We start from the raw sequence: 69,978 nt of genomic DNA on the forward strand, positions 1-69,978 counted from the left end.
TGACAAACAAGGCGCAAAAAAGTGAGGAAACACGAATGCAAGTAACCGAAACCGAAACCGAAACCAAAACCGAAAAAGGTATCTCGTAATATATAAAAATAGCTGAATTTATTGGACAGTCGCACGCCACCCATTTAATTTATATTTATAGAAAATGAACACCAAAGGCAATGCATATCCTTTCACAGAAAACAAAACACAAAAAGTCCACCAAAATGATGTATGAAGAAGGATACAAAAATTGGTGAACGTCTGTAAAGGATGCTGCAGTTGAAAGGAATGAAAATGATATGCTGGGTTTTTAAATGAAACAGTGATTAAAGGGATTTCATGGAATTTATTGTCCATCAAAAAACACTATTAAAGATAACAATTAATTGGTAATATCTATTAACTAACCTTGTTAGAAACAATTAGTTGGTAATACCTAAGGATATATCTGCAATAATCTACTATAATCTACTAGTCTTAAAGTAGCTTAAGTAGCCCTTATGTGAGACTTTACTTTCGTGCTATCTTTTCTATTTCAACGTATACGCCATTATATTAGCCTTCATTTTTGTAGCTCCTTGCCCCAAAAGGAGAGCAACAAATTAAATGTCAAACGACAAGGGGTCCAAGGACAAATAAAAAATAAATAACGCACATTCTCACTTCGGAAACGAAAGAAGGGCTCCTGTCGCCTTTTCTTCGCCTTGTATTAAAAAACAATTTGCTGGCAGGACGAAGAAAAACCGAATAACACATGGGAAAACTTGCGACACGCGTGGCAAAAGGACACGAGGGACATGGGAATTGGCCACAAAAGATGCTAATGATTTATTTAATCGATTTGACCATGAACACATGTCCTTTTGGTCCAGGCCGTGTGAAAAATGAACAAAATTTCCGGGGGCAAGTGGTGGGCCAACCTCTTCAATTTCATTTCCCCATTTTTTGCCCCCTTTTTTCTTGCCACTTCTTGTTTTTTCTTCCTCCTGCGTTCTTTTTTGCAGTCAAGTGTCCGGCTGATCTTTTTAATAGTTTCGGTTACGCAATGTTGACAAGGGTTTTCCTTTTCGAAAGGGTCAATATTGGTTGGGCGTTTGGTCAAGTGTGAGTCGTTACGGCTTTGCTGTGTAAATTATGTTAAACGTTTGTCAATTTGTGTGATTTGTCTTGTCCGCCCAAAAGGGCAAAGGTGCGAAAGGGGTTAACCCGTCCATGGTCACGCGCTATTAACTCCAATAAATGTCAAAAAAAAGAGGAAAAATGGGCTTGATTGTCCGAGGTGTGGATTTGCGGCCATGTTCAATGACTTGGAGGTCTGAGATATGCAATGTATCTTTTACCACACTAATAGATTGTGTCAAAACGTAGTACGCTTCAAAATGTTGTAGTTTTGGGCGGTTTTTCTTTTTGGATCACAGCTCAGCGCTGTTTTTTTTAGAGATAAAACATGAAAAGAAGATGGGCAAAGTGAGCACAAGTTTTTCTTTTTTCGCTGAAGAGGAGAATGACTAACAATGGGTGTGGCTGAAATGGAAAAAAAAGAGAAAAGGGCGGCTAATAAATCGGTTTCAATATATCAAAGACTTAAATTTCAATTTTTTTCAAATTTCCTGCCATTTAAATGCACTCCTTCGTCCGGGGATTTTCCAGTGGTGGGGGCTGTGTGTAGGGGGGTTCGGGGCTTGGGGGATTGGGGTCCGAGATCCCCATTGTTATGGTTGGCTGGTAAATGATGCGCAAGGGGGGTTGCTTGGACATCGTGGCATTCGCTGCAGAACTGTGCCTTTTTGAGTGAGCCAAGAATTGAATATTTCTCCTCGCCTTCGCCGTCGCCTTTCGCTTTTCCGAGTATTTTTTTTCCACTTCTCTGGCGGCGGGTCTATCCAATTTTTTCTTTGGCGACAGACAACGACGCAATTCTTTAGCATTTTATTTCAATTTTCCTCGGGTTCGGGGAGCTGGAGCGGTTGGAGGAGTCAACGCAGTGTACAGCACATTTACTGCCTCATCTATTTAATACCATAAATAATTGCATCTAATTAAATATGCTCAAATGAAAATGTCCGCTTTTCTTTCTCTTTTTTTTTTTTTTCGCTCTCCCCTGTCCAGGACTTTTTCGCTTTCCTTTCTTTTTTTAAACCATCGCAACTACGTGCCATGAGTTGGCTGCAGTTGACGCGTGATGGAGCGAATGTCATTCGAAATGAAATTCAAGTTCCAATTTGGAGCCGGCAGGAGAAAAAAAGGAAGTGGGGGTGGGAGGCGGTGGAAAATAGCGCGGAAAATGGGAAAAGATTGGGTGCCAAGGAGAAATTAAGTAGCAGCGGGCAAAGGGAAAAAGAATTTAATAGTTTTCAATTAGGAATCGTTTGCAGCCTTTTCTTTTCGCACCCTCTCCTGTTTTTCTCTTTCCTTTATGGCACACACTTGATGCCGCAACGCCACTCCCCCGCATTTCCACAATTTCCCACCGCCCTTTTCCAAGTGTCAAGCAAATGAAGTCACGACTCGTCCTCCCACTTTTGTCAGTTTCGTTATTTTTCCTTTGCTTTTGCTTATCAGATACCCTGTACAGATTGCATTAGTAGTCGTTTTGTAATTAAGGATGTTGTTACTCTTAAATATGTGTCAATTAAAATGGCAATAATTGCTACAATTTGATTTTCCTTTATAGGAAGCGGAGGTTTATAAAAGCTATTTGTTGTTTTTGCACAAAACTAATAATAACCCATTTAAAATGTCCTATGCACACTTCAATTAATTTTAGGCGAATGATTACAAAAATCACTGGGAATAAATAGTTCGTTAGCCCTGAAAATATCTGCTTACATTCTTCAGTGTTCTCCTGCCACTGTTGTTGCTTTTGCTGCTTTTAATTCAACGTAAATTTTATTTTATTTTAATTTCGCTGCAATTCTTTTATCACACTCCCAGTGTTCTGTCTCTTTCGGTCCTTTGACGCCATCTCCTTCTTACCCCAGCGCTGTTCCTTGAGTATTTTTCTTGTGTTTTGTGTTTTGTTGGTGTGTATTTTTTGTTCAAATGATGCCCCGTGTATTTTGTCACGTGACTTTCATTTAACTAAAATTGTCGAGCATTTAGTGTGCAATTATTGCTGCTATAGCTTTAATTAAATAAATATTCGGCAAGAACAAATGCACAAATTTCAGGTAAGTGAGCCACGTTTGGAAAAAAAGGGCATAATATATGTTCAACCATATTTGGCACGAACGCACTTCAAATTGGTTAAAAGTCTATTGCCTTGTTCTAATATGTAGCAAAAGAATTGTGGCATTTACATGGGTTTTTGCATTTCCAACTATTTCCATCGAGTGCACCTAACTACTTACTGGCGTTTCGATTAGAAACCAATAAATAAGCCTGAAATATTCGCAACTAACTTGCAGAGACACTTAACTTCTGGCTTGTTTCGGGAACTGGCATATTTATGGTGACCCCGGCGAAACTTTCACCCCAACTTCGGAATACCAGGGGCAATCAATGCAGAGGGCCAAAAGAAACAAGTCAAGACAGTTACCTAAATAACTTTGCAGCAGCAGCAACAGTAAAGTAGGAAAAACGGTGGGAAACGAGGCAAAAACAACGGCAAACAACGCAGAGCAGTTCGCGGAAAATTAACGGCAATACCGCTGTAAAAGCAAGAAGAGCGGGAAAAGCGGGAAAAGCCGGCGGAAAGTTATTGAGCAACGACCTAAAACAACAAAATCCTTAGCCGCTGAGTTTCTAGCCTGTAATGGTTCGATGAATTTATTACTTTTGATGTTCAAACACGAAAACTGCTGCAGGCCATAAAACCAGGTCTCCAGTCCCCCAATATTTCCCATTTTCCCCATCGTTGTACTTCATCAGACTTTGGCGGAGTGAAGCAAATGCTATTAAAAGTTTACATGTCTCAATAGAGTGTTAAGAGATTAGTTGGCATAAAATATTTACAGAATTTCAACGGAAAACTTGAACAGACAGCGGTTCAAACAGAAACATTCAGCGGATAGGTGAAACGCATAGATGATGATCTAAATATTTGAAACTTTGTTCCAGTAAGGTCACCTAAACGGTGTTTACATATCTAGAACAACTATTACATGCTATATGTTCATAAGCTAGCTTCAGCCTTGTCGCAACATTTTTGCAATGCACGATATGACAACCACAATTAAGACTCTTAAAAATTACGGCTAAAAGATACATCCAGATAAGGCCACATAATAGTAATCAAACACCGATTTGGCGTGTCAGATGGCTTTTCACCGTACTTTGTTGATATATATATTTCGAGATCTATTCGATCACCCCACATTGTAGTGACATTAGCAGAATGGCAGGGTTGCGTTCCAGAATAAGTCCCATTACGCTGTTGCTTTCGATACTTTCGATACATTCGATACTTTTGCTTCAAAGTTGTCGGGCGGAAAAACCCTACAGCGTGGAGCTAAACACCTTTACGATGGACGAAGCCATCGAAAATCAGGAAAACTGGGTGGACTGGGGAACGCTGAGTATGAAAAAGGTCTCACGAAATAAATTTGTGGTGAACGGCGACTTTGAATTCAAGCTCAATATGGCCGATGAGCAGAAGGTAATGATTGGTCAATTGTTTGTAGTAGAATACTAGCCGGATCTTCCGAGTAACTTCCCGTTAATATGTCCTATTTTGTAGATTCTTCTGATGGTTTACGTCTACGATTCCAATGCCAATCAGCGGGGTTCCATGGTAATGGCTCTTAAGAAACCATTTTGTCAGTTCATCAAAGAAGATGAGGACTCGTATCCAAGCATACAAAAGGCATCCAATTTACCGGATCAGGATACCTGCCCATTTCCGAAAGGCAAATATACCATCGATAATTACGAAATGGAGACCAATTTTCTGCCGGACAATGCACCCAAAGGCGACTATCTGCTGCAGTTATCCTTGTTGGATAATGAGGTTCCAGTGGCTGGGCTTGTGTCTACTGTTACCCTCAGTTAAGGGCATCTGAAGTGTTCTTTGGTTTTCTATTTTTTTTTTATATTTAGTGATGTTCCGGGTGGATCCATATGACACGACAAGCGTTCTTCTTCATACTTATGTTTACTTTTACCTCGAAAATCAATATAATAACTTCACTTTCAAAGACAAAAATATTTCGCTGTGGCTGACGATCTCTCTGGGATAAGAATAATAAGAATGGGGTAGCCAGCCATCAAGTGCTCATCAACGCTTCAAATGGCAAACACAAATCCAATTGCATCGCAGTGTTTCGCTTCAACACCTCATCTAATTGAAATTTCTGCAATATCCCGTTGAGTGCATGGCATATGTCTCATTGGCAACGCCTCATTCTCCTATTTTCCCACTTAAGGCAAAGGCTCTTCATAGTAAATATAATTTTTGCTCGTTGCTTTTTTAATATTTTTTTGTTGTTTAAAGTGATTATCTTCGCATTACAGTCCATTGATTCCACTTAAGCACCGCTAGAATGGCACCACATGCTGGGTGTTTGGGGGCTTTTGCACACACATGCGACACTTAATTAACAAATATGCATTTCAAGCACCCGCAACGAACAGCAATTGGTTGGTCACATCATCCCAGAATCCCTCGGTATCAAATATCTAGTTCCCCCGTTTTCCAGCTCCGAAAAGGCCAGCCTTTAACCCTTTATTTGCCACGCCCCAGCAGAAAGACCCAGGAGTCCACAATGATAGCCCCTTCAAAAGGGGGCTTTTCACGCCGGGTTGGCATGTGTTTAATTGAAAAATCATATGCAGCGCGCATAATTATGTTTATTGCAATAATCCGATGCAAATTTGCAAAAACTCAAACTGACACAATCACCGAAATGCTTTAGACGTTGGCAAACACCAACAGTGGCGTAGTCTCAGGGGGAAGTTAATCGGAGAAAATGTATTGTGGAAAAGCATTGAAGAAGCAGTTGTACTTCTGTACAATTGATTGATAACCGCTGCGGAAAAATTCTGCCCCCTTGGAGCTTGCCCAACTACGCCACTGCTGAAACCCCACAGGCGTTGCACTAGGCAACCCCCCTGATTTCCACCCCCATGCAACCGGTTGCTGCTACGGTTGCTGTTGCACCGACGCCCTTGCGCTTTTGTGCAACTGCAACTGCAACTGCAACTGCAACTGCCTGGTGATTTGTGTTTATATCTGCATATGTACGTGTAGTTGTATCCGCCATCCATAACCGTATCCGTAGATGTATCTATGTATGTCGCTGCGGCCGTATCTGCATCGGTGTTGTTGTTTTTCGCTGCTGGCGCGCATTAAATTGCTCTTTAAATTGCACATTTCAACGCCTACTGATTATGACAGATAATTATGTTATCGAGTGCCGCCACACGCCGCATTCAACCCTTTGCCACCCACAGAACTCAGCTCCCTTCGCGAAAATGCTCACTTTAATTATGACGAAGATAGATATTTGAACTTCAGGGCTGTCACGAAAAATTCATGAAAATTAGATGTAAGTTTCAATCATTTGTTGAGTCTTGTTTTATACATTTTTGTAGCTTCGGTGCTATTATTTTTATTGTACGTCGTACTCCGTTGAGTAATCTTAAATATTCTCGTATGTATTTATTATATTATTTGCTTGAAGGAAACGCTTCCCCCCCCACCTTCGGAAAAGTCAAGGCAAAGCAAAGTGAACTCGATTTCAGTCGGGATGGAGATGGGGGCAGCATGTGTTCGCTTTGGGGACAGGTGTACTCCCTTTACAATCCACAGCATCTTGCCATTTCATTTCCGCAGGTACACATATTTTTAATCATCATTAACAATAATTCGAGAAATACTTTTAATTTTGTGTTCGCGGCAGGCTCAAGACGACATGTGGTCGCAACAGGGGCGGAGGTTTCCAAGGGGGTAGGGCTTGGGTTTTGTTTCTTGCTCCCCCCTATTCCCCCTACTACCCCTTTGTATTTTTTTGCCTCAATGACATTGCACTTACTGTCTTCGCCTTCAAGATTTATGAAAAAAAATGTGCCCACCCCCTCGGGGGAATTGTTTTCGACGCCTTTGCCCGCCTTCTGTTTCGTTGTTTTCTCTTAGGTTCAGTTCGCATCGCTTTTTTTTGCTTTTTTTTGCTTTTTTTATTTTCTGGCATTTTCTTGTGTGCAATATTAATTATTATGGGCGCCCCGCCACCCACACAAATAAATCATAAATTAAAAGCTGGGAAAGTGGCTGCCACACCCCCGTCCGTTCGTTCGCTTAGACAATTTTTATCATTAAACGCATTTGATAATTAAAAATTGTCATTTTTTAGCGGCCCCCAACTTTGGGAAAAAAAATAAATGAAAAATATTAAATTACCGAAAAGAGAGGGGATTTGGGGTGAAGGGCATTTATCATTTTGCCAACTGTTTGTTTGATAAGGGAAAAGCGAACCAAAAAAAAATATATATATATGTATTAGCGCATACAGACATAAATAAAAATTAATTGGTGAAGAGAGCGCGTAGGATGAGAAGGGAGGTGAAGTCACATAAATATTACTTAAAATATATATTCGGAAAAGCCGAAAAGTGCCAAGCCAATCTCTTCACGTACTTTTTCCGTTTGGCCATTTCAAAGGTTTCATTTCATTAAGTTTTATAAGCACTTCGATTGCCTCGCAAAAAGGTAACGAGAATGAGATTTTCCACCAGTAATGGAAAGCCGAGGAAAACCGAGGACAACCGTTAAAAGTAATGGCAAACGTGGAAACCATTATAATTGTTGTTAAATGAACCAGATAGCGAAGGCAGACGGAAGCGGAGCGGGGAAATGCGGAAAAGCGGAAAAGCTCACGGCGAATGTGTTTCCAATTGATGGAAACCCGTTACGATTGGCAAGGTTTCCTTCGCCGGCGAAAAGGGCAACAGAAGTAAACTGTTAACACTGGATGAGGGAAAATTGGGGTTTTCCCTGAGTACATCCTGAACGGATATAGGCGTATTACCAGTTAAAGATTAAGAGTGGAAAATGAAGTCTGGGCTGTGTTAGCAAGTACTCGATGTGAACTTTGTATCTACCCATATGCATTATTAGTACATATAGTACTTTTAATAAGCAATTGTTTAGTGTTGCTTCATATTTTTGCAGGCACATCCTGCAGGATATTCACCACATTTTTCTGCACCGAATTCTCGCCTTTGTGAAACAATTTTCCGGGCCTTGGCATTTTACGCGCTATTACCACTTTTCGAAGCAATAAAATATTATTAAAATGATACTTCGCCTGCCGCGCACAAAGGCACAGACCGAGAATCTGGTGGCTGTAAATCAACGTCTCGATGACATTAAAATAAAATTTTAATGCCGCCACCGAGAGTAGGACGGCACTAAGCGAATAGAAAGAGAGGCAAGGGGCGGGTATAATTTCGCTGGCGCGTTTTTGATCGAAAACTTTTTCACGTCTGTAGTTTTGCGGATGTTGTCTGCCTCCGTCGAAGAAGGCTCATCATTTCCACCTTGGCTACAGTGCCATGCCAAAAATTTATTTGAGTTTATCTGCTACCCCCACCCACCCAACAAAACCAGCCGCGGCTCGTCTGTGCGCCTTTTCCGGCTCATTTTCCTGGGACTTGGGGGCAAATAATTGTAAATATTTGATACACAATATGGCAATAAAAATAAAATTGAAAATTTTTCGCTTTGTGCTACGTTGCCTTTTATTATCATCATCATCATCGTCATCGTCATCGTCATCATTCTCCCCATTTCGTCTGGGATTATGTCGTAAAGGAAATTGATACATAAGTCATTTTTATTGGCATATTCTTTTGTGTAATTACTTTCGTTCTTTTATTGATCCCGTTTTCTGGCCCCCAACATTTTCCCGCTCAGTTTTCCTGGACCCTTTGGAAGAGGTGCTCCAGGACATTTACACAGATGCAGTAGATGAAAATGACCTTGAAACAGTGCATGCTGAACTGCAGCAGGATCAGGCGGTCTGTGGACATGGCAGATCGGATGCTTGAGAGCCCGAAGTCTATTAAAACTTGAATCAATTAAGAACGGCGGTGCTATTTCCACATTTTCCTTGTTACGAACGAAATTATATTGACATTAAAGGCGAAGTGAACATGAGTTAAAGGCTTCTAATATAAGTTGAAGTTCAAGTTTAATAAGTTGAAGGTTGAAATATAAATAAAAATTCAATAAATATAAGTAAATGTTTAATAAATATAAAAATTAATTTAATAAATTTAAATGAATATAAATAATAAATATAAACGTATATGAATATTAATTTAATAAATATAAATTTAATAAGTATAAATATAAATGTAATATATATAAATTTAATAAATATAAATGTAATATATTATATATATGTAAATAAATATAAATAGAATTTTAATAAACATAAATACAAATTTAAAAAATAAATTAATAGAATATAGATATAACGTAATGGCTTGGAAAACAAAACACCAAAGAGCAACAAGAAAAAGGAAGGAAGAAAGTTTCACTGACTCCGCCACTTAGCCGTTCAATTTGGGGTTCCAACAATCCGCCACAATTGGCCCCCTATTTCCCTTATCCCCAACCATTTTGCTCTGTATTACCTATGTGTATTTTCCCTAGCTCCTAGCTTTTTTGGTGCAAAGTTTTTGCGGCTTTTTCAATATTTTATGAGTCAAGCTTTTGCGTTAACACCTTAAGTACGGAGGGCGTTGCGGTCGTAGGGGGGGTGATGCGAACCCCTTTCTCAAAGAGAAAGTGTGTGCTAGTGTGTGTTCGTGTGTGTGTGTGTGTGTGTGTGTGTGTGTGTGTGTGTGGCAGGAAATAACGCGCAAGTTGTAAGTTTTAACTAGCGAACAAGTTGTGTTGGACCAAGACCCGGATCCAGGACCCCCCTTCTCTGTATCCTTCTGCAAACGCCGCCCATGGAAACCGCAAAATCGAGCCCCAAAAGCGGGCAAACAGGGGTTAAGGAAGACTAAATGGTTGGAGGAAGGAAGGAAGAAGGAAGTAAGGACGACTGTTGCGCCTGTTGAGCAAGGACGTGTTTTTGTTGTTGCCGTGGTTGCAATGAAGCATCGAATATTGCACACAAGCAAACGAGGAAGCTCCCACCTTCCAAACTTTCTCCTCACTTCATTTCCCTTTGATATCCCAAGAACAGGGGAAAAAATTACGCATGACTATATGTAACATATATTTACATTATAACTAGTATTGGCTCTTGCATCATATTAACTTTTTTTTATCAAATGTTGGATATATTTCACGTTTCAGAACTATCTTTAGTTGATTTTATATATTAATTTTTGATATGAAAACATTTTTGTTCTCTGTGTGGCACATTGTAGACGTCAACAGCGATTTATTTCCCAGGCAACTTAAGTACGCCGCTCTCGGCCCGGAACAATGCCCATTCATATGGCCACGCCCACCGCCCACCGCCCACCGCCCACACGCCCCACGCCTCAAACACAATCACCCATACACAATCTTACTAGGAAATGGAGAAATCCAAGAGTGGGACATTTTTGGCGCTCCAACTCAATGAGTCGAAATTAAACAATGCAAAAGATTAAGTGCAGATTTGGGACTTTATCTGCTTGTGCCATAAATTGGTATTTAAGGGATACCTCACAAATGTCTATAGCACACATGCACACGCCAAAATATACACAGACAAATCCAGGGAATAAGAGCTTATGTGGGTGGCGCCTTGAAGTATGCTGCAAAGTTTGCTTTTACCAACAATAGATCACAGCACCCAAACACAACCACACTAAATTGGTTGCTTCCTTTTTGCAGGTGGCAACCCTGACGGGGAAAAAAGGGAAGAACCCAGTACCGAAAGCCAAATGCAGCGCAAGTTTTCCCGTTTTGTTGTTTACCAATACAGTTTACCGCTCGCTGGAAAATTCGGTAAGGGCGAAGAGGGCCAAAACATGCACAAGATTAATTGCAATCGGTGTTTTGGCATATGTTTTATACTTTGTCTTCGGCTTTTGCCCCAACTGCTTCTTACTGTTTTGTGTGCTTGGGTTTTCTTTGTGCAAGAAGTTTTTTGCAAACAGGCAAAAATGGGGAAGAAGGCCAGGTGAATGCACTTGGCACTTGAGAAGGTAATTAAGCAGCTATTTATGGGGTTTTGGCGGAGAGACACCGAACACATGTAGTGTAAAGTTCCTTTGCATTCCCAAATGTTCAATACAATCAGAACACATATGCTTTAATATCCATTTGCTTGTGCAATGCTTATTATTTAAAAAGAGGAAAGAAAACATCTAGCAAATAAGTGGCTTGTGTGCTTTACATTTTAAACAATTCACCCCATTCACAATACCCCCACCCAATAGTTATTATGGCCAGATCTCTCAGCCAGATTGGCCGCTTAAATGCCTGCTCCTTTGTTCCATTGTTCAGCTGGATTTTCCCAGTGCCTCCGCCTCTGGCTCTGGTTGCTTATTCAATTTCATTTGCAGGCCAGGACCATAATTCGATTGCCTCATGTCTTAATGGCATAATCCTGGCAACAATAACAACACACATTGTTTGGGGCTTCCTTTTATCCTGTCCTCACACAGCAGCCCCATATGAAGTTCCCTCCCTCCTGGCATCAACACCATATCACTTTGATTACTTTATTATTGGTGGGCATGCACACCTTGCCGCCCCCTCCCACATTATTTATTTTCCCCGATTTTTCCTTACTGATTATGGTACTTCCCCCTCGACGCAGCCGCCTCTTCCCATTCCCCCCAAATTCCTGGCATTATCCCACTTTACTTATTAGAAGCAATCATACAACGGGTCCAACCCCGTCGCCAAAAAAAGAGGAAAATATTTGGGAGTTGGGTGGGTGTTTTTGGTGGAGTGTAAGAAGACGCAGCAGCTGAAGGAGCAGCCAGGAAAAATAAATCATTTTTTCTGTTTTTGTTGTTGATTTATGCGTTTATTCGATGTCCCTCCCCTCCGAAATCGTCCTGCTGCTTTTGTCTATAAATGTATCTCTGGTTTTTTGTACACTTAAAATACGTATGTACATCATTCTTATAAATGTGTGATATCAATATTTCCTCTTGTATTTCACATAATATATATAGTTTTTAATTAACAAGCAAATTTATGTTTGCTTTGGTTTTTGGAAAACTGCACTTCTTTGCGTTCGCTTGAATTTGAACTTCTAAGATACATTCTTTCTGTGTACTGGCTGCACTTTAGCTGCTGTTGATAATGAGCCAAATCATTTTTCGTGAGATAAATTTCGCCTCGACTACGGCGGCATATAAGTAGCTGGAAAACTTATGTTCTGACCTGGCCCCAAACTCCGGTTCCTAAGCTAGTTACTATGCTTTTGTCTGGCAAGTCATTCAGTGGCCTCCCGCCCCTTGCCGCCACTCGCTCACCTTGAGGAAAATGGGAGGGAAAGCGATTGGGTTTGGGGAAAATGGGCGGAAAAGCGGGAGGGGGAAGTTGGCGTCGACAAGTTCGAGTTTTGGTGCGCTCCTTGAAAGCGTTATAAATCATTGACATGATTAAGCGACGCGGCACGACACGACATCCTTTTGTTGTAGTTGTAGTGGAGGAATACATACATACATCCATATTAAATTTGAGTGTGTGTGTGTGGGTAGTGTGGAGGGGGTTAGTGGTAAGGAGAAAGTTCTCCAACCACCCAGGGCGGTAATGGGGAATATGATAATTTAATATCGAAAACTGTTTTTATTGAGTTAATTTGTAAGTCGATTTGGGTTTGGGTGTGAGTTTCCAAAGGTACTTCAAATTCCCTGGCTATTTAGAAATTAAAAAGTTGAATTTCTTAATAAATGTTTAAGCAACAATTGCATTTTCTTAGCACCACTGACAACTGTTGAATTTTTCCCTTGGCTCATCCATCCAATTTTGCGATCCATTTAAAGTCGTTTTCAATATGCCAATGAAAGATGGCTCCCCTGAGCCGCATGGTAAAATCGTATGGAAATTGAGGAAAATCCGCGTTTTTCAATGCAGCTGGCTTGGGCACTCATAGTCGGCGTTGTCGTTTTGCATTTTATATCTTTCCACCCAGAGGCACTTGAAAATGCGATACTCATCCGCCACTTTGGCCCCGGCATCTTACATAATATTCCGTTTGCCTTTGCACTTGTGTCTCCCGCCATTTTGCCATACTCAAACCCAGACCTTTTTTCCGGAGGTTTTCCCATACCAATTCTGCCATTTTCCTTGGCGTTCTCTCACACATCAAACATATTTATGTGTACTTTAAGAAACTTTGCTAATATGTTAAAACTGTTCATTGACACCAAAAAATGAGCAAAAAGCGTGCCAGCATAAAAAAGGCCAAGGAAGAAAATGGGGAAAGGGGTTCAAGTGCTACTCAGCACCAGCACCCCCCCACCCACCATTTTCCTAACCCCTCTATTTGAGTTTCGCTTGCATGGAAGAGATTTTCCTCATATGTATGTGTTTGCAGTGTTGGAAAACACAAACACAAACTGTGAGCTTATTAAACGCCAGTCGCCCCCTTTTTTTTGGTGGAGGAGAAGGGCGAAGGGAGTTCTAGTCAAATAGCAGAAATAGAAACAACCGGAACCAACTTTGTTTGCCGCTTCTGCAATATTAACTGTTAATTATGGCAGTCATTTTTGCCCATAGCCCCGCCCACAATTTGCAACCCACTTTTTCGTCTGTCAATATTTGTTGAAACACTTTCTGATTGGCGAAAATGCTTTTTGAATATGCCCAAAAGTTGTGCAATTGCAGAAATTCACAATTGCAATTGCTCCACGCTCACTATTTTATTAGAAAAGTTTCCATCAACGATCCGCACAGCTACCCCAAAATGTTTGACTTTATGCGCTATTTTTTAATATTTATTATGGCTGATTGCGATTCCTCGAAAACAGTCTGTGGGAGTCAGACAAAAAAAGGATCCCCCCTTTTTGTTTGCTTTGCGGCGGGCAGAAATGGTCGAAGAAGTGAAAAGTGGAGAGCGGAAAAAAATATTGTAAAAGTTTAGACAGAGGGATGACTGCATTCACGCATTATAATTTAAGTGAAACATAAATATTGATGTAATAAATTAATTTCTGTTAAATGGAAAAATGGAAGCCGAAGTCTGGCGCGGAAATGCCAGACTGTTCGCAGATGCCCTGCTAAATTCAAGATTTTTTATGACATTCTACTTATCTGCGCATCTTTTTGGTTCGCATGTTGATAAAACTGAATTTTCTGCAAATAGTAGGTAATTTGCACTAATTAATGGCGTTCAAAGTTCTTTAAATATAAAATAAATTCCCTGTTCATATACTTCAGTATTCGTTACATCTTGTATATTCCATATAATACATATTTTTTAATATCTTAAAGTTCTCCCAATGAACTCGAGTGTTGCCCTATCCGCTGGGAATAATAACTTTATTTTTCGACAAAATAACAAATGACGACATTGGCATTTTGAAAATTTGCCAACCCATTGTCTTTAAATGGAAAATTCAATTTGTATTGCGCAGGGGAAAAAGCGAGAGGCAGCTGCCTTGTAGACGACATTTGATGTCGTTGCATTTGGATAATACCACCCCATTGTAATGTCGCAAATCTTAGGCTGTGCTACTCGAGTGGTGACCCCGATCTCCACCCACTGTTTTCTTGTTAATTTGAAATTCAAATTGATTCTGTCGCTGCCCATTTTCCAATTTCTGTTTGTTTTTCATTGGCTTCCTGGCGTTTTTTTCTTTTTCTGCCGTCCTGAATGAGATTAATTGGTGTGAAATGCAATTATCTGCTTACAAGTGACTTCACCCCATATTTTGAAGTAGTCTCCTTTGGTTTCAGCATAGTTTATAAACTATTTATGGGCCGTACAACAACAAGCAAAGCAAAAAGGTCAACTCAACTATGCAAACTCTTTTTCTGGGCACATAACTTCGATGATGTCTTCGACGTTCAGTTCCCGAGACAACAAAGAGTGCAGAAAAGGAAAAGCATCTTGGTTGGCTGTGCAAAGTTTGCAATTCTTGTGGGAACACTTGATCATAAGTTGCACATTTTTCACTGATTTATTCTGGACTTCCTTGCATTTCGTTTTTTTTTTGTTTTTTGTTGTGTTCGTAGCAGCATCATCATCTTTTGCATACTCCCAGGTAGATGGCAAAAATTTATAGAGTCCGCCGGAAGCGGAAACCTGGTTTCAGCTCCTTGTGCTCCTTGTGCTCCTTGTGATTCCTGTCCTTCCTGCCGTGCATTTCACCCCCTTTATTCGTTGTTGATGTCCATGTCCTGGCACTTGACTTTGGCCAACAAGGTCTTTTGGGCCATGAGCGATACGCCTGTTAAGCGACTAGCCAAAGTTGGCAACTTTGCCAGGTAGATAAAGTCGAGGAATGCCAGGCATGGCACCGCATGGCATGGAATGGCATGGGGCGCACTCGTATGTCACATCCTCTGCGGTCTCAGAGGGTTAATCCATCGATTGGTCGGAGGCGGGGAGCTGGTGGAATGGACATTCCACGGCAGCAAAGGTCATCAAAATGGAAGGAGTACCGGGCAAAAGTGCATGTAGCGGACTGCACGTGGATTACAGATTGGAGATTAAAGGTTAGGCAGGTGAAATGTCGCTGATGAACCACCAAAGCGCCCTTGGTTATCAAATTAAGCTATTTGCTTCTATAAAAGTGGCATGCAAGTCTTACTGCACATAAATTTCAGCTAAATCTAATGGCAGACATTGTCAACTTATTATGCAGTCTTTAGCTAAGTCCTGTGCAAATCAATTCCCTTCAGTGGCATTTTCCACATACTCTCAAGTATGCACTTGCACCACCGTCTTAACCCACTAGTGCCTCTTCGCCAGAACTTAGACCCAACCACTTGGCGCACGGACACAACAACCCACACGACACACCGCTGATATGCCACAAATTTGTCGTTCTCCTTGTTGTTGTTTTGCTGCCAAGACAAACACACCTTCGGGTGTTCTTTCCAGGGGGTGGTGGCAGGTGATTTTGGTTGTCTTCTCGGGGGGTGGGGGGATACTGGCTGAAGCGATACAAAGTTGAGACGAGCGGTAGATAAAAGTTAGTTTTTTGTTGACTTCAAATGCACAGCAATTCTCTCTAGCCACGCTCCACCCATCTTTTTTTGTGAGGCTGTCATGTGTCTTCCACACCAGCACACACACACACGCACGCACACTCGAATCGTGTGAATTATTAAAATCTAATAAACCACAAGATTTTATGTTACACGAAACTCGTTCATCGTCGTCGTCGTCGTCGTCGTCGCCTTTCCAGCCAAAGTTCGTGTGGTTTTCTTTGGTTACGCTATTGAACCTTAAATTAAGTTTGAACACAACTTCCGCCTCAGCCGCACACAGGCAAACACACTCACACACACACACACATACTCAGAGGATACCTTTTCCTGGCTTGTTTACATAGGTAAGTTTAATTTTCCTGTAGCACACTTTTCGGCGCCCAACATGAAACATGTGCGTCCCAGCGATGCCACTATTTGACCGCCGAAACCACCGAAAATCGCCAAAAGCCAACAGTTATAAGTTTTCTATCTTTTGTAAGGTACTGAGACTTTGCGACTTGCATGCCTTTAATAGTATGTGCATTGTTGGTAAAAACATACAAAGATGTACTGTAATTGCTTGAGTTTTTAAGGCAAGAGAAGTTTCCACACACACAAGTGTAAATATTTTCACCAAGAATGTGCTCAAAAGTGGCCAAATCGAACATCACTGGTGCGCCCCTGCGTGTGTGTATGTAAGTTCATAAATTTCCTTAATGTCTAAGTGTGAAAATCTTTGCCGTTCGATGGTGCTTTTCACACTTTCCGGACCTTAGCCTTAGCCCCATTGGCCCAGTGAAATCAAGCAGCAATGTGTAAACTTTCAATAGGTTCGTTAAAATTTTATGATTTTCCTGGCTGGTGGGGAAACGTGTTGAAAATTGTTGAGCCACTTCCGCCCCAAGTTGTTGCTTTACACTCTGCTGTCGATGAGATTTTTAAGCATTTTCCGTCTTCCTTTTTTTTGTTGCTTTTGCGGCGAACGAAAGTTTTTGTTTTATTCGTTTTCTTATCTGTTTTTTTGCCCAACTTTTCCCTACACTTTTATTGGTATTTATAGAATATTTATACGTTATGGAAACGAAGCGTAAAGTTTAAAAAGTTGCTGGGCCGCCCAGCTCGGGATTAAGAGTCCTCTTGATTGGATCTCAAGTTGTTGGTCATTTTTGAGTGCTCCTTGATTGCCCTTACATTACACGTGTTGCAGATCGACAAAGGTTTTGGCACACAGATAAAATAATAAATGATAGCGAAACAGTTTTGTTACATTAATCCCTACAATTTCCATGTGCATCTTTAGCAAGTGCCATTCGCCACCCAACCCATTTGAATAACCCATTTCTCCAACTTCTTTCGAAAGTTGTGAAACTTGGTGGCTGGGCTTTGACAGCTGCATGTAGATACGTATGACCCCTGACCCCTGACCCCCTGCCACCCCTAAATGCCAAATGCTTCTGGTGCTCTTCCCTTTTTTTGGTGTAGGAAACAGCTGATTTGCCAGCTCTTGGTCCTGCAGATTCTGCAGCTTGTCTGGCGCAAAAAGGTTAAGAATAAAAAATAAAGTCGAGAACAAGAACTTGCACTGCTTGCAGGTTACAGGTAAAAAGTAACATCGCCGGCTGAAGCAGCTGTCAAAATGACAGTTGAAAAAACATGCTGAACTGCTATATGTGGGATGTTTCGCCCAGAAACTCAGGTGAGACTTTTGCTGCGCCTGTTTGAATGCAACATATTTCTGGACTTGGCAAATGGGCGAGGCAGGGGCATAGGGGAAAACGGCAGGGAAAACACAAGGCAGCCAGCCGTCAGTTGGTTTCAACTTTTGACTAAACTAATTATATGCGAAAAGAAATCAAAGCCCGTGTGCACTTGAGCACTTCTGCCCGTACACGCCCACAAGTGGACTCAATGTCTTTGTGCTCGCCACCTTTTCCCACCCACTTCCCACCCACTATGCACCCATTTCCCACCCAGTTTCGTTTGATGTGCGGCCCACAAAAGGCGATCATCGGCAGTTAGAGAACAACAATCGCAAAAAACTCCGCGCCCCACTTGACTTTTCCACAACAACAATAATAGGCGAGAAAAGGCAGAACAAAAAAACGCTAAGCAAAATGGAAAATGTAAAGGAGAGGAATTCAAAAACTCAAGTGCAAAAAGCACGCATTTTCAATAAATTTCTCAAGTGCTTCACTGTTGTTGTTTCTGATTTGGTCGGATTTTCGGTACTTTTTCTTGATATTATTTATTAATGCGGAAACTTTGAAGAAGACTTCCTTTATTTCAACTCAATTGGATGTGCTTCAGTGCATTTGCAATAATCATAAATTGATTTGAACAGTAATAATAGCAGTAAAATCGCTCGTATTATGTTCATTTCATAAGTAGTTCAATAGAACGCGATGATTAGGTGTTAATGTGCCCTCGTAATTGTTCCCATTCATTCATTGTTTTTTGGAGCACCCCTTTTCCGTAAACCCTTTGCCCAATAACCTGTTGCCCTACCGCCGATTTTTGACCTGGGGCTCCTCAAGGCCGCCCACTCCGTTGCTCGGGAAAATCCGCTTGCCGGGCCTCCCTCGCCAGCTCCATTTTCCCGAGTTGAACACCAAATCAACCATGCAAATTTCTTAAGCTCACCACAAGAAGGCGCCGCCCTCTCGGAAAAGCGGGAAAACAACACCCACCCGCTAGACAAAAAAGTCCGCGAGGCACAAAGCAGGAAAACGCGAAAGCGGGAAAGCGGGAAAGTGGGAAAAGCTGAGCCAGCGAGGCGGCAAATGCGTCAACTTAATTAGCAGCGTCACGTTTTGCGGTGCACGGGGGGAAGTTAAAGATTGGGCAAGCATATTGTTGAATATTGTGTTTTTTTTTCTTTTTTTTTTGCGTTTGGGTGATGCTCCCCATTTCCCGAAAAATCACCCAACACCCAACCACCACCCCTCGATTCGGTTTCGTGCTAATTGTTGCGCCTCGCACAAAATTAATGAACTCAAGTTGTTTGCCGTTGTTTTCGGGAGGGTTTCCCTGTTTTTTTCGCCCTGTTGTTTTCGGAGAAAATTCCTTAACGGAAATTGATACGTTTAATGTGGCCAGGGTGGTGGTAAAGTGGGGAAAAGCCGTCGTCGCTGGCACTTGAATGACATAATCTAATTGAAAAGCCATTTAAGCGTGCTGCATGATAATTTTTTTCCTCACTTTGCTGGGCGGCGAATGAGTCGCAACGTGATTTGAATTGATAATTTGGAAACAATTAGCCGAAAGTCTGATACCAAGGCCGGCAAGTCCGCCAAGATGTAACCCCTTGTAAAATAATCTGACTTTGGTAAATGCAATTTAGTTACACACAAGTGCTCATTAGTCGGTCGCCAAAACATTTGAAAATGTCCCAATATGGAGTGATATCATTTTTGATATCATAAACTCATTCTGAACCGTTGGCAAATCAACGATAATATAACAAACGATTTTATATAGTGTATACAGGTTATGAGTAGTTTGCACATGAGTATTTTGTCCATAGTTTCGAAATTAGTGACTCTACTGTTGAATGGTGACTCGTTTAGTTTGCAGCTCCATTTCCCATCGATTTACATTAAAAAATCAGTAAATTTACCTTTGACGAAAAGATACACTTTAAGCCAATAAAAGTACCGAAAATTGTGAAAAGTGCAAATTTGTTGCACCCACTTCTACTGCAACCTTCGTAGGAAAATCCCCGTCGATTTTGCAACGTTGGGCGTTTTGTTGTCATCGGTTTAATTGAAAAGCGTTGTCCCTGCTGCTTGTCAACATTTTGATTTCCAATATGTCGTCCTTGCTGAATGTTGCTGTTGCGTTGCCTGTTTTGGTTGCCCTTTTAATAAATGGCCAGTATATGTGGAGTGCGAATATTTTTGGCTAAAAATTTCACACGTCGCTCGCGACATATGTTGCCGCCTCCTTTTTGGTCACTGCCGCCCCTTTTGGTTTTAACCACTTCCGCACAGCCGTCAAATGCAGAGGTCGTCCTATGGAAAGCCCCTCCCTTTAGTTGGCCGAAACCCACCCAGCCACCCACCCAACCACCCATTCCCACCGATTTTGCGGGCCGCATTTACCGTTAGCATATCAATAACACACACAGCGGCGTGGTGAACTTTCCCGGCAGGGAAATGGGTATGGGAATCGGATTCAGATTCAGATTCGGATTCGGATTCGGATTTGGATGCGGATCCAGACGGGGGACCCATAAAATATGGCAACGGGCGTCCGTCAACCTGCACGTGAATGGGAACGTGACACCAGCGACGCCTGGCAGGCAGTGAGCCACTGTCCCCCAGCCACGCCCCCTTTTCTTGGCACTGAGAAAAAGAAATGTGTATCGGGAATAGAGTTCGAGCATGATATCATGCTGGGCCTAACACAAGTTTGATAGCTCTGATAAGTTTGAAGTGTTAAGATGGTATAATTACCAATATATTCAGTAGGTATCTGTGTTTTCGCGCGGTGTACGCTTTGCCGTTTGGCCATGTAACTGTTTCATTTTGTTTGCTGCGAGTCGCGAGCCGTTTGATTTCACATTTCATGCAAATTTTTGTTGGGCAGACGACAGGCCAAGTTCAGGGGGCGGTTCGCAGGACGCAGATCGCAGGACGCAGGACGCAGGACGCAGGACGCAGGTCGCTGTCGCATCATCGGAAATGAATCATTTGCTTCGTTTGTTGGCATCCGCTTGGCGCTTATTTCCGTTGCGTCTTTCCCAACCCCGACGTTTTGCCAATTTTCCACCATTTCCAAACGAATTTTTCGGCCTAAAACCTGGTCCCCGGTTTTGCCGGGTTTTTGGAGGACATGTGTGCACGGCACGCTTCCGTGACAAAACACGAACCAAAATCCAGTGTCAGGTGGGGCGGCTTCTGCGTTTCTTTTTTCCGTTTTAATTTTGTTTCGGAAAATCTTTGCAAAATTCGCTTTTTTTGGTTTTCGCTTCTGAATATCTGGCAGCCAACACCTGTCCCTGAATGTGGGTAATATATATCCTCAGTGGGCTATCGGAAGTGTTGGCTGGGATAGTGGCAATCCGAAAAGGGCCCGCATGTGTTGCAACTGGCAGTGGAAGCCCATTACATTAACCCCATCTATTGCCGAGTTAACCCCCTTTGCTGGCCCTTTGCGTACTCTTTTATGTGTCTGTCCCATCCATCCATCCATCCATCTATCCATTTGTGTCCGCACTCATTTGAGTCCCGCATAAATCAATTGCACTTGTCATCAACTCAATTAATTTTTGGCAAACAAAGTGCAGTAAATCAATTGCTTTGGCAGCTGGGCCAACGGGTCACGGCATGGCCATCAGAGCTGCCCTTTAACGCCGCTCGGACGGGGCTTAACCCATTAAAAAGCTGGCGGAAAATAATGTAATGTACATACTTTATTGAATTCAGCAATCTTAGATCCATTCTAGATTAGATTCATTCGACTATTTCAGTTTAGATCTGTTCCTAGAACCTCTAAAGTGAAATCTGTAAGCATAGCCATAAGCTGTAGTTTCAAACAATTTCAAAACCTTTTAGTAGCATTACAAAATATTTACAAAGTACTATTACCATATTATATCTCACATATATTTGGAATTTGGCATTTTTTGGCATTGATGGGTTAATTCCCTTCTGCCGTACACACTTTTTTATTTTGACCCATTGCTGTTTGCTTTAGTTGGTTTTGCTTTCTTTCTGCGTTTGTCATTGGCATTTTTTCGCCACTCTGGCTGCTGTTTTCCCCAAGCCGCGAAAATCGCAAGGATATTTCCTTTCGAATGGTGGCAGTGGCGCTGGGGGTTTGTCCATTTTATGAGCCGCCGCCCCGTGCATGTTGACACTGTATCAAATGGGGTTAAAAAGTGATTAAAGTAGGTTTGGCGAATGTCAACAATGTTTATACCATCGGCAGGGTCCTCGGACCTTGGTCCTTGCGTTTTTGGTCCTGTCGAGGGCTTAGGCGTGTAACTGTCGTCGGAGTGCTTTTGACGTTTCGGTATGTGGTTCCCATTCCCGGTTCACAGCTTTTTTCTCTCTGTACGCCACCCTTCTCGTTTGGCTACCAATTCGATTTGCAATTTTTTACACAATACCCCCATGCCACTGACCACCAACAAAATGCACATAGATATGCGGCATTGTGCTTTGGGGAATTTCAGGGAGTGTCAGCGGTAAATTATGCAATTTTTTTGCTTTCGCCAAATTGAATTTATGCGCTGAAGCTTAGGGTGCGGTGCTAGAGGGTATCAGTTGGAATTGATATTACTTTTCGGCAGACAATGTATTCCTTCGATAGATTTAATCGATGGCCAAGCATTCTGTCTTTCCTCGAAAACCTGCTAGTTATAGCTCAGAGATGCCATACGAGTATGAGTGTATTTACTTAGGACATCTCTCTGCCTGCATTCCATTTCTTCAGCACTTTGCACTCAAAGCTTTTCGGTCATATGTCATGCTTGGGCAGGCGATTTATTCTCAACGAAATACTCTTAAAAATGTTGCGTACATAAAATGCAAAATGCAAAATGCGAAATGCGAAATGCAATGCAATGGGAGCGAAGAGATGTGAGGATGTGAGTGCACCCGAAAGCCAAACAGACAGCAGGGCAAACAGCTTGGATTTTGGATTTCGGATTTCGGAGCCTTGCCGGCTAGTTGCATATATAAATTACACACCCACATATATAAATTACCTTTTGATAAATCTCAGTCGTCGTTTTGTGAGGGGACGAAGCACTAGAAAGCCCCAGAAAACATATAGAAAAACCAACGGGAAAGTGGCGCCCAACTTGAGTTTTGCACAGTTGAGAAATCTTTTCGAACGTAAATCAATCCGTGCAGCTACATCATCGTCCGACTGACGACGACGCATTTCCGGCTCTGTTCAGGTCCACTCTTAACCCTTACTCTGGCCCCATACTCCGGCCAGTTTAAGCCCCTAACGAAAACGGAGTGCACCAATTGCTTTTCTTGATTGTTTTGTGGGCTGAAGTGTAGCTGTATAGCTACTTCCACTGCCATTGCTGCCATTGCTGCCATTGCTACTGCTGGCTGGACCAGTGCCACATATCGAAATGCAAATTCAACTTGCAGTTAGAATATCCTAGGGGCTGCTGGGGGTTAAGGGGTTAGGGGGTTAAGGCGGAGTGAGTGGGTGCTGAGTGGGTGGGTTAAGGGTCGACACAAAACAAAACTCCGCAAAACGATAACGACACTCATCATCAACCAAAGTCGGATTTTGGATGCCTGCTTCTCCGCCACCTTAACCCACTCTTGACCCACACTTGCCCCCGTCTTTTCACATGCATTTCAGAAACGCAACAGTAAACGCAATTTTTGGCCATGGCCACAATTCGTTTACTTTCAACTGCTGGCTACAGTGGATGCCCAGTCAGAGTCGTAGTCCTTCGCTTGGTGTTTGCAACACCACACCCCAAATACTACTAGTAGTGCTACTTTTCCTCCTGTTTTTCCTCGTGGCAGCCGCCCCCTTATTCGGTTTTTCCTAGGGACAATCATCCTCCTCAGACGTTGCTGGGTTGCATTTTCCGTTTTCGTTTACGCATCGTTTGAAATTTCTATGAATTGTAGATGCAATCGTCCAGGCCATGGGTGCTGCCTAAGACTCATGTGTTACATGTGTGCCCTCACCCTTACCCCTTGGAAAAGCGCTCGGAAAAGGCCCCTTCCACTGATGGGTTATGGTTCACGAACCCAACCGACCCCAAAAGTCAGTCGAGTGCATTTCACTTGCAGTGCATTTGGTAAGCTCACGACGAAGGCAAAGTTGACGATTCTCCTCCAGCTCTGTTTTTGTCGCCAGGCTTGGGTCCACCAGGCAATGCAAATTGAAAACACCACTCCTCCAGCCCCCATTTGGTTGGATACGTGGAAACGCTCCCCTTCCATCTGAAGAAGATGAAAGCCGGGGAAAGAAATGTACAGTTGGCCCCGTTGGTTGGCCAAAGGATTAGAGTGAGAGGAAATGGAAACTGGTACCGGTAGCGGGCCAATCTTTCATGACGAAACAAATATCCTCATAATTCAACAGGAAAATTGCCCCGCAGTTGGCAGACCCTGAAGGATGCACTCGGCGAGAAGCATTCAAATGGATCATTTGTGTTTTATGAAATCTAAAGTGCATTCCAATGAGCTTATGGGGTTTTTCTTTTACTTTTCAAATACATATCATTAAATGCTAAATGTAAGTAGTCTATTAGAATTTGGTCTGAATCAACTATTTTTGCGAAGTGCATGCACAGGGGTGCCAGGAGTTTTAGGGGCCTGGAACTGAGCCGGGCCTATGAGGTTTTTCTGCGGCATCGTTTGTTACGCCTCCGGTTTTGTGGGCCAAGAGGGTGGGGCGAGTTTCGGTGGTCAGAGATTGGGGATTGCGGGCTGCAAAAGGAGGTGGACCAGAGACCCTTTGTTGGTTTCTGGTGATTTGCTTTGTCAGTGACAAAAATAATAACAGCCAGCCGCAGGCGAAGCCAAAGAGCTCCGTTTTTGCCCATGCCACGTCACCGGTTTTCTGCTCCTGATTCGGATGAGGATTCTGTTTCTGTTTCTGGCTATGGCTACGGCTATGGCTATGGCTATGGCTACCCATATGTCAAGTGCTCCGGCCAGCATGTGTGTGACCATTTTTAATTACCACAATTTGAATTTCTTGAATAACTATTTGGATAAGAATCACAGGCAGATGAAGAGCCCTAATGGATGGGGCACACATCACAATCGCACCACACCACAAACACAAATCCTGTTGCGTTTTGTACCTCTACAAAAGACAAACGCTTTCCAAGTTGCCTTCTGTCTGGCCAAAGTTGTGTCTCATAAATAATCAAGCAATTATTTTCCTGTCAATTTCAACACGGCCGCCGAAAACGCAATGCCAACGCCTAAAACGGCCAAAGGACGACGAACGAGGAACTCTCTCTGTTCGCAGGACTTTTCCAGAGAAGAAGAAGCAAGTGAGCAGGGTACATGCAACCCGCTGAGTCCTTCGGACACGCTACACGGCCTCAAGGAGCAATAAATTCTTTCTGGCTACGTCGGCCAAGAAATGCAAGCACTGGTCGAAAATCCACCAAGACAAACGGGTTGCGGCTGAACAAGAAAAATACTCGTGCCATAAAACGAATTCTCAAAATCAACATATTTGGTACGAGTATAAAAAAATTTCTCTCACAATGTCTCATCATAAAGTGCAGTGGCAATTTTTTTTCACGGTGCATTGAATGCACAAAGGCGATGCCAACTGAGAAGCCGTCGCGTCTGGCGGTCCGTGGCCATAGTCTGTTGATTTTGCCGGGCGGCCCAAGGATCGGGAATCCTGGAAGTGAAACTTAAAGCCTTTTGTGCATTGGTCCCCTCATCCGGTATCTATTCGATTTCACGGCCGTATATCATTGCGATTTCAGTTACAGAGTGCCGTGCCAGTTGCTCGGCATAATATATATGTATCTAGATTTTTCCCCGTTTCTTTGCTTTTCCACGCACCGGTCGGAAGTCCTTTAGCAGATTATCTGGGCAGGCGAGTCCTGCGAATATCCCGTGAATATCCCGTGATTTGTAATTGAAGGGCGTGTTCGCTGTTCCCCGAAAAGGAGAGCTGAAAGTTGGGAGTGGAAAAAGAAATAGAAATGGGAATGGGAATGGAAATGGAAATGAAAATGAAAATGGAACTGGATCCATGCGTTTGTCTAGCTGATTGCATTCCCCGAAAGGAAGTCGGAAGGGGCCATTAAGTGATGCCAATGATTAACAACGGAAGTATAGATTTGGCCTACGAGTCTGGAACTTTATTTATTTTTCTTGTACTTGGTAAGGGATCTGGCCATGAACATGGACATAAAGATGAAGGCACGACGAATCGAAGGCCTTAATGGCATTTCGCCATAAATCAAATCGCCGACTAATTGTCCAGCAATAAAGAAACGATTGCTCAACGGTGCAAAAGGGCAGAGCTGTTAAGGATCTGAAAAAATTTGCGTAGACTAGGGATAAAGGATATTTCGTAATTAGTTTTGCGGGCACCCTTGAAATGTTGCCCAATTGATACAAAATAACCTTTTATTCCTGGCTATCCTTTTTGCATGGCACCATACCAACAGCTTAAATAAAACAATAAACGTAAATAACTTTCAATTGAATAGTTTTGTGGCGGCAAACTCACGTTCATCGTAGAACGGGTGCGAAATTCTGTGGCCGTTAAAACCGAGTAGTGAGGAGTGAGCAGTGAGCAGTGAGGACAACCGGCATTTCCGCTCGACAATGGTCCGCCATTAGCAGCATTATTCTTGCAGGGTGTCCTGTGCCATTTTAACTCCCCCCTGGACCTCTCGTCTATCAAGTCCTCTGAATGAACCCATCTATAAAACCCCTTCTCTGCAAAACATTTTTGCAAATGTCCCTCTCATATGGGTTACGCTCTTCCGTCCCCCCAGCCCCCCAGCCCCCCAGCCCCCCAGCCATGTACCATGTTTGATTGTAATTTTGTAATTTTCTCAGTTTATTATCTGTCAACATTATCGCACACACACTCGACCGAAACGGGCATTAAATTCTTGGCCGTCGCCATCGCTCTTATCTTGTGTCGCATAAAACGCCGAGCGACTTTTCCACATTTCCACATTTCCAGCACGCACAACAAATAAACTCATCGAATTTCTCTTGTTAATTGAAATAAAACTATTTCAACTCCATCTCCTTTGACCCCTTAAATCAACTGGGGCTTTGAGGCAGAAACTTTTCATTTGTTTTGGGGTTGCAAAAGTTTGTGCACACCAAAAGATACAAGATACTAAATACCATAGTTTTACAGATACTTGAAGTGATTGCAACTGATGGACTAGAAATTGGTATTAGTATTGAATTTTTAGGAAAATCAAATTTGTGAAAATCAAACTTCGGAAGTTTGCGCACACCCAAAAGATACAAGATACTAAATACCATAGTTTTCAGATACTTGAAGTGATTGCAACTGATGGACTAGAAATTGGTATTAGTATTGAATTTTTAAGGAAATCAAATTTGTGAAAATCAAACTTCGGAAGTTTGTGCACACCCAAAAGATACAAGATACTAAATACCATAGTTTTACAGATGCTTGAAGTGATTGCAACTAATGGACTAGAAATTGGTATCAGTATTGAATTTTTAGGAAAATCAAATTTGTGAAAATCAAACTTCGGATAATTTGCAATTCTCGTTCGCCACTCCTGCATCTTAGTACTAAGTTATCGCCCAAGGGAAATGCGAAGTTGTGGCCCTAATAAGTAAAAAGCCACTTCAAATAAAAAAGTGCAGTCGTGAGTCCCAGAGAAAGAGACAGAGTTGCAGAAATGTGAAAGAGACGGCATCACTCATACACACACGAAACTCATAAAAATGCTTTGTGGTTTGGAGTTTCTTTTCTCTTTTATTTTTGCTGTTTTTTTATTGTTTGATGGCAAGGTTTTGTGTCCCATACCCAAACTCTTGCTGGGAATTCTTCAACTTTGGCTCCTGCTTTTGAGTTCGCTTTTTTGTTTTTTCCACAAACTTTACAAAGCATTAACACCTCATAGATGGCAGACACAAAGGCGGGGGTTAAGAGCTAAAAAAATCAAGTTAAAAGCCACAAAACTCCAAACTCAAATATCGTATGTCACGTCACACATTGGCAGGGCCAAAAACAAAAAAAAAAGGGAAAAAAGGACATTGGTGCAAGGAGTGCACGAAGATGGTAAAAATTTGATTAAGTTTATTAGGGCCAGGACACTCACTTGACATTTTACCAAGATTTTGTTTCCCAACTTGTTCATGGTTTATTGACCACTTTGTTTTGGTGGGAAAATCACAAATGGCGCAAACACCTTGGTAGTACACTCAATTAAGCCATTGTGTATCTGTAGCCTGTAGTAAAACAACAATTTTATTACACCTTAACAATTTTTGGGACAACTTGCATAGTTGTGGACAGAAAGTTGCAACGAAAAGGGTAAAAAAGTGATTTGCGATGCCCGAGTTGAAAAAAGGAGTTTCGAATTATCGAAAGATAGTTTCTAGGGCCAACTTCGCCGAACAGCAGCTACCAACAACACTGGCCAGTAAAATCTGCTGGGAACTGGCCGTTCTGACTTCCATGGTTTTATGTAGCCTCGGATATCCGATCTGCTTGCACCCGCGTTTCCCTTTCGATTCTCCGGGTGGCAATTCTAGACGACACTGGCCAATAGGACCGTAATGTCATCCGGTTTTCCACCCGATGCATCGATGTTGAGTTTCCGGGCATTCTGACTAAACGGAGAATCGTGCTTTGGATTGAGGCTCAAAGTGCGGGCCATCAAAGCCACCGCATTGGCGGCCATTTGAAGCCGCACGGGATTCGAGATGCCCGACATCTCCGTAAGGACCTCCACGAGAAAGCTTTCAGGTACATTATCGTAGACGCCATCGGTGGCCAGCAGAATGACGTCGCCCAGTTGCGTTGGGAACTTGATGGTGTCCGCCGCTTCGGGACCATCCGATAGTGCCTTGATGTCGTGACCCGGAGGCGGCGATGCCAATTGATAGGGGGTGTTGAAGTGGTGCTGCTGCTCCTGCGATCGGCAGACCACCTGGCCAGATCGCACCACCAAAAAGCCACTGTCTCCGATATTTGCAGTATACAGGGTGCTGTTGGCGCGATTTAGAGTTAGGATGCACGCTGTGCAGCTGCCCACAATGGGGCATTTTTGGTCTAGGAGATCGTAATAGGCTCGTTCCAGCAGTACTTCTGGTCTTTTCGGCATAAAATCCGGGGCATGTGACATGCGCTCACAGGATCGCATTAGGAACATGCTGAACTCGCCGGGATCGATGCCATAATTTCGCCAGCCGCCCACTCCATCCGCCACGCCCATTATGTACGCCTGTGGATTGGAGGCCATGAACCAGGCATCCTCACCAAACTTTCCCCGATTATATTGCGAGTGTATTATCTGATCCTTGGCAAAGCCGCAAGCCACGCTCACAAGACGCGGAAGTTGAGCTTTGATGTTATTCTCGTGCCGCAGGTAGTCACCCTCGCCAGCCAAGATCCTGGATCCTGTTTTCCTATTTTGTGCACTTTTCCTGGGACTGTGGCTTTGGTATTGACTGCTGGACAGCGAACCATCGCCGATATCTTCTTGACAGTTTGGGGAAAACTCCTGGCCTGAGCCGCCCCACAAACGGCGCAAAAACTGGCAACTTTCATGGGTCAAAATCAGAGCTATCTCAAGCAGTTGTTCGCAGCAACTGATGAACGCTTGCTGAATCGTTCGACGAGTTCCTCCGAAGTCCAGACTTATTTCCACATCCATCGCCTGCGCCTTCTTTTAAGCAAAGCAAAACAAAACGTTTGTATGTAAACCGAAAGCGATCGTGTGCTATTTAAACGAGTGCCAACCAACAACTAACAGTTCGATCTGAAATTTATTAGGACTAAATCAACGCCATCTATGTGTTGCCACTTACTATGCGAGAAGGAAACCTCAATCTTGCCACTTATTTGTCTGGAATTATTCCGCTTGTCCAATCGAAGCTCATCTATTTCAATATTTTGGTCCATTTGAAATGCCTGTAATCAGTTTTGAAAAACCGACCCCAACCATTTGCCCGTCCCACAAAGAAGCCACTGAAAGCGGAGGGCTCAACTCAATTATGCACAATTACGGACACAAACAGATACCAAGTGGTGCCACATGGGGGAATGGAAGCTGGAATGCCCCTCGATCTGCAAAAAGCCCATCAAACCAACCGAAATTTTGGGGCTTCCCCGTGGACTGTGCACTTTTTTGGCTGTTGTCTGGGAATCGGAAGGCAGTCACTGCAATTGCAGTTGCATTTCCAGTTGCACTTGCAGATGTGGCACTTGAATTGCATGCATAGCTCATTGCTTGCCACTCGACTGGGATGAAGTGGTGCAGCTGCGATGTGGGCGGTGCAGGTGGCGCTGCACTCAAAAAAAGGGGAGAAGAAATACAATTACATTTGGAAATCCTTTTATATGCATTTTTAAGAAGCTGCAAAAAATATATTTAGTATTATATGAGTGCAATATTTAAATAACAATTGTATTTAGTTCATCTGGTGCTTGGCAACTTTTCATGGCGCGAAAATACTCTTGAAATTATAGTGACCCTATAAACCATTATTCCTTTTGCGTTTTTTGTACTGTGTGCTGTTTTTGAAATGCCATTGAATTGCTTAAATACATTCATCGTCGTCATCGCTTAATGGCTTGCCTTTTTTGGTTGCCATGTCTACTTGGGTTCGTGTTTTCGGTTTGAGTTTGAGTTTGGGTTTGGGTTTGGGCTTGCTCCAACCCAAAAAATGGCGATGCAACATATGCGAGTGGCATGAATAAACGGCCTGCTTGAACGAGTGAACGAGTGAATGTATGAATGAATGAGTGAACGAATCACTGGCTGGATTGGATGGCTGATATGAAGTGCAATCAATGCAAAAACGATTTCAAGTGCCCAGCATCCAGTTAGTCAGCCATCCATCCAGCCATTTATCCAGCCATCCAGACTAGACAATCCCAGCACCAGATGCATTTTACCACCTCCCCGCACTACCCAAAAATGTGGCTTTTCCACTGGCGCCTGGAGAATGGGACTATTAGATGCACAGCAACCATGTGCGTCGGTGTGTCGGTGTGAAAGGATTATTCACACACTATTGATTTCAAATTGAGTTGACTTCAAATCCGTTTGAATTGACAGCAGCCAGCAGATGGCAGCACATACACACTGTTCTCACTCTCATTTACCCATATTCCAGATTTCCCAGCCGGAAGTTGACTAATGAATTTAATTTGCTGCGGGTGTTGAGGCAAATATGTTAGTCGTAGAGCAGCTCACAGGACCACCAGGACACGCACAACTCACAGGAATCACAGGCACACAGATCAGCGAACCAGGAACTGACTGATTGACTGCTCCACCCGATGTCCTGATATCCTGGTGTCTGCTGTCCTGATGCCTGTAAGTAGGCAACTGTTTTTGTTTACCCACTTGAGGACCCCACTTTCTCGATTTGTCCGCAATTAATTGTCATTGCCGGGTTTCCACAAATATCTGGCACCAAAGGATTTTTGGACCTGCATTTCTGTATTTCCTGTGCAACTAGAGTTTCTGGCTTACTGAATGTTCAAGATTTATCTTTGATTATCCATCATTTTCTGTGAAACTCACAATTTAAAAATGCAACAATTCGTGTTTAGAAAACGGTAAAGTAAAATGTTAGTTTTTTGCGTTTTTTGCGTTTTTCCAACACTGCTCAACCAAGGAATAAATGTTGCTGAATTTTCGTCAGTGCTTTGCAGACAATAGTGTGATGGTCAAGAGGACAAAGCAGCTCGCCGCAATTGTTGACTGACCAATGATCAATTTAATAGGAAAACAATATTGATGGCCGAGGACCACTTGGCTGGAAATTCCTGTCCAAGGAGTGGATGCTCGAAAAGCGGAAGTGTTGCGGTTTTTGGGTAAATTCAATGGGGTACGAGTTGCTACTCCAGTGTTTTGTTTGTTTGCCTCGAAAACTTGGCAAACTTTTGGTGTTGTGTGTTGTAACTAAATTTTCGAGAGGACAAAGGGCAACACTTTCACTTCGTCTCGGGCAAAACTCTCTGTTTGGTTTCTTGTGGTTTATTATTCACGCCTGAATTGATTGTAAATTAAAGTTTGTGTCGTTGTGCATTTTGAGGTCAGCCTATGGCAAAGTTTTCTTTTGTGTGCGTGTGCGTGTGTGTGTGTGGGGATCTTGGGTCCTTGGGTCCTCGGGTCCAGCCTTTGTCCTCAGCTGTCCTGCTATCCTGTGCGTGTGGGTGTGATGGTGTGAGTGCACGAGTGTGGGTGTGAGTGTATGCTGAAGTCCTGTAGTCCTGGGTCTTTGATGCCCAGCCATATTAGAAGCCAAAAGGCATTCGAGTGCACATAAGACGATTACACATCATTTAACCGAGGCACATTGCAAAACTATGGGGCAAAACCGAACCACCCCGTCTCCAAGCCCCCATCCTAAATTGCCATCTATTTCCCAGGTCCTGTGTAATTGTTGCTCCTTCTTATTGACTGCTGCATATTGATTATGGCACCCGTCGCCTTGGAGTTTCCTTTCCAAGTTCATTTTCCTTCTTGACTTGACTTAACTCGACTTGACTTGATTGCCGGCATTTCTCGTTCTTGTTTAAAATTCAATCGCTGCACTCAACTGTGCTCCAAATGTATTCATGTGTGTAACTCTAGTTTGGGTGTTTTTGAATTCAATATACGCATATGTGTGTATGTATGTACAAACTATGCGTATGTGTGTACATAATACTTGGGCGTTTGTTTCGAGACAAAATTAATTTGGTGTTAATAAAGTGAAAGTGCGGCCAGGCTTCAGCCTTTTGTCTGTGTTATGGAGACTTTAAGTTTAAGAAGGCTTAAATTGATTGCCCCTCAAAACTTTAAGGAGCGCATTTGATTGGTCTACTTGGAAAAGGCCATGTTTAGTTTAAGTTTTGCGATTTGAATGGGCTTGTGAATTTTTTGTGCATTTCTTTTGTGTAATGGGCATTATTGCTCAGATTTTAACGATAGGTAATTCGTAGGCGTATTCTTTAGGTACACTAACTGCATTTTCTTGATAATATGCATTATTATTTTGTTAGGAACGAATGACGACCCGTGAAGCATCTGAAATACTGGGTACTAGTCACCATATCTGTGGCAAAAATCAAGGAGATGTGCAAAAAAATCCGTCGAGATAGAACGCAAAGGACTAGGCTCCAGTTGACAGAACTTAAAGTGCAACAAAGTGTGTGCAGTTAAGCCAAGTTAAATGTAAAATATTCCCTTGATGGCAGGATATTAAATTATTTAGCAACGAGTATTATTTGCACCATCTAAATGCGTAAACATTTCTAAGTATGTGGTAGTGGTATGGTATACATATGAAACTCTGCTGCTAATGTCCTGTTCGCAGAGCTCCGCCTGATACTTTCCTGATCCTTTTTCCTGTCCCACGTACGCCACAAAGTACCTGTGCGCTTGGGAAATGTTGTGTACTTGGGTCAACTGAACTGCTTTCCGCTGCTCCTTAAGCTGCCAAACTTTTGCCACTTGGCCACATTGCTCGTTGTGCTCGAGTGTGCGAGGGCGGACTTTACCGGGTTAACCCCTTAAAACTGCTAAATTGTTGTCCTCGAATCTATGGCCAATACGTTTTTCGTGCAGTTTATAGTTGGCGAATATGTAATCCTATCTTAACGCTTTGTGATTTCTTGTGTGCATATTGTCGAATCATATAAACAGTGTTTGTTAACCACTGTTGACCGTTCTGGCTTCTGGCTATTAATGGGTTAATGCGAACGGGGCAACTGGCCAATGTCCAGGCATGCACTTGACGGTTGCTCTGCCCGCCTCTAGAAAAAAAAAAAAAAAAAATGCATCTCCTTTTCCAGTCTTCTTGGTACATCAAAGTTGGCAACTTTCGAGTTGAGGAATTTTCGACAAGGCAGGGCTGGACTTGGCGGAACTTTTGTTACTTTACCTTTACCTGAGAAAGGAGCGAAGGTCTCAGCTCGGCCGGCAACCGAAAAAGGAGGTGGAATTAGAGGCGGCAAGTTTAATTGTTGTGTGTTGTCCTGCCTTTTGGCCCGGGCACGGGTATAAATTCAACCGGCGCTCAGGTGTCCTTAGTGGTGTTCTAATTACTAACAAACTTAATTTGCTACAAGTTATTTTCTTGCGGACACCGCTTACTCGTACTTCCACTACCTACCACTGCCACTTCCACTGTCTTTTTATGACCATGGCCACTTGACTCGCCACTCCTTTCGGCCAGAACACTTAAGCCCACGCGAATCCTGGCCTCTTATTTTCGAGAGTTTTCGCTGTACCGAAACACGAGGGTCGAAGAATCCCCCAAAAAAGAATAAACTCAAGAACTAAGTCGGTAGATAGCTCTTGGTAAGTAGTCCTGTGACAGGGGACAGGCCAATTCACTGGCATGCAAATGAGTGCAGCACCAAGATAGTTTCCAAATGTTTACAAGTAAGCCATTAATTTAAATAAACATCCCCAAATAACGCATATAACACCGCAGTCTGTCGACAGGTCTAGGTTCTAGTCTTCACGATCAGAAAACATTTGGTTGTAAGTACATAATAAGCAATGACGAATTAAAAGCAAATCAGTTATTGTTCTTGGATAAACTGGGCAAATATTTGTGTTATTCTGGACTATTAATCACTGCTCTTTGGCCAACCTAAGCACTGTTTTCCTTGAGGGCAACCACAATCGGTGTTAGCTGCCTCCTTGGCTCAAAAACTTCGAATGCTTCTCCTTGGGGCTCCCAAGATGAACCGGCCGCAACCGGCACTTCATTGGCCAAGACGCAAACGGGCCACTGGATACGGTTTTTACGGCTTGAGTATGGGCGGGTATGGGTTTCAAGACCTGGAAGACGGGGCTCCCCTGTTGTAAATTATGCGCTTTGGCTTACAAATTGCATGTGCCCGGCAGCATGAAGCATGTGGCCAGTCAACTGGCTGACTCCTGCCCAGAATGTTGCTCTTCTGTCCCTGACTTGGCATCGTCACCTTCGTCCAGCTCCTTGCCTATTTGTGTACAACTTGCCTATTATCCCCTGAGGATACTACGGCTTTCGGTGCGAGTTTTGCGTCCTACAATTAATGTATATCCGAACTTATTCTTCTGTATCTATCAATCTGAAGGGCATGTTCGTTAATTCCCTAGACTCGCCCAGATTCACCTATCCAAATTAATAAATCTGATTGAAACCATTGCAAAAATCACGTTTGTAACGATAGTATACCAGGTAAATGTCATACTTTTTAAAACTTTTTTGTGAAAGTTGGTACGGCATCCAATTGCAGTACCAAGAGTGCTTGTTATCGTCTTCAAGAGTATTAATAGGTTCGGTCTCTCACACATTTTGTGCACCATTTGCATCTACAGCCTCCAACAAATGCGTGGTCAAAGTTGTTTTGCATGTCCGAGTTCGTAGCCGGGTATTCAAATGAGCGGCTTGCAACTTGTTTTTGCGGCAACTGGGCAACTTCTTGGACATACTTTTGCCCCAAACTCAAAGGCAAATATTTTATGCTTTACGTGGTTAGGTTACTTGAGAAATTACGTGGCTTTCAGCGCACTTTCCACCCCGTTTTCATTGTCTTTTTTGATGGCGATGTTGGCAGGGGCCATTTTCTGCATTAGTATTTAACATGAGCTGCTGCTGCCTAAAAGTATGCAAAGTTATTTCTTGTGTGCGTCTTGCGGGTTAACTAAATGCTACATCCTAACTCTAAACGCATTCAACTTGACTTTTTATCTACCACCACCCCACCCCCACCCCCACACACACCCATATCCCCCACCTCTTTGTGGACGGAATGCTTTTGTGTACTTAGCGGAACCGCAAAAAAAGTTGTAAAAATCGTGTAAAAAATTCTCGCACACAAAACGTGCAACATGCGTTTTAGTTTGTGGCCACACTGGACTCTAATAATTTATTTTAATGATAATGCACGCTAGTCATTCAGAGTGGTCAGCCGAAAGTTGCTTTCTGGGGTTAAGTAACCGCGATGTTTAACTGACTGACTGACTGACTGACTGAGTGTCACATTCTGGCCCAGGAGAATGGAAAAAAAGGTTTATAGAGCACCCCAGCCCGAATCAGTTATCGTGGATATTGTGTTCGCCTAATGATATGCCAGAAATATTAAGTGCTCGACACGCCCACTTGGACAGTTTGGGGGGCGTGTCGCATATAGCGCATCATTGTAAAACCCTTTCGGCAAGACAAGTGATTCCTACTCTGGCAGTCAAAGAGATCGGTTGTGTCGCGCGCATGCAAAAGTGATTTATTTTTTGCTTATCGGTGCATTCCCTTTTGTGCTCAAAATAGCACAAATCATTTATTTGGGCGCTGCTTTGAGCGGTGTCGGCAGTTTGACAAAAACAAAAAGTGCATCAGGTGAAGTGCATTCAAACGGTGCTTTCTGCCCTTCGGGCAAGTCATCTACCTCACCCCGCGCAGAACTGCACAAGAGGTAAACAAACTTTGCTTATCAGTAAAACCGAACTGTTTATGCTCTGTTCCGGACATTTGGGCCCGCAAATTATTTGCTGAATATTAAGACAATATAAAAACAATGAATGAAAACAGTTTCGATGACTCTCAGCTTATAAAGAAGCAGATTGATCATGAAAAAATGTTCTCAATAGCTGGAAAATTACCTAGTAAGATTAGAGACGAGTGCCGATCAGAAATTCAACGCATTACATGCAATAAGTCTCAAAGCAGTCCCACCACAACAACAGTGACATTTTCTAGTGCCAGTAGCAGCACCATATACACAATGGCAAATCCCACAATGAGCAGCATCTGTTCTGGTTCAAGTGTAGCAAACCAAGAATGTTCCCAATTGACCAGCCCCGACATTGCAGCAAAAAATCTAAGCGGTGCTGCCAGAAGATTACTGGATGATCAAAATCGGAAAGCAGGCAAGAGAAAAAATGCAAAGCCACTGTCCCCCATCCTTAAACCGAAAAGAGTGAGCAGTACCCAGGGCCCGCACTTGGTCCCCACAATTAACCAGAAGGCAAGCTCTAGTAACAGGTTTGCTATTCTCGACACGGACATCATTACTAATGAAGAAAACGGGGAAGACATGATGTCTGAGGATGCCGATGATGCTAGTGCCCGCATGGACGAATTTCAATCTGCAGAAAACAATACTGCCAATAAATCCCAGGAAACATCTAACGCCAACAATCAACTCAAAGATTTTAAAAAACCACCCCAAATTGTTGTTAATATTAGCAACTTAAATGACCTATTTGAGCTCATACAAGAAAAGGCAAGTCTAGATAACGTCGTAGTCAAAGCTAACCAAGGGGAAACAGTCAGAATATTTCCCAAAGACAGTGACACTTACAGAAAAATTGTTAGCTATATGGATGAAATTGGTATGCAGTTTCACACTTACCAAATGCTGACAGAAAAAGCACACAGAATTGTAGTAAGGGACTTACATCACAGCACACAAAACAAAGATATAACGGCCGATCTGAAATGTTTAGGCTATGAAGTACTTCACATTCACAACCCTAGTTCAAGGGTTAATAAAGATGAAAAACTCAATATTTTTTTCATTAACATTAAGCCCTGCCCTAATATTAATGAAATTTATCACGTGAAGACCCTTTGCCGACAGAAAATACGGATCGAAAGGATGCGAAAGTCTAGTGAAATTGCACAATGTCGACGTTGCCAGGAGTATGGCCATACAGCTAAATACTGCCGCAGACATCCAAATTGTGCCAGGTGTGGTGAAAATCACCAAACCACACAATGTACACGTCCTGTAGATGCTCTGCCCACATGCTATCACTGTTCTCACGATCACATGGCTAGTTATAAAGGTTGCCATAAGTACCAGGAGCTTCTCCGCAGATCTATGGGGCCTGCGAAGAAGGCGAATCACTTAAATAGGCAGAATCATGGGTTCAACCATAGAGATCAGCAACAGTTTCCTTCCGTGCAGATTAATCGCCGTAAGAGTACTAACCAGTCAACTGAAGATCAGCAACCAACACAACAACACCAAAATATGGTACAGCATCAACCATCTATAGGCCCTGGGGTAAATACAAAAGTATCCTATGCCACAGTAGCAAAAGAATACTCTAATACAACTCCCTCCAAGGATGGACCAGCTCAGCGACGTTTATATAACTTACAAACGCAACAGTTATCGCAGCAACAACGACTGAACACTCAGCAAAATAATTCACTTGACGTCCAAGCATTGTTACAACAGCAACAACAACAGTTCCAAGAATGGCAGCAGCAAATGCAACAACAACAACAACATCAGTTTCTTATGTGGTTGCAACAGCAGCAACAAGATCAGCAACATCACAGAAATCAAACCAATCAACGACTTGAAAAGCTCGAAAGAATGGTATTTGAAATAACCACCATGTTAAAGCAAGGAGCTGGGAATGAACATACCTACCAGCTTTCTAACAACGCTCCACACCCACAATGAATCCACTAAAGATTCTTATTTGGAATGCCAACGGCATTTCAAGAAAAGCTAAAGATATTGAGCTTTACGCGCACAATAATAGCGTGGACATTCTTCTTGTGACGGAACTTAGAATTAAAAGAGGGGATACTGTTAAGATATATGGTTATGCTTTCTATCCAGCATTTAGGCCATCGCAAAATAATAATAGCGTTGGTGGAGCAGCCGTGTTCGTTAGGACAACTCTTCGCCATTTCCCGCAAAGGGTCATAGAGACACGCAGCATACAAATGTCTACAGTAAAAGTAGCTACAGGACTGGGTGACGTGCAGTTCGGCGCCATTTACTGTCCTCCCAGTGTTAGTATCGACGAAAGACAATTTACTGACACAATACGCTCTTGCGGCCAACGGTATATGATTGGTGGCGACTGGAACGCCCGACACTGGCTTTGGGGCGACACCTACAATTCACCCCGGGGGCGTGAGCTAGCGGAAGCCATCTCTATCACTGGAGCTAAGATACTTGCAACTGGTTCGCCAACCAGGTATCCTTATGTACCCAGTCATACGCCTTCCTGCATTGACTTCGCGGTGCATCATGGTATACCAGATTCCCTAACAAGTATAACACAAAGTTGGGATCTGGACTCCGATCACTTGCCTTTGATCATCAGTATTGTGACAGATAGTACCCATGTGAATCCAAGTCCACGATTAGTCAACAAGCACACTGACCCGCTCGCTTTTAGTCAACAACTGGAGAGCATGATCCCGTTGAACATCACGCTAAATTCTGGTGAAGAAATTGAAATGGCTGTTGATCACCTTACGCAAAGTATTCACAGGGCTGCGACTGCATCTACGCCTTCTGTTCCTCGGACAGGCACCCCCTATGGAATATCCCTAACAAGAGAGGCTAGAGAGCTCCTGACACAGAAAAGGAGACTCAGAAGGCGAGCAATCCGATCTCAAGATCCCTGGGACCGCATCTTATGGAACCGTGCTGCAAAACAACTACGAAATGTGGTAAGAGACCTTCGAAGTATCTTTTTTGAGCAGAAGCTGGCTTCTATGGACTATACGGTGGATGCTGGGTATTCACTCTGGAAGTCCACCAAATCCCTCAAAAGACAACCGTTCAGACAGGTACCCATTAGATGCCCGGGAGGTGAACTTGCTAAAAACGAGGAGGAACAGGCCAATTCCTTTGCAAATCATTTGGAGACTAGGTTCACCCATTACCAATTCGCTACAATGGAGCAGAATCGAGAGACGCTTGACAGCCTAGAGATACCCCTACAAATGTCGCTACCAATTAAACCAATCAGGGTTGAGGAAATTGCCGAAGTCATTAAATCAATGCCAATAAAGAAGACTCCTGGCATCGACAATGTCTGTAATGCCACGTTAAAAGCGCTACCTCTCCGAGCCATCCTATACATGGCGAAAATATTTAATGCTATATTTAGGGTGCAGTCCTTCCCAAAGCAGTGGAAAATGGCAGCAATTCTCATGATACATAAGCCTGGGAAACCTGAAGAGGATCCGGAATCGTATCGGCCCATAAGTCTGCTGTCTTCGCTATCCAAGATATGGGAAAGGCTGATTGCCAACAGACTAGGTGACTTTATTAAGGAGCGCCGTATCCTCCCAGATCACCAGTTTGGATTTCGACAGGGACACAGCACTGTGGAGCAGGTTCACAGACTGGTTAAGCACATTATTCAGGCGTTTGACGACTTGGAATACTGCAATGCTGTATTTATTGACATGCAGCAAGCATTTGACAGAGTCTGGCATATCGGCCTACTCTGCAAAATAAAAAAGCTGCTTCCAGCACCATACTATGGAGTCCTGAAATCTTACCTGGAAGATAGGAAGTTCATGGTCAGGGTCAGAAGCACCTACTCAACCCCTTGCTACATGAGAGCTGGAGTTCCGCAGGGCAGCGTCCTCGGCCCGCTGCTCTACTCAATATTTACCGCGGATTTGCCTTGCCCAAATATGCACCATATGGAAGCTCCCAGGAAGGCCCTACTCGCCACTTACGCTGACGATATCGCACTGTTATACAGCTCCAGTTCTTGCACTGAGGCAGCACGTGGCCTCCAAGAGTATCTCAATACTTTGGCTGCATGGTGCAAAAGATGGAACTTAAAGGTAAATCCACATAAGACCATCAATCCTTGTTTCACCTTGAAGACTCTCATTAGGCGCACACCACCCATACAATTTGATGGCGTAACCCTAGAACAACCTCTGCAGGCTAAATACCTTGGGATCACCCTTGACAAACGGTTGACCTTTGGCCCACACTTAAAAGCTGCGGCACGGAGATGCGGTCAGAGAATGCAACAACTGCGATGGTTGATCAACAGAAGAAGCACCATGACACTTAGAGCCAAAAGGGCAGTATACGCCCACTGTATAGCCCCGATCTGGCTATATGGAGTGCAGATCTGGGGTATTGCTGCAAAATCGAACTATAAACGCATTGAGGTCTTGCAAAATCGTGCAATGCGTGCCATCACCAACTGCCCATACTATGTACGTAGCTCAACCCTTCATCGGGACCTTAATCTGCATACAGTGGAAGAACAGATCTCAAGGCACACAAGCAGATACAGTGATAGGCTTAAAAGACACCACAGCATGCTAGCAAGACGCCTACTCCCTGCCAGGCCTCTAAGAAGGCTTAAAAGAAAGGGCTTTGCCAAAACAATTGGACAGCTTTAAAGACCCCCTCGACGTTTGAGACTCTGTTGTTAGTCTTCCCACGATAAGTGAGAAGTTTGGTTATATTATTTATATGTTTAATTGCAATGTTATGGTACTAGTACTGCATGTACGGATTCGTCGCTTTATAATAATAAACATTTAAAAAAAAAACAAAAAAAAAAAAAAAAAAAAAAAAAAAAAAAAAAGACAAGTGCAAAGTTTTCACCACAAAAACTTTTATGCTACCATAAAACTTGTGCATTTTTCTACAAAACAAAGACGAAACAACCAGCAGAAGCAAAAGAGAGGAAAAAAGTGGATAAAAAACACCCGCAACAGAAACAGAGTTGGTCTCACTTTTTTTCCGTCTCCTTCCATTGCTTAAAACAAAATGCAAATAAAAAAGTTTTTCCCAGCAGAGCCGCCTTTTCCACGGCTTTTTTATTTTTTTTATTACTTTTCTAAGAACTACTTGGGCTGAAGGTTGCTTTGGCTTGGTCGGGAAAAACCCACAACGGTGGGTGGGTTATTGGTGGGCAAGTCGGTTTAGCCCTCGGGCCCGAAGCAAAAAGGTTTGACCCAAAAATCCTCGAAGGGAATTGTTCTTTTACCGCATTTATGGTGTCTTGCAATATTTCTACATTTACGTGGAAATATATACATAAATGTACTCGTATATGTATTTTTATACCGATCTATATTTCATATATTTTTATATTGATCTGAATCGCTTTACTTTTAATATAGCCATTGAGCTTTCCAACAACCTCTTACTACGATTAAAATATGTAGTAAATAAATATTAGTTGACGTGTTTTAAAAGCTTTTCTTAAAATTAATATTATAAATATTTTGGTAAAAAAAAGTAATGATTAAAATAGTATTTGTTTGAACATTGTTCACATTGTACGTCAAATTTCAATTGATTTTCCACTTGAAGAAATTGCTAATGGTGATGACTTGAGTATGAGGTATGTATGCCTATCTGCGCTTAATGTCATCGACTTTTTGAAGAGGAACACGTTCCCACAATTGTCGAAAGCCCCCATCCATTTTGCGAGGATTGAAGTGCGCGATCGTATCTCTGGTGTAGCCAGTCAAAATCCCAGGCACTTCAGCAGAGGACTCTTCGTCCAAGTGATGGCCATCATCGTTCTGCAGGAACTCTTCGTCCATAAACTCCAGTGCAAGTGCCTGCACATTACGTTTTGAAATAGTTGAAGTTGAAACACGCAGTTCTTGGTTTCCCACTTACCAATTGGATAGAAATGGCGGCCACTGCCAAGAGGCTAAATAGTTTATACGGCAAAGCCATGATCGCAATGGAAAAATCGTCAGAAATAAAGCCCGGAGTTAAAACGCCTCACAGAACATTTTTCGCTGAGCGACGAATGCGAACTGAAATCGGAATTCAGCAGCGATTTGAGCCCAGCAAATCGGCCAAAAGGCATTATAATCGGCGCCCCACGTGTGCCGCATACCGAAAAAGCTCCGTTGACCCTGCCCAACACTATGTACAGTATATAGGTTTATTTTTAGCCTACGGCGTCATACCCTCCGCCCACTTCTCACCTTTCCGATTCACCTGTCGGCTCCGTTGACTCATTCAATTGGCCGCTTTAATAGTGGAAACTGCTTTTTTACGCCACTGCCGCTGTTGCCGTTTGATTTGTGTTTTAATTTCCATCAATGGCTTTGCGAATTATTGACCAGAACGCGGATGGAAAAAAAAGCGAAAAACAAACTATAACACCGTGTGCAATTTGTTTGTGATGTACGAGAGCAAAAAGTGTCAGTTGTCATGTTTGGCGGTAAATTATGACCACTGGCGTTGGATTGGATTAATCGCAAAAAATGGCTGCCAAATATTTAATATTACTTCAAATTGTTTACTGTTTGCGCTGAAATACCCACACAACCTCTTTAAAACGTTTTAAGCTGTTTTAAAACTTGAAGTCTAACGTTTTCCATGGAACGATTTATGTTAATGAATTATATGAATATACTATATCCATTTCTACTAATCTTTGGTGTAATTTAATATGTTAGGGATGTAGTATTTTGCGTAAAGCTAAATGTCTGTTTCTAGGAATATTCAAAGACTGCTTTAAGTAACTTTCATAATATTGCTTAAGGGAACAAATAAGCCAAAATCACACTTAAAGGGATTTTTTCTAAATTACCAAGTAAGTAGTTACAGTAAAATGCAAGCTTTAGGATCAAGAAACTGCACCAGAATAGCTATTATTATAATTATTATTATGGGAATCATCACTTAAGATGGAGAATTCCCCTAAAAGATTTAAGAAACATTTTTTCTAAATTCTCAAGTAAGAAGTTACAGTAAAATGCAAACTTTAGGATCAAGAAACTCCAGCAGAATAATTATTATTATAATTGTTATTATGGGAATCATCACTTAAGATGGAGCAAAAAGGAGTTACCTTTGCTAGTATATTTAAATCCAATCATTCGTTGGCGAATTAATTACAAAGCCAAACGTTTCCATTAAGATAGTTGACTCAGGACTCACGATTGGTATTGAGACACGACTAAAGTTAAGTTCTTATCGCAGAAAGTGTAATAGGAAAAGTAAGGAAATTCTGTCCATAAAAGCCGACGTTTTGAGCGTTTTGCGAATCAGTTTGAAGTTTCTCGAGGCAAAATGAAGATTTCCGCAGCCGTTCTTGGCCTCTTTTTGGCTTTCTTCATCAGTTCACAAACGCCAACGTCAGCTGTAAAATCACACAGATCACTTGGACAATTTCCTAAGTTCTCTAACTAAATTGATTTAATTTCAGTTTTTCTTTCCACCGCCATTCGGGTCATTTTGCCAATTATTCCCCGATTCTATTTTCTGCAAAAAAATTAATGATAATGCAGTCCCCGGGACAAATGGATCAACCCCCACCACAACTACAACTCCTGCAACATCAGCTACTCCAGCAGGAGGTCAACTGCGATTTTTGAAGCCACCGTATTAACTGGTGAATGGCTAATGTTTGTTACGGGCTCGCCTTATGATTGTATCCAATATGCCAATAACCTTTAATTAAAAACTTCCTAAGAGCATCAATTTGTTGTTTCATAGATTCTCAAGGTGGATCTTCAATTGATTCGCCTAATTAAACAGCCAAGTAATTAATCAGTGATTTATTGTTAAGTTCTCCATTCCCCCAGCAAGGCCAACAAATTGTATAGTACTTAATCACCCTGCTGGATTCCACACACCTTTTCAGAAGGCTTGCAGTAAAAATTCAATTAATTGCGAGCTCTATCGCCGAATGCAATCGCTTATGAACTCATAAGCACATCAGCGCCCTTTTTGCTCCCAACATCAACTTATTACACACTGTGCCCCGTATTTAGTGGACATAGTTAAAGATCGTTATCCAATTAGTCAAAAGCCCGTGTAATAAATTGCCCGAATTAAGGTGCGGAATTTTAATTACATAATTTACGCGTGCGTTGCGTGGCCATCGAAGATCCGTGGGGTTGGTTAAATTAGACCACCGAATCGGGGATTCCTGGTCAGAGCGAACAAAACAAACAAGTCAAGCGCAGTCGGAAAAGTGCGTTTGATAGCTCATCTTAATAGAAAAGTACACGCAATTTGGGTGCGCTGGGTGGTTGGGTCATTAGAAAAATGACAGTAATAACAATAATTATGAATTTTATCCGATTAACGGGAAGAGCCAACTAGCCAGGCGTATATATTCAAATATTTAGTGCAATGCGTGCCATTGAACAATTAATTCTTATCTAGTTGAGCTGATGCAACAGTCCCTCCGACCTTTGACCCCTGACTCCTGACTCCTGACTCCCGACTTTCGAGTGCCACCTCGTGGCATTTCTCACATGTCATCGTGAAGCAAACTGTAAGAAACTTGCCACACAAATGGATAATTTCATGAGATGAGTTTATTCGCATGGTCATGGGCAGCTCAATAAAACTACACGTAGATCACCACTTTGGAAAAATCAGAATTTCTTTATAATCACTGCAATATAGATGTTTTTCTCGCAGTGCATCACCAACTGTGGGGCAATTGCGTGTCAAATGCGCTCAATTTTGTTATGACAATGCGATGTAATTAGGGGCCACGCATAGGCCCAATGCTGACGATGACGATGACGATGCCAAAGCCCATAATATATGACTCCTGCTCCCTGAGTTCCACTTTCCATTTTTCCATTTTTCCACCAGTCCTCCAGTCCAGCTTGCTAATCGCTATCCCAGTTTTGGGTGTGTTCCGCGCACTTGATAAATATTGTAAATGGCAGCACCCATTACATGCCTTTCCCACTGATGATGACCGAAGTGTGAATGACAGTGGCTGCCCAAAAGGGGGTAGGATTTTCATGGAGGCGTTTTTCCGCTGGTGACATTTGCATATGTAGCGTCATTGCGGCAGGGAGTGGTTTCAAATCTAATTGCTGCAGTAGCAAGTACGAAGAAGGTTGGTGCGGCTATCATAAGGTTTGAAATAGAGTTCGATAGCATAGGTATTTATTTTTTGGAATTTAATACATATAAGTAAGGATTTTTTGTTTATTATGCAAAGTGCGGCACTAGTCCTCGCATTAGAATTCGGCAGCAGGATGAGGCAAGAAGAGGCTTAGGAAAATCGGGCGCGGTACAGTAGGGGCAACTAATTAAAACCACTTAACAAATGCTTTCTCAACTGTAAAGTTAGCTATAAACAACGAACACACACACGCATGCTGAGAGACATATGTACGCAACTTGAAACAAAATTAAAAAGCAAATAATTTTCATGGCATTTTCCGAGCACAGGGGCGAAAAAATAAAGCACTCGCAAGCGGGGAGCAAAGAAAACAAGAAATTCCAACATAATTCCAAATAATATTACAACACCTGCGAAACGGTTTTGAGTGGCCCGCCAAAAGTGGGGGACGGATATATGCATATGTAATATGTATGTACGTATGTACGTATGTACGTATGCATGTACATGTGTGCGAAAAGGGCTTTTTCTCGAAAAATCGCTCCACTGGAATTAATTAATTTGCCGTTGACGCTGGAGCGCAAAAAAAAAGAATACACAAATAAACAAGAAATGCAAGGGAAAAATCAGCCAGCGAAATCAAAAAGAAAAAAAATAGCAAGAATGATATATACGGCGACACCCACTCATTAAAATTACAGAGTAATAGACGAACCGAACAAGTGCTTTATTTTAATTAAAAACAATATTTTCTAATTCTTAAAGCGCGCGCACTTTTGAAACAAATTTTCGCAACACACAATTTTGGCAATACAATTTTACAGTAAATATTATTGTTAGCTGCATTTATACCACTCGTTCATCTGACTTTCTCAAGAAATTTCTATTTTAATTATATTATAATAACCCTTTTTTGAAATGCGGGATACACTGATGAAGCCAACTTAGAAAGTGTATCTGCAGTATTCATTTGAAGAGTGGCGTGAATAAAAATTCACTGGGTGTTCACTGCAACGCATTTTCAAGGTGCAAAACGCATACAATTTTTGATTCTGATTCACCTGTGTGTTTCCGAGTGTGTGTGTGCGTGTGTGTGTGTGCGTGAGCCTCCGCATTTGTGTGAGTGTGTCTCCAGCTGTGTGTGTAGTGGCACTTGCTGCTCATTTTATGCTTCGATTGCCACCGAAGTGCAGACGTTTTTTGCCACAGCTGAAGCTGAAAACTGAGGCTCAAGCCATCTGCATTTTAGATCTGATTTTCAGTCGGAAAAATGGTGGCCGAAAGTTATACGAAACACTACTTTATTACAAGCGATTATTTGATGTTTTTATACCGTAAATTTATATGCCAAAAATAAATGCGAGATACAAATCGGTTTTGGCTATGGGCCATTTGACAAGTATTGAAGCTCAACGAGCAAAACGATTATATTCTGTAATCGAGCGTGTTAATATTTTGATTAGAGCGGGTCTATAAAAGTGTCGGCTTCTAAAAAATGCAGAGCCACAGTTCGTCACCAATCGAAGCCATGGAACACAATCCTTGTCTTTTTCTGGCCCTGACTTGTATCCTATTCATGGCCCAGCATTGTTTGGCAGCACCGTCGGCCGATGATTTGGCCAAGTTTGGGGAAATGGAACGATCCATCAGGGAGCTGGCCAGTTCGATCCTGGCCCTGAGTGGAGCCACTGCCGGTAGGCCTACTTCCTGTGACTTAACCACTATATCATTGTTGATGCATTCCAGGCACGCGCAGTGATGTACCTAATAGAGTTTGGCCTGAGGAACTGCAGGCCTAGGTTTTGGTCAAAACCAGTGGGCTCGGTCTACTAAATCGTGTTTAGCAGCTCTGCAGTTTGTCATTTTGTAATGCAATTTGTTTGGTTTGGGTAATAAAATCTTAGGCACAACATAGCACTATTTTCCGTGTATTTTTAGGCACACAGGCAAGAAGAAATTCCCCTTGATGAACCAAAATCTCATTGTCTTTGCCCCGCTCGACACCCGCAGTTTACATAAGCAAATCCGGGAGACCGCAATCCAAGTGCCGATCGCATTTATGGAAAATTGGAGTGCGACGCAGGAGCGGCGGTTCAAATTGCCGACTAAATCTAATCAACTTAATTTACACAGTCGCACCCCATTCCCTCTACACTGCAAAATAAGCGAAGCTGCTCTGTTGCGAACTTAAAACAAGTTACTGAAGCGATCTCATGGCACATCTATGCGACACAGCAGAGAGTGCTGCTCCTCAAATGCAATGTGTGCACTTTCCTATAAGAAGTAATGCCAATTTTATTCCAGTGTAACCAATTTGCCTGCCAAGTCCCTCGATCTGTGCACTCTCCAAGGCGAAGACGACGCGTTGGCTCAAGTGCCCCGCTGGCGACTCAATTTGCTATACTGCAACCACTGACTCAATTAGCCCAGTGGGTGGGTGGGTGTTTGGGTGGTGGTGGAGGTGGTGCCTCCAATGGAAAGCGTCAGCTGGCCAGAGTCAGCAGTCAGCTGTTGCTCCAGATCCAGGCAAAGCTTAGTCGCAGCTGCCACGCGAAAAGTGACGGCGATCTCGCCGGCGTTTGAGTGTGTGTATGTCATAATATCATTAATAAAAATATAAAACAATAATAGTCGCTGGTGGTGGTGCTTTTTTTCCTTTTGCTATGTGTGGCAGCAGCACAATTGCAGTTCCATCTCGCTGTGATCTGTGACTGGAATCTGGAAACTGGCCTCTGGCCACCAGTCACCTCTGATGCGTGCCTCCGTGCGGTGCGATCGCTGTGGTTCTTGGTTTTTCCCCTTTTTTTGGCAACTTTTTGTTTTGAGTGAGCGAGTGAGCAAGTGAAAGTGCCGGAAAAATGCACGTGGAGGAGCTGAGAGCCAGCCTGCAGAGCTTTGGATGGCTGGACTACTTGGTCTTCTGCCTGATGCTGGCCATTTGCGCCGTGATCGGGATTTATTTCTGCCTGCAACTGCGTGGCGAGTCCAGGAGGAAGAAGGCGCATGGCGAAGAGGAGGCGGCGACTAGTGCTGCCTCATATTTGGTTGGCGGCAGGCAGATGAAGATCTTTCCCATCACCATGTCCCTGATATCCAGGTGAGGAATAGCCGAACTTTTCAAATGAACTTTTTGGCAGCAAGTGAACACTTCATTTTTATTCAGTGTGACCAGAGCTTAAGTAAATCAAAAATATTAAAGTGCCTAATATATCCAAGATAATCCGATAAGAACGTTGAAGGAAACTATAAAGAACTTGACACAAACCAACTTAATTAGAAACAATGCTCGTTCTACTATAGCCACTTGCTGAGTATACTATAGGGTTGAGATGGAAAACCCCATTCCCTCCTCACTGTTAAGTGCCTAATGTGCCAGAGATAAGATGGAATTAATAAAAGTTCCCCCAAAAAGCCCGTGGGCTCTCCACTAACAAGCTGTCTGAAGATTCATGCAGCCAAACGACATAGTTGTATGTAGATCGCTCGCAGTTTGCTCCAGTTTTCGCCCCGTTATTTTTAGCATACTTGTACAGCTCACGCCTATCAACGCACAAAATCAAAATGTTTCATAATTAATAATTGGCTTCCACGCTCGTGGGCAATTCGAGCTACCCGCATTTGCAGGGCATTCGAATTGGCGACGGCCAATTGGCGACTGCGACTGCGACTACGGGTCCACTTCCACCTCCACTTCCACCTCCATTTCCACTTGCACTTCCCCGAGCCCCAAATAGCCCATCTCCACCAAGTCCCAACTAGGAATATGTACGGCAACTTGACTTGGGCAGCGGGAATTACGACGACATTGGTGCTAATTGAATTGTATAAAACGCACTTGGATCTCTTACAGATGATGGGTGATCGGCTTGGGGCCTTTGGCAAAGGTCAAGGCGACTTTGCCCAGGAAGAAATTATTTATGTCTTAATTGGGATAACATTTCTTTTCAGCTTTATATCTGGAATTACGCTTTTGGGCACACCCACCGAGGTTTACCTGTATGGAGCTCAGTACATGTATATCATGGGATCGCTGGTTCTAATGGGCTTTTGCATGTATTACTTCTTCCTGCCGGTCTTCCACGAACTCAATTTGATATCAACCTACAAGGTAGGCACTTCATCGGGTTTGCACTACATGTCGATGTGTAATGGAGTATTTTTCAGTACCTGGAGCAGCGATACAACAGGAGCTTAAGGCTTTTCGGCTCTGTCATGTTCATCGTGGCATCGGTGAGCAACTACCGCTTATAGCTTTATAATTTGGTTTTATCATTTGGTTTTGTGGTTCTCCTCCAGCTCCTGTGGCTGCCAATCGTGATTTACGTGCCGGCTATAGCCTTCAACCAGGCCACGGGAGTGAATATCCACGTAGTGACGCCCATTGTGTGCGTGGTGTGCATTTTCTACACTTGCATTGGAGGGCTGAAGGCGGTGGTTTGGACGGATGTCATCCAAACGCTGATCATGTTCGGGGCAATGGCCTTGGTTCTGATCAAGGGAACCCTGGACATTGGCGGACCTGGAGTGGTGTGGCAGAGAGCCCAGGAGACGGCTCGCCTGGAGCTGCCCAATTTTAGTGCGGATCTGAGCGAGCGGTATACGTTCTATTCGCTGGTTTTGGGCGGTGTAGCCCATTGGCTGAAGTCGAATGCAATCAGTCAAAATATGATACAGAGATACTTATCGCTGCCCACGCTTCGCGATGCTCGGATTGCAATTTGGACATTCATCGCTGGTGTCTTGGCCTTTCTGATGATCTGCGGCTATACGGGTCTGCTGATCTATGCTACGTATTCCCAATGCGATCCCTTGGAAACGAAGTTGGCCCAGAGAAACGATCAGCTGCTGCCACTTTTGGTCATGGACACACTGGGCGCATATCCGGGTCTGCCAGGCGTGTTTGTAGCCGGTGTCTTCAGTGCGGCATTGTCATCGCTGTCGACCGGCTTAAACTCTCTGTCTGCAGTCGTGCTGGAGGATTTCGTAAAGACCTTCAGAAAGAGTCCTCTGACCGAAGGACAAACCGCTTTTGTGATGCGCAGTGTGGTCGTGGTATTTGGCATTATATTCGTGGCTCTGGTGTTTGCCGTGGAGAAGCTAGGTGCCGTCCTGCAACTGACCATCACCCTTTCGTCGGTGGCAAATGGACCGCTGCTGGGCATTTTTACCGCGGGAGTCATGTTGCCGTGGGTCAATTCCAAGGGAGCCTTACTCGGCGGATTCAGCTCACTCATTGTTATGGCATGGATGTGTGTGAGTGCCCAGCGGGATCTGGTCACCGGCGATCTCGTCTACAAGAGGAAACCTTATTCAACGATGGGCTGCAATTACACTTTCGCCGGAGAGCCTCGGGAGTTCGCCAGCCTGGCACTAGATGGCGCCACCAGGTGAGCATTTGCCTACCAAATTTTGCTGTCCTCCAACCCATTTATCTATCTTGGGCAGTTCCAGTCCGAGAGCTCCATTCCAGCTGTATCGGATTTCGTATCTGTACTTCACGCTCTTTGGAGCCCTGGTGACGATTGCAGTGGCGCTGGTCACAAGTCTTCTGCTCCGGGAATCGGATTTGGATGGAGTGGATACACGTCTGCTCACTCCATTCGTGAGGCGCTGGCTAGAGCGACGTCGTCATCGTCGATCGGAGGTACCGGATCCTGGCCAGAAGTCCAGCGACAAACAGGAGACGAGAACGTGAAGGGGATGGGCTTGTGCTGACCCGGCATCATCCTGGCAAAGTTCCTTTCGGTAGCTTAGCAAATATTTAAAATAAAACACAATTCATAATTATTTCGGCCCTGTGTCCTGTGCGAAATGGGTTCAAAGCAGTTTCCTGTGCTGCTTTCTCTGTAATTAGAAAAATGCCCGCAGTTATGGTCCAGGACTCCAAAAATGGGCAAAATGGGCAAGTGCGGAAAGGAGCGGGTGTGGGTACATATAACCCGGCCCGAACCGACCCAACCCGACAAATCAAAACGGCTGCCCAAATAGACGTAAAATCACAAACAGCAAAAAACTGCGGGCAGCAAATTGCTGCTTACCAAGTCGAAGACCTCTATACTCTTATTGATTCCAGGGTTCAATATGATCCAGTTCGACCCGGCTGATCGGGAATACATATATATTTAATAGGAGGAAACGCTTGCTTCTATTTGCCTATACACTCGTACATGTTTGGTAACGAATCTAGTATACCCTTTCAATCCACAAGTAGCGCGCTTAAAAAGGAGCCCATGTTGCAAGTAAGGGTTCCGCTCCGCTTTCAAGTGCCAGGCACAAGTGATTGGGCAGTGAACTCTGTCTGGCCAAGGTCAAGTGGGTGGGTGGTGGGCGGTGGGGGCGCCAGCAAGGGGTGTGGCTGGGCTAACCCAAAGGGTTCCGTTTTCACATTAGTTTGCCCTGTGCCGTTAATTGAATATTTACTGCTTTTCATGTGTGGTCGTCGGTCAGTCTGCATCCGAGTGGGCCCAACTATTTCGTTTGGGTCACATAACCCCCATCTGTACTTGTATGTTTAGGTCGTTTATGCAGCAAATTGAATTGTTAATGAGCTGACAAATGTTTGCGAAATTAGTTTTTGCCTCAGTCTGTGCAACTCCTTCATCTACTACTTGCACCAAAACTTTTATCGATGATGAAGACGACATATGCTATGGGGCCATACAGGTAAAACACACTCCCTTGGAATTTTGTCTCTTAATTAGCTGACTGCAAAAATAATTTTCGTACAAAGGAGAGACGGCGGCGAAAATATCATCAGAATGCATAATGACAGTTTCCGGGCTGTGTGGGTTTTTGGTTTTTTTCCTTTGTTTTTGGAAAATCTGTATCTGGACAAAAGCGCAGATGACACAGGTGCGCCACCTCGCGGCATATTCAAAAACTACGCTGTATGCATGGCCAGTGACAGGGGTTAAGGGTTATGGGGCTAGGGGGCTAGGGGTTAAGGGTCAGGGGCTGGGCAGGGGGCACGGCGACAGTTGTCATATGGGTGGATTGTTTTTTGGCCACGGCAGGAAACGGAAGCTGGCAGCGCTAACGTGCCAAACTGCCAACTACAAAAGCCAACAACTCCTCGCTCTGTTAACTTGTTTATGTCGCCGTGTTGCTTTTGTGTTGCTTTTTATGCTCAAATATAATTTGCTCACACCCCTTACCAATCTCCACTCATTACCCTTCAGTTTTGAATAAAGTCAGGCCAAATCGAACCCTTAGTTTATATTAAGCGGAATTGCTTGTAAAAGTATCTTTATAATACCATTATATTGCAGAAATTCTTTGGAAAACCGTTTGCCCTATGTGCAAATATATAATTCTTTCTCGTGGCAGCTTTTCGCTTTGAGGGTTATCAGCATATTATTATTATTAGCATATGTTAAACTATATTGCGAAATTATAGGGTATATGAACTATGCGACATTTTCCTACTTCCACTTCAGAAAACAAAGCCTTCGCGTACGTAGTTCCGTTTCCTAATTTTCTGATGCCTGCTGGCCATATAAATGCTAGTGACAATTTGCAACTGGCCCACCTCAAGCGCCTTAGCCCCTCAGCCAAGCCAACATTCGCTTTTTTTGTTTTTTGTGGTGGGAGGGCAAACGGCACAAAAGTCATTTTTGATTGTTTTCATGAAAATGAGCATAGAAAAATTATAATTAAAACTCATATGGAAATTGTCGAAAAAAGCAGCCACTACAAAATGGAAGGCGAGAACAATGGCCCGCTGATGTTGTTGTTGACCAAAAGATTGCATCTAAAAGAGACCCAAGAAATGCAGTGGTCGAAAAAGGGGGACGCCGAGCTGCGGGTTTATTGTTTGCGGGCAACATGTGTTCCTCCAACCTTCCCCTTCCCCTTCCCCTTCCCCGGGCCTCCCCCAATCTTTTCCCTGCCAAAACAATGTCAGCTTACAGAATTAGAAGAGCTCCAAAAGCAGTTACAAGGGAAGGTCTCTACCTGTGCGCCGCACACATAGCCAGAGGCACGGAAAAAAGTTTTGCCCCAAAATAACTCAGAAATATACGGTATTAGCTGAGTTTCCCAGTCGAATACCATCAATAAGCTATAAACCCATGTTCGATGCTGTTTGGCATTATACCAATTAGCTTTACGTGAACAAGCCGATTCGAAATTGCCATATTCCGTTTGAAAATGCACTTTTTTTGCAGTGTACACAGAGCACAATGGTCAGAGGAGCCAGTTGGAAAAACGCATGCCGGCTGCTTATTTTCTTGTTGTCGTTTCATTTTTGGCACTTTTATGCGATAAAATATTTAATTATATTCGGCAGCTTCGTTTGTGCATTGTGCGGTGGCCTTTCACAGCCCTTTTAGCCCATTTTACATCACCTTGGGGAGTGGGCGTGGCTGAAATTGCATTTCGAGTGTCTGCCGCAAAGTATGCAATGATTTCGGATGCCTCTTCCGTTTGAAAAGTGTTCCAACTGGCTAGATTTGAGGATTAACGTGCGATACAGGTGGAATTTAGTTCCCTTCAAGCTAATTGCACTTTAAGCAGTTTGATTTAATAAGCCACAAATGGTTGTATGCCAGAACATCAAATATCGGAACTATTCTATGTGTGTGCTGCCACAAATGGTTTCCTTCCTTAGCCAGTGGCCACTGTGGTTGCCCTGGTCGTAGTGGTTGTTGTGGTGGTAGTGGTTGTCGTCGTCGTGGTGGTGGCCAAAGGCCGCTTGATGATGGTTATCCGTATGCAGCCGGCATGATCCGGATGCTCGCCGATGGGCGCCGGGTCGCCAAGGGTCAAGCACTCCAGGGCGATCAACAGTGCGAATATGAACTTTGTGGCTTGCCTCATGGTGATCCTCGGCCTGAGAAGTGCCCCAAACAACTGATCGTGTGCCACGGCGGCGTCATTCGCTTTATAGTTCGCTTTTCTTGCAGCTTCATTCAGTTGGCCGCAATGACGGCGGACAATTGGCTATGTTGTATCAACAAATGCGATCACAAATTGCAGCCGCACCTCTGACCATGGACTTGTGGTGCACACAAATAGTATTAAACTGTATTTTCCCACTAACATCAGATAGCTCTAATTTCGTTTTTTGTGGTTGAACTTTTGTCACATTAATGCCGATTTAAATCGCTTCGTGGCGGGATGCCCGCCTAATGGTTATTGACGCTAGATACATCAATATCTTAGATATATCTCACACAAATGATGCAAATTGTGCGAACTCAGCATTTTATACTTCAATGCTCAAAGCAGATTGTCAACTGAGTATTAATAAGTGCTGTGAATTACTGATAAAATATATTATTAATTAAAACATATTTCGACCTCTATGCTGCAATGGATGCTCTTTATTTTGAAGCTGAAGGACTATAAGAAGCTAGGGTTCATTTCAGTGGTCTGTCAGTGGGCTTAGCCAGTTTTCTCATGTGTTTCCAAGCCATTTATCCCGCAGAGCTGACGGTGGTGGTGCGTGGAGGTGGACGAGCACCACGCGGTGGTGGTGAGCCCGTGGAGTTATGATGATGCCCGGCCGCCTCTAGTCCGCGCACCAAATTCACTCCGGCGACAGAGAATTGCTGCAAATTGCAGGGCATGAATGTTTGTTTCAAATATCCGCGATTTGCAACTTAACTTACCAGCAGACAGCAGCTCAGGGCCAAAAAGAACAGCAGACAGAAACGCATCTTGATGTGGAATGGTTGACATTGGCCTCGAATACGTCGCTTTTATGGGCCCCAATTGTTTATTCGGCTTAAACAAATATTTACAGCGTGTATCTGTAATTGCTTACGTAATTGGTGTGTCACATTAAATATCTAATTTGCTGTTCATATGGCGATAACATTATTTCAATTCTGCAATTATCATGTGCACTGGAGCTCTCCCTTTTTCGCTCAGAGTTGCAGTTCAAATGTAATCGACTTCGTTCTTTGGGTCTGGGTCGAGGTTAAATTGCTTATTCCAATGCCAGTTCAAAGATCATTTCTTGTACCAGGCTCACTTTCTCCAAACTAAACATTTTTAATTTACGCACTGCCTTCTGGTGATTGCTTAGTACCAAAGGTACCAATCACCTTATTCATTTTTTTCACATAGTGCCTTAGTAGAGCGCCTTTGATGTATGCCTAATGAAATGTATCTCGTTCATAAGCAGATATAGCAACCACCCCCCGACCCGACTAATAACTAATGCCATAAGCCACTCCAGATTGCAGCACTCGTGACTTGTCGTCGAGCATTTGATGAACTGCCACCGAATGTGGATGTATTTGGATTGGCATTGAGATCTCAGATCCAGAACCCAGATAGGCATAAACGTGTCGGGAAAGTTTTATGGCCAGTTCCTTTTACCTTACTCCAAATCCCCCATCGAATGAGGCTACTGAACTTTGACATGTTTGCAACACTGAGAATAAAACCCTGCCATACTCGTGTGTATTTGAATTAAAAACTAAACTTCCTTGTCCATACTTAATGGAAGTACTCCATAATTAGGAGTATTTTTGCTATTATATACACAAAAAGTTACGACGTGCAACTGAGTTATTTTATTTTTTCTCTCAGTTTCGAAACCAAATCCAGTCATAAACTACCAAATGTCAGCAGGAACAGGGGAAAAAATCATAAAAGTCCCCAAACCGAATTCTGTGGCCCACTTTTATTGGATTTTTACGATAAGCCTGGCTGCGTGTGTTACTTTTTAGGATTCTTATTTTTGTCAATGATAATTCGAAAAGCACTTTCGGCGCAAATTGCAGCTGTTATCGCTAATCAAATGGCACAAAGGACGCAGGACTATATATACATATATATAAATGGAGGGATATACAGGCACAAATCTGGCGAGTGTCTCCGGTCAGAATGCAAATCAAACAAACAATAAATTGAATCAGGACATTGTTGAATGTAACAGATAGCTTCCAAAAACAATGAGCAAGCCTAGCTGAACACATGCATATCCTGGAGACATTAAGGATATCCTTGAGTAGATGCAATTTTCTAACCAATATAATTCATAAATTTATTTTCAATCCTTTCCGCACATAAATTTTCATATTATGCACACTCACTCACAGACAGTACTCGTCCTTACCTCGACCCTATTTTTCTCCCAGGCCTATTGTCCTGCGGCATGTCCTGTGTGCGTTTGGTTATTATTTGTCGTCGTGCTTGTCATTATTTATATGGGCAGGCGAGAGATAAGTTGCTGCAATTGTGGCACCCCTTAAAACAGAGCCCCCAAGCCCAACCCCTCCACCCCACCAACCCCGAAACAGGATGCAGTCCAGGTCCTGGCAATTACACAAGCACAGATACAACGGTACACGGATGCAGCATGTCCTTCGGTGTGCGTGTGTTTGCAGGTTGTTGGCCCAAAATTTTGATTTATAAATGCCAACACCGAGCAGGTTATATCACCAGCAACGCCCCTCATCCCGTTCGCATTTTCGAAATTTCCCCCAGGAAGCTGCAGTTACTTTTGGCTGACAAACGTCCCCAGGATCTGAAGAGAGTGCAACTCAAGTGGCCATTAATATATCAGTTCAATTCATATTTGAAATTTTGCATTTCCTAACAGGACGAGAAACGAGAACGAGAACGAGGACGAGGCCGAGGCCACAGAGATCCTTGCCCAGCTGGCACCTAGATATAACCACTCCTTCGCCCGGAATTCCCCCGCTCCCACCACGCATACGATTATGATTTGTGTCTTACTTAATGCACAGCGTCCTACGAATTGGGAACACTGGGCGAAATGCGCCCTTATATATAAAATATATAATAGTAGAATTAGTATGCTCAATGCAGTATTGATAGTCGGTTATGCTAATCAATTGCAATCGGCAATTGAATCATTGCGCATGCATTCATTGGTGAAAGTGCCCCTCATTATCTCGCAGTGCAGCAACAGTGCCCAGCGGCACAGAACTGAACTGGTTAGCTGTTAGCTGAGTGGAGACGGCGGCGTCGTCTCAATCTGATTGATTTAGAATTCCAATTGAGACTGCATGAAATATGTTTGCTTCGTGTCTGGCTTCTGGCTGCTGTCGTTGCCGGAGGTCCTCAGAGTCCTTCCGTGGGCCCCTTAGCCTCCTTGGCCTCCTTGGCCCCCTTGGCCCCCTTGGGCGCCCCTACGGCAGCCCAGCATTTATGCATGGGCATATCCTTTTGCAAAATTTGCATTTTCAAACAATTGCAAACGGCAGCAGCAGCAGCAAAACAGCAGGAAGAGCAGCAGGACAACGACAACGACGACGACGACGACTTATTGGTATTTCATTGATTTATGACACTTGTGAAACAATTTGGAAAATCACAGATTAGCAGCCGAGAGCAGGACTAATTATACCCTACGGCTGATTGGGGCAGCACCTGCGACACGCCCATTCTGCCACTCGTCCTTTGGGGCAAGGGCCGCACTTCTTTGCACTTTGTCATGTAAATCGGTGGTAATTGCAGACAAGAGCCTAAGTAGAGGGCCTTGGTACTTGGTTTTAGTTGCGTAAAAATAATGTAAATAAAATGCAGGTCAACTTCGGCAGTCACATTTTAGTTTAAGAAAGCGAGAATTGGGTGGCAAAATGTAAATTGCCCACAAATGCCAACCTATAAATTGAGCAATTTGAAGTTGGTGACCTGGGATGGGTCCACCTTTGCATAAACTCCAGTGGCAACCTATGGGTTGCCATTAATTTGGCACTTTTTCGTGCACGGCGTAGGGTATCTTTGAGATATTGGCTAGCCGAACGGAATGAAGCCAAGCGAAGCTCCTTCATCATCATCTTCTCGAAAGCTCGAAGTTGCAAGCCAGCAGAGGACCTGCAGACTCGAACAATTGAACTTGCCACCCGCCGTCCGCTTAACCCCCGTGTGCCTTAACCCACCAGTGGCACATGTCCTTCCGCACTTTCTCTGCCATTTCTGAACCATCGTCTTTGCCAACTGCGACTGCGACTCCAACTGAGATTTATATGTCAGCCAAAGGTTGGGCGGCCTACCCCCCGTCGCCCCCCATCGCCCCTCGTTGCCCCAAAGCCCCCAAATGGACGTGCAGTGATTAGGCTACCAGGCTACAAAACGATTTGTTGCATGTTGTTGCAATTGATTGTTGCAATTTCAATTTTGAATTATGAGGCCTGCCTTGCCTTTTGGATCCTGGCATCCGTTTCCGTTAGCCCCCTCAATGTTGCTGCTGTGCATTTGGTATTGGTGTTGGCGTTGGTGTTGCTGCTTCTGCTGCTGCTTCTGCTGCTGCTTCTGCCTGTGTGCAATGTGTTGCAAGTTGCATTGGCAGCGTCATTCAAGTGTTTAGTGATTTATTGAATGCCGTTAGAGTTGTCGTTGTTTCGCCACTGCTGCCATTGCAATTGCAATTGCAATTGCATTGTTGCAATTGTACTCTGTCTGCCCAGAACCCAAAACTCTGAGATTAGCACAATGGCTTTGAGCACTTTTGACAGCTAAGATTTGTTTATGCCCAAACCAGCAGTCCGCCTCCACTCTTAACCCATTAGGCTGCGTCTGAGAGATGTGTCCTTATCTGGCCGGAAGTCTGGGATACTCGTGATTCATGTCTTTGCATATTGGTAACAAATTTGTGGTAATTGATTTGAAATTGATTAATTAAGTCTCCCCCCCTTGGCAGCAACGTAAACGATGACTGTGCCTTTTGGGCCAAGCCCCCTTTTGGGCAATCGAGTTTGTGGCGTCTCGCTTTTTGCCACTTTAATGCTGGCATATTTGAGTGAAATTTAACTGGGCTTTATACAATCAATGAAAAAACATGTCCAACTAAGTAATTTATTGAATTAATAGTGTTGAAGGCAGATCGGCTGCATGAATATGTGGGGAAAGCGGATTGAACCTGCTAATTTTCACACACCCTGCGCCGGAGTCCTTGGATCGGACCAAATGTCCTGGCTGCTGGCTGCTGGCTTCCTTTTTGGCAGGCGACAACCGCATTTTGCAGCCACAAATGGCGGCATCGTCAGCCTGCCACATTCCGCCTGTTAACCCTATATGCCCAATACCCCTTAACCCTTCAGCCCCCGAACTCTGGCTAACTTTGGCTTGTTTGAACGTTATCGACACGATTTTGACATATTGAATAGCAGTGAAATGTGGCCTCCTGCGGCAGCTAGACAACATGACAGACGTCTGGCAGCCTTCAGGATGCTGCGGCATCGAGCGGAGTCCTTATTTGGCCCCCCTTCAATTTTGCGGCTCCACTGGCGCGCATGTTTGTGGCTGGCATTTTGGCATTCAGCTGCCAAATGGTGCACATGCAAAAATATGCCAAAATTCATCCAACCAACCAAGCATCCATCCATCCATCCATCCATCCATCCATGTTGACACATGGCCCCTGCCTCCCGAGTGCCTGCTCCTTGTTTTCCTGCTCCTGGGTGTTAACATACATCAAATATTGACAGTTTGCTTAGCTCACACACGCAATCGATCCCTTTCCCCGATTTTCCGCAGCATGAGTGTGTGGTTTCTAGTTTTCAGCCGGTTGTTTCGGGAAAATCACGCAACTGTTTTGCGATCGAGTGATAGTAAAATTGCTGCTCTGTTTCATGGTACATATGTGCACTATATATATGTACATGGATGGAGCAAAAGGGATTATTTAAAGCTCTTGTCCGGTTACCACAAAGCATTCTCACTTGCCGAGCACTTTGCATAATGCTCGCTTCTTGCAAGTCCTTTGAATGGGATACACTGAAGAAAAAATATATGTTTGATGAAAATTGAAGGACTATGCTATCATTAAAGGTGGTTTTTGTGTACGCCCGCGAAAAGAGAACCAAGAGAAACATTTTCGGGAAAAACAGTCCAGTTCAGTTGAATTAGCTTGGATTCGCTTGAGGAACAAATCTGCTCTCAGCGTTTTGTGGTTATGATTTATCAATGCTTTTTACTGCAGCCCAAATGGGGGAGGTCGACATAATTTGCATAAGACGTTTCCTCAGCCGGCAAATGGAAAATGTCAATTGAGGCTGCAGTTTTACAGGAGGATGTCATGATTAATGGCTGTGATTTTTTCACATTATCTGCGCGAGTTTCGGAATTGTAATTTAATTTAGAGGCAGCAAACTGCCACCCACAACCCACCCACAACAGCCCTATGCAAATGAGCGGCTTTGTGTTTTAAGCCGGAGACTAAGTACAGGAAAAGCAAGCTGGGTAGAGGAAAATGCGAATGGGAAAAATCGGGGGAAGTCAACGAAGTGGGCAGAGACAATTGTCAATTGCATATCCTTTTCGCATTAATATTTCATTAACAACATTTGTGCGGAAGTTTGATCTTCTGCATCAATGGTTTGTAAAATTGACTTGGCCCAACAGCAAAAAAAGGCAACAAAGTTGCCCTCACCGCGGCACAAAGTTGCCTTATTAGATTAATTTCATTTGAGTTTTATTTTTTTTGTTGCCTGTTCGTTCATCCTGTTGATTCAAAACAACTCGAAAATGCCGTCCCATTTTTGGTTATGCAAATTTTCCTATTCCCCTGCCGGCTTCACTTTCTACTAACAATTTTGGCAACCCTCTGAGCTCTACTTTCAATTTGGCTGCTCGTTGGTTCATCGTCTCTGGCGCAATTTTCATTATTTATATTTTTTCCATTTTACTGATTATGATTTAAGGCCGCGGTGCCACTCCCACTCCCACTCCCATTCCCCCCGCCCACCTTGCGCGCACTGATTGCCGCGTATCAATTTCGCCAGCGGTTTGCCAATTTTTCAAAAAAAATTTTAAATAAGCCATTAACCGCAGTCGGGCCAAGGGGGCGAAAGTCGCCCGTCGCCGTCGCCGTCGCCGTCGCCGTCGCTTGTCCTTTTGGGTCCTTGTTCCTCGGTCGCCGATGTTCAATATATCACAAGCAGTTTCAAATGGTGCCGAGGGGCTCCTCGAACATAACTGTAGAGTATGATTTGACTACTTCAGTAGTACCATTCCCAATTTAAAATGTTGAATCAATAAATTGTAATATTAAATATAATTTAAATTTTTCAGTTAGTTATCCTTAAAATCTAGTCTCTGTAAAGTACATTTAAGCTAGCTTTAAGCAAAAATATTATACAAATTTTATGATAATAATTAATTATCATTAATTAATTAAAATGCCCAATTTATTTAATAGAATACAATGATTGACGGGCACTGTGATACAGAATTGCAAAGCTGCTTATGAAATTTATACGTATATACTATAATATTTATTTATATTGGTTTAGCTTGTATTTATTTATATTTTAGAACAGCAACCTTTGTGGCAACCCTCGCCAGTTGTTGGCATCATGACTGATATTTGCATGATGCCCGCTAACTACGCCTGTCAAGTGGGATTTTGTGCGATTTTTCTTGTAAGCGAGCGCGACCCCGGATCGAACGGTGCCCAATCCGCCGACCCCTCGACCTTGGGGGTTGGCGTTGGGCGTTGGGCGGTGGGTGGTGGGTGGTTGCTCGGGTGGTGCTGCGGCGGCATGCATGCCGAAAATTGCGTTGTTTTGCGTGTAACCGCGCGTGGTAATCAAACACGCAGAGCGGCCCGCCATCCGCGTTTCGTTGAAGCAAATGTGGGTGGTGGCACGGGCGGGGGGTGCGGGGGGTGTGTGTTGGGGCAAGTGGGTGGTCGGTGTTGCTGCGGGTTGCTGCTCCTTTAGCCTTGGCTTTGGCGTGCCGTCGTCAATGTCGCGGCTTTCGTTCGCCTTATTTTCAACATTTTTTTCCAGACTAGCTGCGAGGTACCCTATAAGGATGCTTCGGGTATGCCATGTTGTTAGGCATGCAAAACCTGAAATGAAACTGAAGTGAAACTGTTACTACTTAGGTTAATTCAGTTTGCAATGCAAATAAAACAAAAATGAAAAGATTTTGTGGAGCTTTGGCAGCTGAATCTTCTTGTCCAGGGTATCAACACTTCGTTCGCCTTTCCAAATCAGAACGAATTGGAATAATAAAACTTGATAGTGAAACTGCTACTTTTTAAGTACATTCAGTTTGCCGCTGAATCTTCCTGCCCAGGGTATCAACACTTCGTTCGCTTTTCAAAATCGGCACACTCTGCTTAGCGCGCTGAGTTCTCTAGATTTTTTTCGCATATGCCACAGGCTTTTGAGTAGCAGAGAAACAAAAAAAGGAGCAGGAGGGGTAACTGATTATGAGAGGGGGCGTTTCGCGCTTTCGACTCGCGGCTGTTCGCAAATATGTTGCCAATTCGGCGGCGCATTGACGTTTGCCTTTTGTTTGACGACCCCCCGATTTTCAGCATTGCTCGGAAAATATAGCTTAGATTCAGCTCCATATCGGCGTCGTCAAACAACTCGACTTAAGTTGCTAACGAGCTGTGCGCCCGCTTTTTGCCATCGGCGGCTGGCGCAACATTAATAAAAATAAAAGCAGGCAGGAATACAAAAATTTGCAATTTTTTTTTTTTTTTTGCTTAGCACTTCATGGCATTTTTCCACCACCCACCCCCATCGATTTGGGTTTTTTTTTCGTGTAATTTTTCAAATATTGTTCAATTTGCAAACGCGCGTTTAACGATGTGTGCGTAATTTAAGTGCCGCTGCAGGGTATCAAAAAAAGGGGCGTATTGGTAGGGGGTTTGCGTAGGTGGGAGGCGCCTTTTGAGGTTTCACTTTGATGCTGCTCAAATGGGCAAATCGACATTCGACATATTGTGCAATCGCTTGCGCGCCATCAATTAAATATGTGATTTAATTATTTGCTTTAGCGAGCGTTTTTTTCAGCTGTTTAACTGCGCGAAATCGAAGGAAAAGCGAATGTACGAAAAATAGGAAAATACCTGATAATGTTAGTGATGCACGATAAGGAAATTAACAAAAAATAAAAAGGGGTGTTGTACTCGAATATTTATTTTTACCCCTTGACATTATTTGGGCCTTTTTATTTCCTTCAAATTCCGTTGGCCAACCACTTAAATAGTTCTTATCTTGTAATTACCGCCATCGTCATCAAGCAGACGCTTTCCCATCCACCCCTTCTGCATTTTTCTCGTAGTTTTTCCCGCCCACACCCCAAGATTTTCCGCAGTAGTTTTTGCTGCGTCGTTTTCCAGCTTCCTGGCTGGATTTTCTGCAACTGCGAGTGTGGCCCTGATTTGTTCAGCGAACCATTCCGTTCACATGACAGGCGGCGGTACTTTTCTTTTTTTCGAGTGAGTTGGACTCGCCAAAGGGGCGGTGGGCCTGAAGTGGGCGTGGCCAGACCAAAGTGTCCACCAACTGCTGGGCATTGCGTGTGTATTACAATAATTTTTAATTACCGGCGTAAACGTAATTATGAATTTTTATTTCGCATTTGCTTCCATCTCTCTTTTTTCCTCAGCCTCATAAAATGTTCTTCATTTTTCCCTTTTTCCGCACTTTTTTTTTTGGTTTTCCTATATTTTTTATTTATTTTTCTTTTTTTTTGTTTTCACTTTGTTTTACTTATATTTTTTTGTTCTCTGTGTGACGTTGGCTTTTTCTACTGCCTGATCCGGTTGCCTGATATGCACAAAGGGGCTTCAAATGTGTGGGCCAAAAGGCGGCTGCAGGGCGGGCAAGGGGCGTGGCCAGATTTTTTGAGTTTCTTAGAACCGCGAGCGGGCTGGAATTAGTGGGCGGCAGGCGATGTCACAATCACAAGGCGCGACCGGTTGCACGCAATTATCACAAGTGACGTGGAGCGGATATGCTGGGCCAGCAGTCTCCAGAAGTCCCCCGCACCCCTAAGCGCCTAAACCCCCAACCCTTAACCCCATGCCGCCCATTCACCCCTAGCTAGGGGTAGCAGCGAATAAAACAATAAGTGCTGCATGCTTTCAGGCGCCACTGCGCCAAATGCTTCACGGCAGCCAAATGGCCACCAAATGTGGGGTTTCTGGAGGAAAAAAAAGAAGCGAGTGGAAGGAGGTTGGGTGGTTTTCGGGTCCTGAGATTTTTATGGTTGCCCGCAGCGTTGGTCGCCTCATTACTGGCTACTGGAGAAATGTGGGCGGAAGGGGCGAAACGTGGGGATGGGGAGCGCAAGTCAGGCTCATCAGCCTTAACCCTTTTCCGCCAACCGGCTAAAACCGCCACCCCAGCAATGCACCGCACAAATATCCTTGGTAGAGTGATCTTTTCGATCAGGAATAGAATGAGGAATGAAGGTTCGTTCCGTTACACTTTCATATTTCACCATATTATATTTATGATCAACACGCAGGTTATTTATTTTCACAAATCACCTATTTTTTGTCAGTGCACCCTTTAGCCCCCGCCACCCCCTCACTTCCTTTCTCATATATATATTTTTTTGTAGTTTAAGCTGACGCTGCCGCGTTGCATTTTTAGCTTCTTCATTGCGCTTAAGGACTTTTGACTTTTGTTTTATTAGTTGTGACCTGCTCGGCCGCCTCACCCCCTCCCTTTCGGCGGACTTCTTACTTAACCAACTCATTTTTTTCCATGCCAAACTCTCAGTGTGTGTCTCGCTCTCGCTCTCCCTCTGCCTCTCACTCACTCCATTAACCCGCTGTTGCCATCCCTGTCTGCCATAGTATTTCTCATATTTTTAATTTCTGCACTTTGTCCCTATTTATCCTGGCGTTGGCAGTTTTTAATTTCTCTGCTTTTCCGGTGCAAAGTTAATGAATAATTGTGCGCACTTTTGCGGCAAACGGAGACGGCAAACGGCGACAACACTGCATCTCTGTATGTGTGATAGAGAGAGAGCGGTATAACCTGTACATCAGGAGGTGAAAGAGAGGGGCATATCGCGGGTGAAAAGAGAGGGAGAGCTGGGGGGACAGTGGAGATAGAGTGGCGCGCTGAATGGCGCAAAGTGTGATTGCATCCGGCGCCTTAATGAGTTCTTGATTTAATTCTTTTTCAGCTGCCTTTCGTTTGGTTTCTCCTCTCTGCAATTCTTCCCCGAAATCTCTACCAGATTCTCCTACCACTTCACTGACGTTGATTTCGTGCCATTTGCAGAGGTCCACTGCCGATGTCGCTTTTCAGTGTCATTGTGACTGAAAATTGGTTGACACGGCCGAAATGAGCAAGGGGATTTATCCGAAGAAGGAGTAAAAGTCAACTGACACCGAAACGGAGGAAAAGGCCATAAAAGAGAAGAAAATTCCTATGCGAAAACCGATTAAGAAGTCGAAACAAATATTTATTACAGAATCTTGACTCCGACTATTCAAAATACTTCATTAATTTAAATACGTTAATACCAAACGCAGCTTTTGTTTCGAAAAAAGCTACAACTACAGCCAAACCAGTTTTCCTTCTTCATCGACACTAATTTGCCTTCAATGAAGTACAAAATGAGCCGCTCAAGTGGCCTCTTTCCATTGCATTTTCCGAGTTCCCTTGCTGGCCATTTTCCGCCTCCACTTGACTTCGGAAAAGTGCGTGACCAACAGCAGGACAACAAAGGGCAGGGACAATGACCAGGCGACAAAAACAGTCGGCGACACAAAGAGGCAAACCTTAAATCCCAAAACTCAAACTCTAACTCTAACTCGAACCAAAAAAAGAAGAAAAAGAAAAGCCCAGGGAAATACGGAACGCAATGAAATCAAACTGAAGTGCCAAAATGACAACGGAATAGGAACGGAATAGGAATGCCATGGCAAAGGCGGAAAATCCAAAAGGAAAGAGTCTCCGGGAAAGTCTGAGCCGGGACAAAGCCAATGCGTAATCAAAGTGCTCGAATGGCGGCAGGCAGGAGCAAGAATCACCTACTCAGACCCCAAAGTCCTTTCGCAGCACACTCAGGAAAATGAAAAGCTGTTGATTGACTTAAAATGGCAATTGCAGTGTGGCAGCAAAATTAATCAAATTCATCAAATGTGCGGTCCGGTCTTATTCAGATTTATGTTTGATTAATCATAACACATACCGATATTATGTGTGTGGGTTTTTTTAAGTGCTTCGCCGAAGCAGGAGCCGCAAACCAGACGACGCCACATCGTCGTTGTCGTCTTCTTAGGTGGATCAGCATCAGCATCAGCATCAGCATCCGCATCCGCATCAGCTACACAGCAATAGCCAAAGCTTTGGAAGTGGAGTGGAGGGCAAAGAGGGAGCCCCTGCATGGGTCCGTTCGTCGTCTGCCTGTCAGACACAATGAGCATCATTGTGTTTTAAGTGCGTTTGTTGTCCTGCCTCGGAGTCCTTTTGCCTCGGACTCCCCAACCACACCCGTTTTACTTTGGCCCTGAACCACCGGTTCCAGGCGCCCGGTTCGGTTCGGTTCGGTTCGGTTTGGTTCAGCTCGGTTCGGTTTGTTGTTTATTTATTCTTTTTCTGGCCCATCCACATTTTTGGCAGCGGCTTGCCCTGGTATTTCCGTCCTTTTTTGCTGAAGAAAGTGGCCAGCCACCAGGCCAGACACTTTACTTTTGCCATTGTCTCTCTCCAAGTCACCCCGCCCCTCGCCGATTTATTCTCCCCCGATTGCCAAATGAAAAGCGTTTTCAAATTAATTGATTAAAGTCCATTACAAGTTGCTGCGAAATGACAGTGGCAATTGTATGAGAAATGACTGCCAAGGACATTTGGACATCGGAGATGGCACAAATGGGATTGCCACAGGGGAAACGAAGGGAAAGGACCTCGGTGATCCATTGAAAGTGGCGACTAGGAATGGGGCAAGGACTCCACAAGGATTACACATATGGCAAGGCCCATTGAGTCAGCCGACTCCAAGGATGTCCACTTAACATTATAGGGATCATAATGGACCATATTCAGTAAATGTTGCGATAAATAGATTAATAAAATATTTAAAATATTTAAAATACTATACAAATATTTCATATTTAATATGCAATGATTTACATGCAAAGAAATGTTCTATACTGAGAAAAGGAATGTATTGTAAGTACACCACTGCCATTTTGAGAAGTAATAACATGCAAGTATTTATTGCCCTGCCAGACTTGCCCAAGTAAAAGCCAACTAAAAAGCAAAACTAACATGCGCCCAAATCACTCAATCACTGGCGGCATCCATTTGGAATTTCCTCATTTGGCCGACAAGTCGAACAGCGGAATTTTCCGGACCGAAAGGAAAACACCTAAGTCGGATTGTCCGGAAAACCTTTTCGTGCATCTTGCGGACCGGACGATGGATTTTATTTATGTACGGCTGGCCAGAAGAATGCCCGGGCCATTTCTCAAAAGCCCAAAAACCGGAATCGCAACGAAGCGAATACGGTGAGCGAATGTCAAGGAGGAGAAGTCCTGCGGAAAAGGAAGTGGCTGTTCGTGCACGCCGAACAAATCAAACTTGTAAATTAGCAATACTCATTGACAAATATTTCATTCAGACAGGCGACCTGCCATCTGCCAGTTCCCTCTGAATTTTTGGCAGAAGTGGGAGTGGGGCATTCGGCTGCTCCTCCTTCTGGTTATCATCGGCATGGTCCTGTCCTTTTGTTTTTGGTTGCCTCCACAGAGCGACGACTGTGCAATATTTCAAACACGAACTTTGCGCGCCAAAGATTAATTAACTTATGTCAAAGTAATTTTCAACGTTCGTTAGGGCGACACGAGCCATCGTCCTTGGTGCTTCCACCGTCGAGGATTCTGCAGCCAAGCGAAATTGATTGTCAGTCATTCAAAGACATTTTTTCTTATTTGGCCAGCGCTGGCTGGGCTCAAAGATATTGGCTTTTAATGGGGGTTGGCCGGGCCGGCATTTCGCCTTGTGGCTTACCGAAGGTCAGAGGCGGGGGCCATTTCCCTGGAATATTGTTAGTTATTTGGCGGGGGAGTCCAGGAATGGAGCCGCAGACACAGTCAATAAGTAAATAAATGAATGTAATTACAAGCTAAATAAACACCAATGCGATTAATGGGGATTTCCCCTCCACATGAAGCAGAAAAAACAACGCAAAATAGGGAGACATGTGGCTTTAACTTGTAGCTTAGCTTAAGATTTTTCCAGATTTTTTTATATTCCACTTTGAACGAGGTTAATTGTAAATTTGTCAAGTTTTGTGTATTCACTTTACGTGTACTCACATTTCTCAATGTTTTTTTCTTTCTCTGAAAACACAAATATTAAAATAAAAGGTTTAATATATTTGTTTAAACGTAGCTGTTAAACTTGCTGTTTAGCATTAACTTCAAAGGCACATTCCTGCCATTTTTTGGACAGTTTTTTTTGGTTTGAACAAATATGCTAAGAAGTCGCGGCCACTGCTGCTGCATAAAGTAGAAATTTACACATTCTTAGCGAAATAAATACGCAGCACAAAGTAAGAAATAAAAAAGTATTAAAAAAGGCAAAGAGAAACATGCAGATCTTGTGGCGAATGTGAAAAAATCTGCCACACAAATGGGAGAGATGAAGTAACCAACTTGAGTAAAAATTCTTATAATTTTTCCAACGCCCACACACATTTACACAAAGTAACTCAGGTCAGGCGACGCTTTTTTATGTTTCCTTTTTTCGGGAGTAAAGGCTTAACAAAAAATGCTTTTTAACATTTAAGTTGGAGATGGGGAAATGCTTTGGTTGGGCGAAAAAGAAACACACACACTCACACAGACACACGCAACAACATAAAGAAGATTTCAGCTCGTCATTTATGCGTTTATCTGCGGCCGCCAACAAACGCGCAACGTGGCAAGTTCCCTTTGCCACTTCGCCGCTCGCTTTTCCTCGGAAAAACGGAGTGAGTGGCAGGGTAGCATAGAAAAGCGGATGAGTGGTGTCCCTACGACTTTCAAAGGTACCATTCTACGGTAGATTTACTTTTTCAAGACCCTTTCAATAGCCATCGCTGAAGTGTTGAACTTTTGCATTTCATTTATTGGAACTTATTTTCGAAACACCCTACGCTGCAAGTCGCTATGGCCGAGAGACAAAGTGCCCAAATTGTGGAGGCTAAGTGACAACTTCCGACAGATGCAGTGCGCCCAAAAATTATGCAACTGCAGGCTGCCAGCCGAAGAGCGAGCAGGACGAAAAGGACGAAAAGGACGAAAAGGACTCGCATTCACATGTGCGACCGCTTCGCAAATCTTTTCTTTTTCGCCAGAGCCGAAAAAAAGGAAAAACACGCTAGGCAAAACGACCAGAAGAGGTTAAACAAACGGCACGTGGGCAAGGGAAAAATACGCGAAAATTATATTTAAGATGACATTTATATTTTTTGGAATGTAGGGAGGGCGATTCAGCTGCGGTTCCTGCTGCGTGTGAGCCATGTTAACCTGCTTCTTTGTTTGTCGGCCGTCTGGCAAAAAGAACAGCGGCCAATTAGCCCAAGACTTGCCCAGTTTGCAAGCCATCTCTTAATTAGGAGTGTTTATGTTTATTTGCCAAAGGATTTGGCCAGGGGAACAAACAAAAAAAAGCAAAAACAAAAGAAGCGCAGCAAAGCCAGTTAAAATAAAAGGGATGCACTACTTGCAGCGAGCCTCGTGTCTTGGCCAAAATCTTCTAAGCCTTTCATTCTTGGGCCCTCTTTTCCCCTCCCCTCCCATCTTATTTGCTTGTTGTTTTTTGCATGTTCTGCTGGTGCTTTTTAATTAACATTTAACACGTTTGAGCCCCAGACTCCGGAGCGAAAAAATGACATACATCAAAAGCGAGCAGAGACAGACAGATTAGGACAGTAGTGGGCGGACCCAAAAATAAAGGGTAATGGGTGCGAAGGGGCTGCCATTACACGCGTTAATTTCATT

The 69,978-nt window shown here is 43.4% G+C and overlaps 8 protein-coding genes across 9 annotated transcripts; 3 read left to right on the top strand and 5 right to left on the bottom strand.

Annotated features, from left to right (window-relative positions):
- The first annotated feature begins 4,326 nt into the window (after positions 1–4,326).
- On the top strand, positions 4,327–5,127 carry LOC6551443. The gene is made up of 2 exons (XM_001978505.2): positions 4,327–4,588; positions 4,670–5,127. The coding sequence occupies exons 1-2, from the start codon at positions 4,328–4,330 to the stop codon at positions 4,979–4,981; spliced, it is 573 nt and encodes a 190-aa protein (XP_001978541.1). The 5' UTR covers position 4,327; the 3' UTR covers positions 4,982–5,127.
- A 3,581-nt stretch (positions 5,128–8,708) lies between these two features.
- LOC26526981 lies at positions 8,709–9,080 on the bottom strand. Its single transcript, XM_015156005.2, has 2 exons — positions 8,791–9,080; positions 8,709–8,721 (listed from the first exon to the last, which is right to left on the bottom strand). The coding sequence occupies exon 1, from the start codon at positions 8,956–8,958 to the stop codon at positions 8,839–8,841; it is 120 nt and encodes a 39-aa protein (XP_015011491.1). The 5' UTR covers positions 8,959–9,080; the 3' UTR covers positions 8,709–8,721; positions 8,791–8,838.
- A 19,019-nt stretch (positions 9,081–28,099) lies between these two features.
- Positions 28,100–29,457, bottom strand: LOC6551444 (protein phosphatase PTC7 homolog). The gene has a single exon (XM_001978506.3). It carries the CDS (start codon positions 29,382–29,384, stop codon positions 28,257–28,259), a length of 1,128 nt encoding a protein of 375 aa, XP_001978542.1. The 5' UTR covers positions 29,385–29,457; the 3' UTR covers positions 28,100–28,256.
- A 12,075-nt stretch (positions 29,458–41,532) lies between these two features.
- Positions 41,533–42,231, bottom strand: LOC6551445. Its single transcript, XM_001978507.3, has 2 exons — positions 42,092–42,231; positions 41,533–42,030 (listed from the first exon to the last, which is right to left on the bottom strand). The coding sequence occupies exons 1-2, from the start codon at positions 42,149–42,151 to the stop codon at positions 41,818–41,820; spliced, it is 273 nt and encodes a 90-aa protein (XP_001978543.1). The 5' UTR covers positions 42,152–42,231; the 3' UTR covers positions 41,533–41,817.
- A 4,573-nt stretch (positions 42,232–46,804) lies between these two features.
- Positions 46,805–47,311, top strand: LOC6551446. Of its 2 annotated transcripts, XR_003408072.1 has the most exons (3): positions 46,805–46,999; positions 47,052–47,171; positions 47,244–47,311. XR_003408072.1 is itself a non-coding variant. In XM_001978508.3 (2 exons), the coding sequence occupies exons 1-2, from the start codon at positions 46,834–46,836 to the stop codon at positions 47,102–47,104; spliced, it is 219 nt and encodes a 72-aa protein (XP_001978544.2). In that variant the 5' UTR covers positions 46,805–46,833; the 3' UTR covers positions 47,105–47,219. The 2 variants fall into 2 exon arrangements, 1 of the variants encoding a protein (XP_001978544.2); XM_001978508.3 differs by lacking the exon at positions 47,244–47,311 and having other exon boundaries at positions 47,052–47,219.
- Positions 47,312–47,998: 687 nt separating this feature from the next.
- Positions 47,999–51,070, top strand: LOC6551464 (sodium-coupled monocarboxylate transporter 1). Its single transcript, XM_001978509.3, has 5 exons — positions 47,999–48,402; positions 49,254–49,413; positions 49,470–49,535; positions 49,602–50,692; positions 50,751–51,070. Exons 1-5 carry the CDS (start codon positions 48,164–48,166, stop codon positions 50,998–51,000), a joined length of 1,806 nt encoding a protein of 601 aa, XP_001978545.1. The 5' UTR covers positions 47,999–48,163; the 3' UTR covers positions 51,001–51,070.
- Positions 51,071–53,909: 2,839 nt separating this feature from the next.
- On the bottom strand, positions 53,910–54,137 carry LOC6551465 (fe-S cluster assembly protein DRE2). The gene has a single exon (XM_001978510.2). The coding sequence runs from the start codon at positions 54,120–54,122 to the stop codon at positions 53,910–53,912; it is 213 nt and encodes a 70-aa protein (XP_001978546.1). The 5' UTR covers positions 54,123–54,137.
- A 468-nt stretch (positions 54,138–54,605) lies between these two features.
- LOC6551466 lies at positions 54,606–54,976 on the bottom strand. Its single transcript, XM_001978511.3, has 2 exons — positions 54,917–54,976; positions 54,606–54,856 (listed from the first exon to the last, which is right to left on the bottom strand). Exons 1-2 carry the CDS (start codon positions 54,962–54,964, stop codon positions 54,722–54,724), a joined length of 183 nt encoding a protein of 60 aa, XP_001978547.1. The 5' UTR covers positions 54,965–54,976; the 3' UTR covers positions 54,606–54,721.
- Positions 54,977–69,978: the final 15,002 nt, after the last annotated feature.

Source organism: Drosophila erecta, unplaced genomic scaffold, assembly GCF_003286155.1.
Source record: "Drosophila erecta strain 14021-0224.00,06,07 unplaced genomic scaffold, DereRS2 tig00000126-arrow-pilon, whole genome shotgun sequence".
Lineage (NCBI taxonomy): Eukaryota > Metazoa > Arthropoda > Insecta > Diptera > Drosophilidae > Drosophila > Drosophila erecta.

Bases quoted from the DNA above. Each gene is read 5' to 3' on its own strand.
- LOC6551464 (XM_001978509.3), top strand. From the start codon at position 48,164: ATGCACGTGGAGGAGCTGAGAGCCAGCCTGCAGAGCTTTGGATGGCTG. The intron at 48,403-49,253 runs GTGAGGAATAGC...ATTTCTTTTCAG, and splicing joins ACCATGTCCCTGATATCCAG to CTTTATATCTGGAATTACGC. The intron at 49,536-49,601 runs GTGAGCAACTAC...GTTCTCCTCCAG, and splicing joins TCATGTTCATCGTGGCATCG to CTCCTGTGGCTGCCAATCGT.
- LOC6551466 (XM_001978511.3), bottom strand. From the start codon at position 54,964: ATGCGTTTCTGTCTGCTGTTCTTTTTGGCCCTGAGCTGCTGTCTGCTG. The intron at 54,857-54,916 runs GTAAGTTAAGTT...TGCAATTTGCAG, and splicing joins CCCTGAGCTGCTGTCTGCTG to CAATTCTCTGTCGCCGGAGT.
- LOC6551445 (XM_001978507.3), bottom strand. From the start codon at position 42,151: ATGGCTTTGCCGTATAAACTATTTAGCCTCTTGGCAGTGGCCGCCATT. The intron at 42,031-42,091 runs GTAAGTGGGAAA...CGTAATGTGCAG, and splicing joins CCGCCATTTCTATCCAATTG to GCACTTGCACTGGAGTTTAT.
- LOC26526981 (XM_015156005.2), bottom strand. From the start codon at position 8,958: ATGTCCACAGACCGCCTGATCCTGCTGCAGTTCAGCATGCACTGTTTC.
- LOC6551446 (XM_001978508.3), top strand. From the start codon at position 46,834: ATGGAACACAATCCTTGTCTTTTTCTGGCCCTGACTTGTATCCTATTC. The intron at 47,000-47,051 runs GTAGGCCTACTT...GATGCATTCCAG, and splicing joins CCTGAGTGGAGCCACTGCCG to GCACGCGCAGTGATGTACCT.
- LOC6551444 (XM_001978506.3), bottom strand. From the start codon at position 29,384: ATGGATGTGGAAATAAGTCTGGACTTCGGAGGAACTCGTCGAACGATT.
- LOC6551443 (XM_001978505.2), top strand. From the start codon at position 4,328: ATGGCAGGGTTGCGTTCCAGAATAAGTCCCATTACGCTGTTGCTTTCG. The intron at 4,589-4,669 runs GTAATGATTGGT...CCTATTTTGTAG, and splicing joins ATATGGCCGATGAGCAGAAG to ATTCTTCTGATGGTTTACGT.
- LOC6551465 (XM_001978510.2), bottom strand. From the start codon at position 54,122: ATGAGGCAAGCCACAAAGTTCATATTCGCACTGTTGATCGCCCTGGAG.